Here is a 60,948-nt window from a genome sequence, read left to right on the forward strand (position 1 = left end):
AAACACTAGTATCTGATCGGTACTCGGTGTCGTCCGAAACCCAAAGCCCAGGTATCGATATCGGGACTGAAAAGGTCAGATTGGTGCATCCCTTCACAAATCACACCTCAGGATATTCTCTTCTGAATTATTAAATTCGGAATTACAAAAAACTGATTTATAAAAAACAGTGTATGCAAAAGTAGCCAACTGGGCTGCTGCAGAAGTAAAGAAGCTATCGGACAATTAGTCGGCTATTTCCTGCTCTAAACTATCGTTATTATATCGGCCTTTAAAAATCCACTATCAGTCGACCTCTATGTCAAATGCATATGCCAAAAAATACCAGGACGTACCTACTACATCCAGTCGCATTTTGCAGTATGCAATCCAGCATGCTTTCCTGACCATTCTGTCCCACAATATATGAGCAAGAGGGTCAAAGGTCAAGGTGCAATGTTTACAACAGTACGTCCTTTGTAAGCTGCAGTATGTACTAAAAGCAAAAAGCAAAAGCATGATATTTGGAAAGCAGCCTTCCTTGGTGGAGATAATAACGTCATCTTAAAAGAGCATTTCCAAAAGATTAATCTCTTTCCTTTCCTGTCTGATAAATATACTGGCCCAGTATCTTCTATTCAAGTTTGATCTTCTTTTTCTAAAACGCATCATAGTTTATCTTTTAAGTAGCAAACTGCCGTGGCCCTGTGCTATAAGGAGCTCTGTGCTCCTGGCCGTCGGAGCTCTAAGCTCAAGCCGCTGGCTCGTTCGGATGTTTTGGCTCCTCTGTTTACACGAGTAAATCCCCATGCTGGAGTCTCTGTGTCAGCCTTCCGCTCCATGCCGGCCCAGTCACCCCCCCCCCCCGTCCTTTATGCAACACAGGAAACACAACAGAAAACCACGGCCTTGTTCCCAAGTCACATCCTCCAGCTAAACTGATTTGTGTGTTGTCTTGTCAACGAATCCTGTGAGTAATCCCACTCTCTTTCTCGTTGTCTTCAACAGTCTCAAGACAACCCTCCAGAAAAAGCTGTCCAGTGACTCGGTCGACCTGTCGGGCATCACCCTGTCCACCCGCGATGTCCGTCAGGTCGCCTACTACCTCCAAAACAACAGAGACACCGTGGTGGCCGTGGACATCAGCTTCACCGACCTCCAGGACGACAACCTGAAGATCCTCCTGCCTCTCCTCGCCTCGCTGCCCAAACTCAGTACCCTGGCTCTCAACGGCAACCGCCTCACCCTGGCTATACTCAAAGACCTCACGGAGATGCTCAAAGACCCCAAGATGTTCTCCAGCCTGGCCTGGATCGACCTGGGCAACAATGTGGACATTTTCACCATGCCTCAGCCGCTGCTGGTTGCGCTGCGCCGCCGCTGTAGCTTGAAGAGCAGCTTGCCGACCATCTACGAGTACACGGAGGGTCAGCCCTACTGCTACCACCTGGAGACTTCCATCGAGGAGCCCAGCCACTACGAGGAAGAAGAGGAGGAGGAGGAAGAGGCGGAGGAGGACGAGGATGACATGGGGAACAAATTCGAGCTGGAGCCGTGGAGCTTAGGGGAGAAGCAGCTCTCCAAAAACTTCACCCTTCACTACTGCGAGAGGTGATGGGGTGTTTCCGCTCTTTCAACTGGAGTTGAAACGTCGTCCCACAGCACTCAGTTACCTCCTTCGCCCTCTCGCCCTCACACCACGAGCCCAGTCACCCTTTCGAAGCACGAGGGAGCCCCACATTGTCTCGTCCTGACACAAGCTATTCCCAACCATCTCTGAGTTAACCCACGCAAGACGAAAGTGAAGTGACGACGGCGGACTTACTGTGTTGGTGGATGGTGCTCTTCGGAACGAGGTGCGGTTTCATTGGAGGGGGGCTGGAAGAGTTAATAAACCGGTGTTCTCTCTCTCTCTCTCTCTCTCTCTTTCTCTCTCCCTCTATCACTCTATCTCTCTATCTCTCTCTCTCTCTCTCTGATCGTGGCAGCCGAGGAGCCAGTCCCAAGGAGATTTCGATCAGTTGGTTGGATGGAGGAGCAGCATCCCGGCGGCGGCTGAAGTGGAACTCGAGCTAGTTTGGAAACACACGGTCCCTCTGGGTTCTCTACCAGGACTGGGACTATCTCTGGCAGGCAGGGCCTAGCTCCACATTGTGTGTTCTCTGTTAATCTCTCAACAAAAGCTATGACACAAGTTCAACAGACTATACAGCCGACGACCCGTCACGTGACGCCGGCAAAACTGCTATGTCAAGACTTTTTTGCGTTTTTTTTTTTCCCCCCCTTTCCAAATGTCCACTTGTGAATACCCACGCAGCCCTTGTGTCGATGTAAATGAGGGACACAAAACATGGTCCCCTTGTGTTTCCACGGGCTATTTTTCTGTGCACTTTTGGTGAACAAAGCAATCTTAGAAGACAACAGGTAGGACTCAACAATGGGTAGCTGTCACTGATTGTTTTTGTACTTTGCCTGATAGTCACCTCTTTGTAATTATTGTATCCATCACCACAGTGTTTCAGTGCATTTATGACGCCACAGCCACCGAGTCTGAGCAGTACTACCGTTTGTCTCTACAAATATGTTGTCAGTTCCATTTATTGATAGCATACTTCAGTGTGTTCGTTACGAGACACAGACATGACTGTTATCTATTGGTTCTAGTCTGTCTACAGTAGCACATAATGATTAAGTTAGACTGACTAAAAGCACTTTAAGGGGACTATTTTTTTTATATTTCTCCATAGCATATACTCTGTGTACATTGTTTATAGGTAGAGATATTTACAAAGCTGACCGCATACCTCTTTAAAGCAGCAGTAGGCAGAATGTTTTGGGCATCATTGGGCAAAAAATCCATAATAACCTTTCAGCATATTGTAATTCAAGTGTTCTGAGAGATAACTAGACTTCTGCACCTCCTCATGGCTCTGTTTTCAGGCTTTAAAAAATCTTTGGCCAAAGACTTTGGCCAATCACAGGTCATTTCAGAGAGAGAGCGTTCCTATTGGCTGTTAAATTCAATGGAGGCAGCTGTCAATCACTCACAAACTCCAATCAAACAGTCAAACTAGGCAGATTTCTCGCTTAAAATGTTTTCAGAATCATCTTGTAGTGTACTGTTTAGCTGTAAAATTAGAAAGTTTTCTCCGGGTGGTGGGCGGTGCTTGGTATTTCCTCAACTGATCTCAACATGCGGTCACAAACTTTCTCATTTTACAGCTAAACAGTACAATACAAGATGTTTCTGAAAACATTTGAGGCGAGAAATAGGCATTACAGTAACAGAATATTGATTCATATTTGATCAGCGCTGCCTAGTTTGACCGTTTGATCAGAGTTTGTGAGTGATTGACAGCTGCTCAGAGACGACAGGCTCCAGCTCGGCTCTGATTTGTTGTTTTCCTCCGGTCTGGGAAATCTTGCAGATGCCATTAGGAGCACCGAAGAACACATGATTTTTTTCAGATTACCTGTCTCATGCACTCCTGTCAGGATATAGTGACCATTTTATTATTATTTATTTTAATTTTTTTTTATCATATTTGCCCCAATCTGCCTACTGCAGCTTTAAAGGGAAACGACGACCAAATGGTTCATGATTGTTAGAAGGAACATTGACGAACAGCATCACCCAGATATATAATAAATGTTTATAAGTGTGCGTTCTACGTGTTTGTAACAGTAAAATGTCTGATTACTGCTGTAATTATTTGTGTTGTTGTTTTCGGTGTTTCGTCTTTCGTCCGTCTCCGTAATTATAATAATGACTCTAATTATGAAACTAAGCGCGGTGACCTCCCGCTGTAAGCTCGAGCAGTAAACAAGAAAGGGACGTGGCTGATGGAATTACACGATAGAACAGGAAATAGTTCAGAAAATGTAACGTACACTCTAGAGCGGACACCTTTCATGTTGAATGTTTCATTTGGATGACGGAGAGCACTGTCCACTTTGTTTATGTTTCGTGTGTCAAACTCTCCTTTGTAGCCTGTGTGTACTTGTCTCATGCCAATCACTGACTGCCAATAAAAGAACCAACTGAAAAGTGATGTCTGGATGTTTGTTTTATTTTGAAATTCTCCAGAATAAAAAACTGTTGCAACGTCTGGGTCGCGTGCAGCTGCTGACAGAAACAAACAGAGGATTTATTTTATGCAGATTAGTCTGCAAATGAAATCAGCTCAGATTTCGCGCTGTTTGGGATTGGTCACTGTACTTATTTCTGAGCCAGCGGATCATCATGTGCCGCCGTGAGCCGTCAGGGAAACGCCTGAGCTGCCGCCGTTTGCCAGGCAGAGGCAGGGTGGTCATCGTATGAGGCCCTACCATGATCCTCTGCTGGCAACCTTTTGTTTCTGCTGCCAGACATGATAATGTGGCATTTGCAACAGGTGGCTCCTATAAGGTCATGGCACAGTGTGACTGTCACACCCCGAGGTCCAAATACCATGTGACAGGGCAACGGAGCCCAGCCCCAAACATCACCAGGATCTTATTGTCTGACCTTTTCTCTTCAGTGTTGATTTATTTCCCTGGATTTTGAGTAAAAAAAAAAATTTGATTTGACCTAATTGTTTGAATTGAACACATCTCCCATGTAGGCCTCTGAGCAGAGACTTAAAGTGCATCATATTTCTTCACAAACTTTCTCTCAGGAAACCTCTCTCCTGTTTGTGACTCACTATTTGATCTGATTATCTTGCTCCAGCTGCTGCATGCTCCGGCACAAAAATTAAAAATAATTCATGAATAACAGCGCAGAGAAGTCACGCAGGTTGCTCAGAATGCATTATAGCACAGAGGGATGGATTTATAGATTTCAATAGCAGCGACATCAGGTTCAAGGTATTGAGCGGCCGGCTGAGAGCCACTTTGGTGCATCCAAAGAAAGCACTTTGCCATTATTGTTTGTTGTCATAGATTGCCAACAGGATTTCTTGATTCTTGTTCTTTTATTTGTTGTATTAATCTTTCAGTTTTCTTATTTTTCTATGTGACACTTTCTTTCAAACTGTTATTGTGTTGAACTTTGTATATACAATTCTAAGAATGGCATAGGTTATGACATCCACGTGTTTCTATTAAGGCTGTCAAAAACCATGTCATACTAACTTGTCGCGAAGGAGGTTAAATAACGCTACAAACTTGCGCTAAATTTTGACAAGGAAAAACTGTCATGGCCATTTTCAAAGGGGTCCCTTGGCCTCTGACCTCAAGATATGTGAATGAAAATGGGTTCTATGGGTACCCACGAGTCTCCCCAAGTCATAGTCAAGTCAGCACACTGACACACTGACAGCTGTTGTTATCTATTGGGCTTGAGTTTGCCATGTTATGATTTGAGCATATTGTTTATGCTAAATGCAGTACCTGTGAGGGTTTCTGGACAATATTTGTGTTGTTAATTGATTTCCAATAATAAATATATACATACATTTGCATAAAGCAGCATATTGGCACACTCCCATGTTGATAAGAGTATTAAATACTTGACAAATCTCAGTTTGAGGTACATTTTGAACAGATAGAAAATGTGCGATTAATTTGTGATTAGTCGCAATTAAATATTTTAATTGATTGACATCCCTAGTTTCTATAAAATGTAATATATCAAAATCTTTGTCAACTTGTGAATATCGCTCTTCAAAGTATGATCAGTTCACACATTTCCTGCAGGAAATTTGCATCCTGAAAAGTAGCTTTTAGGATATTTTGACATAGTACTCATTATAGCATATGAAACATGTAAAAAAAATGATTTTATTTGAATATTATACGTAATATCTGTATTTCATTCACAGTATATTCAAAAACCAGTGCTACAACAGCTCATATAGTAAATATGTCATAATAACTCCAGTACTAATAGTGTGAATATGAACAAGTTATTACCTCATGAGACCGTCTAAAATAGCCTGCTATGTATTTCATGTCTCAGATATTCACATGATTGTAATATCAAGTCACTTGTATGATGTGAAAAATAAAATGAATAGACATTTTTTACGTTATAAAGATGCAAAAAATGACATGAGTGGTAATGCTAAAGATGTGTACAAACAGAGGTCAGATAAAGTCACAGTTGTTTCTTTGTCCACAGTAGAATCCATTATGTCACCGCGACAGTCATTTCGGTTCAGAGGCCACGTGTTTATCTGCTCCATAACTGTGAGTGTTCAGCAGAAGAGGCCTGTTATTCTGTGACTTGTTCAGTGATTCAGCTTTTGTGGCTGCAGGAGGTGTCTGCAACCTTCAGGCCCTCCTGCGTAACCAATGTCACATGGCTGTTGGTCTCAGTAACCGGCTGCTTCACCCAGTTTCCTGGCATCGGACACGGCACAGATGCAGCCGTCCACCTTCTCAACAGCGTTGACCACGTTGTAGAAACGTTTGGCAGTGCCATGACTGTGTCCCCGAGCCTTCAGATCCTCGATTACTTTCTGAAGGGCAAAGAGGAGAGGAGAGGAGACTCGGTTGGAGCAAACGTGATGTCTTATTTTAGCAAATTAACACCCGATTCGACTGTTATCAGCTCATTAAATGTGCGTTATAAGTCGTTACAAGCCTCATAGATGTCGGTCAGTAGCTACTACGTTGTAAAAGTGAAAGCAAAACTTAAAAGCAAAACAGCTTGTTTAGGTTTAGGGATCAAAACCGTTTAAGCCCTGGTTTCCATCGCAGGAAGTTCCCCCGGAACTAAGAACTGTTTGAGGAACTTATGAGGCTTATAACCACTGATAACACCCACTTAATGACCTCTGAAATCAATGCATTTAATGGATTACCTCATCAAAGTTGGGCTCAAACTTCACTAAACTTTGAGAGTCGACATAAACAACCGGTGCAGCGATCGCCTCCTCAAGGCTCTTTCCAAACCAAAGGTGGTTCATGAGCGCCTGGAAGAGAAAACACAACAATACGTTGCAATCTGGCAAATGGGAAAGTGACGAGTGCAGAATGGATTATGGATACGGTGAAGACACTCGTTAAGAGAGAGCTTGCTATGCAAACGGTGCGGGGCATTAGCCCGCAGCAATTCATCTTAATGGCACTTAGTGTGATTGCCCCAGACACGCACCGAGGCCATCCCAGACGTGATCATGCTCCCACCAGTTGATCCAATCACCAGCATCTTCGACCGAGACTTCAGCACAGTGGGGGCCATGGAGGATGGAGGCTGCTCCCCTGACAACACAACAAAAGCCTTGACTGACAGGATTGACGGCTTCAATTCAGACTCAACAATGTGAGTAGAACCAGAAGGAAATTGTTATGAATGCAATCAGTGGAGTGTCTTTGAATGATGTGAATCACAGGCGTGCATAAGGGCATTTATTCAACCCTTCACCTTTGTTCAGCAGCTGACATCAGACAGAAGAGGAACTCGATAAACAAAGGATCTACGTTACTAGGGTTCATATCACGAGACTAGAGTCTACAGCGCACTGGAGGAAAAGGTGTGGGATCACCAAAGTCATTAGCACCATTTGTATATTTCATAGCAATCCTTCCATCAGTTGTTGAGATGTATTAGTCTGGAACAAAGTCCGAGGACTGACTGACCAACGGACTAACACTGCCATTTTTAGCAGTGCCATTAGCATGGCTAAAAAGAGGTTGGTAAGCTTGAAGCCAAGGTAGGATTGGTTGTGTTGTTCAAATCTCATTTTTTGTCATATAACCTGTGGCTGTCGTAGCGCTGTAATTAGCCCGTTCAATTATTTAATTCGGCCTGAATGTCTATCCTACCTACCCGTCTACCGGCGTGCACTCTGCCCGTGCATTCATTGCGTGTCACCGGAGTCTTCCACATAGCTTGAATAACAATCACCATGTTCGTTGTTTGCGTTCATAATGATAATTTTGGGGGAGTGGCTTTGCAGGGAGGCCTGAACAGATGGACTGTCAGTGCTGTCAACTTAGAGACTAGGGGTGGGCAATACCACCAAATTTGGTTTCGATCCGATATATACATATGTAACTTTTTACACGTATACACATGTTTTAATCGTTTTTTATTGCCAATGTGTGAAGAGGTTGTAACCTAACCTAAAAAATTAGACCTTCAGTGACTTTCTGGGTTTCCTCTATCAGCTTGTAGACCGATTTTAATGTAAAGAGCCCAGGCCCGTTTTTTTCCGGGAAAATCCAACGGATGTGACGTCATTAGTGCTCGCAAGTGGCTTATTTTCAGCTCCAGCGGGCAACCATAGCTAACATTCGGTTAGAAATGGAATCCGCTAATGCCAACAAACGACCAGAGTATTAAATACTTGACAAATCTCCCTTTAAGGTACATTTTGAATAGATAAAAAATTTGCAAATAATTTGCGATTAATCGATTTATTTGATTGACAGCCCTAGTAAATACTATTAAGTATCTCTAAGCAAGGTAGTTAACCCTGTGCAAGTGGGCAACTTCTTTGCAAGAGAACTAGGAATAAGGGCGTGTACATGTATTGTGTGCTATTATGTGACAGTAAGTTACTTGATTCCGAAAAAATAAATAAACCTGAATTACTTGTATTGTTCTTTCGGTTGAAGGAAAATGGAAAATGTGTCATGATTTAATTACCCGGAAAGATCTCATCTTCTCTTCCACAGAAGTCTGACAGCTGGTTGTTGAGGATGACTCCAGTGCTCGGGGAGAAGACCTTGGAGCCAAATCTGTGAAGAAAATACAAGAAATGAACTGGATCTTGACATTATAACACTTGTACAGATGCACTTGTCAAACCTGAGCTTTCTCCAACACTTGGCGACTGGAGACTTATGAAAAGAGAGATTTCTTTTCAAATTCCTTTTACAAAAACACTCGTTCCTTAATCTCTTGAATCTTAATCCTCTACTTTCAAACCAACAGTAATACTTGATGGCTGATTTCTCGCTGTAAAGCAAAACCCCTTCAGATACTGACATGTGGTTGATGGAGCTGGTGACAGACACAGCGGATCCATCCTCAGTCAGCACAGACACGTGCGTGGTGCCCATGCTGTCCAGATACGGGGTGATGTTGTAATACTGGGGATCGTGAGTCATGTTGCTGCTGATCAAGCTCCGTATGTGCTTGGCAAAGCTTTCCTCTGTGAATTTCTTGGCCATCTGGGAAAAGTACAGAGCAATTAAAAACACACGCATAGCAAAGAACATGAATTTCAAAGGTAAAGTTATGACTGTATTTCAGGCTTCTCGCTGCTTTGCAGAGGGAACAAGAAAAAACTGAAATCAGAACTAAATTTGAACGATAATTATCTGCCTCTCAAACTCTCTAGTTTATTTCAAACATTGAATCAGAATAAAGGCAAATTTAAAAAACAAAGACATATTGGATGTAAATAGTGGCACTGAAGATTTATGATTGATTATATACATTTAGAATTTAGGTTAACCTGATGCACACGTTTAAGGGTACAGTGTGTAGGATTTGGCGACATCTAGTGGTGTGGTTGCAGATTGCAACCAACCCTTCCGCTCACTCCTCCCTTTCCAAGACTGCAGTTATGTGAGCCGCCGAGTGCAAAACCGTAGTAAAGCCGTTCACCTCGCTCAGCGACCATTCTTACCATAATAACACTACTTTAGAATCAACGGAAGTCAGACGGCAGCTCGCGGTACCGCGGTTTTGCACTCTGCGGCTTACGTTAGCGCAGTTTCACAATTGTGTTGGAGAACTACGGTGGCCTTCGGGTAACGTAAAAACGCGAAAGTCTCTCTCTATAGCCATTGTTTGGTTTGTCCGTTCTGGGCTACTGTTCAAACATGGCAGACTCCGTGAAGAGGACCAGCTCCCTGTGTAGATATGAAGGGCTCATTCTAAGCTAACGAAAACACGATTCTTAGTTTCGGGTGATTATACACTAATGAAAACATAGCTATTAATATTATATTACATTTCTGCTCATAGATCCCCCAAAATGTTACACCCTTCTCCTTTCTCTCAGTTGGTTGCAATCTGCAACCACACCACTAGATGTTGCCAAATCCTACACACTGTACCTTTAAGTAACATTTACTTAACTTTTACTAAACTGTGGCATGTCTGCTTTTACGTAAGTAAATTATCTAAATAATTTTTCCATCACTGGCTATAAGCCATGACTAGACTACTTAAAAATAACTTACTTCTTCTGAGCTGAATACTGGATCACGGATGTGTTTCTTTAATCCATTGGCAAACTTAAAAGCTTCAACAAGGCGATGATAAGCCAGTGTCTTTTTTTCACCTATCAGAGACGCTGAATTCAAGTCGTATCCTGTAAATAGAAGCAATTGTTTAGTTTCCCTCCGTGTATTCCACTTCTAAACATGTGCAGTATCTAGATGCTTCGATAGCATCAAACACTGACATTCACGCCATCATTCGGTCTCCTCATTTAGGTAAACAACCTACACACAACAACCAATGAAAGTATTAATTTGGCATTTCTCTGCTCAACACATAAACACCGCTAACACACTTTGTTATGTGATTTGACAGTGTGGATGAGCATTCAGGAACCTTTCATGACGTTAAGGATGAAGCTGAGGATGATGCCTCCTGCAGGGGGAGGGGGTATGTACATCTGATACTCTCCAAAAGGAACAGCCCACGCATCCGTCACTGTGGCTCTATACGATGCCAAGTCCTGCACCGTGAGTGTTCCCCCTGAGGAAAAACATGGAAACAAATGGAACTGAACAAAACGCATCTCAGCTCCACATAATCAAGACTTTTAATGGATCCCGGCAGCTCACACTAGAGCTCTGTGAGTGATCGCTGCAGTGCTTTACAGACCCAATTGATTTGTTCATTTGTAATTAGATCATTGTGCCAGGCAGAGATAGAAAATGGTTGAAGGAAAGAGAGCATGATGAAACCCGTCTGACAATACCTGCCTCCTGTATGTCACGGATTAAATCCTCTGCTATTTTTCCAGTGTAAAAAGAATCTGCCCCGTGGTTTGCGATCATCTCCAAGGTGTCGGCCAATTTCTCAAACTTCACAATATCGCCAGCCTTCAGCAGGTTCCCATTCTTATCGGTATACAACTTTCTAAAGGACAAATACAAAGAAAGAAAGTATCACTTAAATGTAGAAATGTGAAATGTTCATTTTGTGCTCATCATATTTTGGAGTCGTTGTAGGGGTTGCTTTCGTACCGTAGAGGCTGGGTCTGGTTCGTATCAATGTACGGGATGTACCGACTTTGGATCTGAGGAATAGGAAACCCTTCTCTGGCCAGTTGGATGGTTGGATGGAAGAGGGTGGCCCACGGCAACTTCCCATAAAGCTTGTGTGCCTGTTCATAACCCCGAATTTCCCCTGGGACCCCAATCCATTGGCTACCTGGATGGATGGATAGATAGGTAAGTAACTACCGGTATGTGCATTTACTCAAGTTCTGTACTTAAGTACAATTTTGAGGTACTTGTAATCTACTAATGTACAACTGATTTACTATTTCCATTATATACCACTTTATTCTCCACTACATTTCAACTGGAAATATTCTACTTTTTACTATACATATATCTGACAGCATAAGTTACTAGTAACTTAGGCTATTAAATAAGTGTTATCTGTTGCTATAAGCACCATAGATGTGGGTCATTAGGGGCCTACTACACCTACTAAGTTGTAAAAATGAAATCAAACCTGAAAAGCAACACATTCTAACATGTCGTAAAACTGAATGAAAAAATGTCACGTTTTGAACACAAACAAAAAGGCTTCTTTAGGTTTAGGCAACAAAACTACAACTTCTATAATAATAATAAGAACTATGTTTCAGACGTGAAAGTGAAGGCACTACAGTTTGGTCATGTTGTCTACAGCGCCTGATTTCTGCTTCTGCTCCTGTCATAATTACACAGCTAGATGGCACCAAATCCTACAAAATGTCCCTTTAAAATTAGGTTTTTCTAAACTACACAACATTTGCATTACGGATCATTTGCAACAGCTCTACCCATGGAGGAAGGGCTTACCAAAAACAAACAGGTATTCAACAGCAAGAGGAAGAGGAAACGCCACAGCAATATTTTTTCTGTATTCATATTTGTGAATAAATGTTTTGCAGTTTGAATAATGAATACTGCTGAACACAGTAAGCTTTAAGACATTTTTAGTGACAATAGCAAGTGACAATCATTTTTTAAAGATTTTTGCTGTTGAGGCTTTTGGGGGGTCTCAACTGTTTATATTTAGTTCATTTGAGTGATATTATACAATAAGCAAAGTGTTTTCCTGTGTAATAATGCCCTCATTACATCCTTTACAGATAGGCCTAGTTCTCTCCTGTCTACTTAAATAGGCTCAGGAGTGCATGTCGCAACATGATTAATAGTTTAGGACTCCTGTTCCACTGTGTGTGGTCTTGGCTAAGAGCTCAGTTTGTAGCCAGTTCCTACAGTATGTCAGGACTGTCGGGCCCCCAGTATGTATACAATTAGACTCTACTGCATGGGAAGCAAGCAAGGCAAAGAAGAAACAAAGACATTGGCATGTCCAAGAAAGGACTGACGGTATCTTCAGTCCCAGACCTGACATAAATCTTTCATATTTGAGCCCTTATATGGTAAAAAAATATATAGTTCTTCAGGTGTGAACCATACTGTGTATTCCTCAAAAGGAGCAGAATATTTAGGCTGCTTCCTCCAGCATGGGAGGGCCAAACTTAAAACAGTTCTGCATTTGAAGGTTATCCATTACATGGTGTTTTTAACGGACTCAGAAGCTCATTCAGTGAGCGATTAGTGATGCCTCAGTGTTCTACTGAACGATTCAGGAGGTCTTTTGTTCCAACAGCGGTCAGATTTTTTAATGAACATTCTTAGATATGGCCTAGATCCATGGTACCTCTCAGTTGATTATGTCTCAAAGGGCTACTTATGATGTTATTTATGTATTGGTGTATTGTGAATACTGTGTTTTTGTTGTTTGTTTGTTGTTGTCTGACTTGGTGGCAATCGAATTTCCCCACGGGGATCAATAAAGCTGTCTATCTTATCTATCTATCTTATGATAATGTAGGAGCATATCCTACCTGATGAAAAAAAGGTCAGAGCGAGAAAAACAAGAAATACTTCACGTAAGAATCAGGAAAATAAACAACAATGCAGGTCTTAGATGATGTGATATGCTGCCAGAGCAGTACCTGAAATCAACTGGAAGGTCTTGGGACATGACTCTATCAGGTCAGGTTTAAACTTCCTCGGCACAGTCTCTCTGGAGTTGATGATTTTCACTTTGCCTTTGAAAAGAGGAGATATTATCGATTAACTTTGTACCCACCACACAGAAACACTCAGTTAGTTCTGCCGTAGCCAATTAGAGGATGCTGGATGAATGTGTCTGTTACCAGAGCTGTCCATCACTGTGAATATGGACCCCCCTCCGAGGCCCATGCTCTGTGGGTTGACGATGGAGGTGCACAGCAGAGCAGCGATGGCGCCATCTACTGCTGAGCCTCCTTTTAGAAGCATGTCCCTGAAAGAGTTGGCAAAGTCGTCACCATACATGCCAGTCTACTTTCGTTATGCTTATCGTCATGGACCAGCCATGTTAGGGAGTGGCGAGTTTGTTTTGCATTTTATGGTGTTATGAAACACATTGAGCATCCTTGTTTATTATATGTTTTTTAGACTTATATCTGATTCAATGAGGCATATTTGTTAGAATTTAAGTTGGCACCTTTACTATTATAGTAGGAATAGAGTAGTTAGTAGATCAGTTCAGTTTTTATGAAGCAAATATTTGGAACAAGCTCCCAGAAAACTGCAGGACCAACTACAACTTCTTTTAAAACAAAGCTTAAAACTTTCCTGTTTGCTGCTGCCTTTATTAAACCAGATAATGATCTTATACTGCACTAGAGCTTTTACTCTTGTGTGTTATATTCTATTTTAGCTTCTATCCTATAGCTTTTATTTTTAGCTTGTTTTTATTTTCTAATTTTTAATGTTTTTATAACTGTTTTAATTATGTCTTAATGTTCTTTTGCACTTTTTCGCAATGTTCTTGAATGTTTATGTAAAGCTGCCTTGCCGTGCTAAAGCCATACAAATAGACTGTGTGTTTTTGTGCGTAATAGGAACCCTGCAGCTCTCCAAATGGAAACCTTTGTTGCAGCCGTAAACAGAAGTGTAAAACATGCCACTCACCGTCCAATCCTCGAACATCTCCCAGAGTCTGCGGCCACAGCAGCGCTGGAGAAAGTGCCATCTGGGCACTTTTGCTTCACAAACACAGCAATACACACAATCACAGCGACCACGCAGAGCAGTATCAGTGCGCAACAAATGTACACTTTTGCCTTTGACCTCGCCATGGTTTGATATTAGCCAATAACTCCCGCGGGGATCATTCAAGTTGCATCATGACATTTAACTCTCCTCTGAGATATTACAACTTCTCTGACTGACTTGATGAATGGGAGCCCAGTTGGTTCATGAGAAGGGGCGTGCTCGGCTCAGCCTGGCTCCACCCTGCAGGAGGGGAGGAATGATGAGGAGGAAACTGGTTGTTTTAAATGGAGGGTTCATCTGAGTTTTTTTTTTTTTTTTTTAAATGGAAACGCCTCTCAGACTGTCTGAACCACCTAAAAAAAATACAATATCAGTTTAAAGGGACTGTTTGTAACTTTCAGAAATGCTTGTTAACAGCGACACCTGTGGCCATTAAGTCAACGAAAGTCAGCGTCCTGTTGCTCGCGCTTGCTCGCTCTAAATAAACATGAACGAGCATCGCTCAAAACAGTGAGGCGACATACGTCAGCTAAAACCACAATATCACTTTATATTTCACCTGCTTGGCAGTAATGTTAGCTGACCAGACGAAGGTCTCTCCATGAATCACTGCTGATCCTAGTGTTGGCTTTTCCTGCTTCAGCCCCAGAGGCTGAAGCAGGAAGAGAAACGTTATCGTATCCGCCGGTGTCTCTCGCCGGCACCCGTTCGGAGACGATAACGTTTCTCGCTGCGGAGCCCTGTCAGTTCACAAGACACGGGAAACCTCTGTTGGTCTGGAGGAGCTGCAGCATTTATTTCTGCACAAACGTCCACTGTACATTCAGTAGATATCCTCAGAGCTAAACTAACTCTTCTGCAGTGTGTAGTGAGCGTGCATGCACGTGTAGATGTGGAGCGAGACAGCGAGAATGCACGCGGTGTGTGAGTGAAGGCAAGCAGGCAGAGGAGCAGAGACTCCGGTCACACGCGAGCGCATGGGATCCCGACCCGGTAGAATTATACGTGTAAAAAGTTACAAACAGTCCCTTTAAGTGTGCGCTATATTTTGAATATTTTCACCGCTTTATGTTGCTGTCAGACAGCCCTCTCCGATGGGGAACTGAAGCCGTTATATCGCTGTCTTCAAAGCCACCAGACTACATTCATGAAAACAGTTATTTTTATCTCGCAGAACACAGGAGATGCTGGTCTACCGCTTCATCGATCGGTTAGTTTGTTTTGTGTTATTGCGTGACTTTCGGATCGCACTAACATGGCGTCCACAGCAGTACATTGCTTAGCTTCCGTGCTGGTACTCCTGTCTACTTCTTCAAACTGGGAGCATGCTGACCGCCATCTAAGTTACTAGCGGGATTTGACGTCACACCATCAGAAACGGCCCTTTCCTGGGGGGTTCCCTGTGGCAGGTCTTCGCCTGTCCGTGCACATCCAAATTTTTCTAACTACGCGGAGGTAGTATGTCGGTTTGCCGCGAGGAGAAACCTGCACGGAGTATAAAAGATCCAAAAAGTTTCCTCGTCACGATTCCACGTCAGCTCATGTCCGTGCGGCCGTCCTTGCGGAAAATATAACCAATGCTTAATATATACTTTAGTCTATATGTAGCAGCGTCATCAAATAGAAACCTACGTCAGGTCATGTGCTGGAAAAGGGTTTTTAGGGCTTGGGAAAATAGCATTTTGACGCTAAAACATACGTACTTCGACCAAAATTTGAATGTTCGGATTTGAATAAATAGGGAAAACCACTTGGAAGCTACAGAATGATATGAAGACCTCAAAAAATACAAAAATATCCTCTCTCTCACTAACAGTGCTGTCCTCTTGTCACTCGTGTTATTCACTCTGGTTGAATGTTTGCGGGTGTCGTTGTCAAGTTAAGTGTTTCCCATTAATTACAGACAGTCTAGGTTGGCCTACCACAGTTTCATAATGAACCGAAAATATTTTTACACTTGAATCTCAGCGGGTCAGTGACGACCGCTTGGTGTGGGAGGATCCTCTCGTGGGAGCGTCTCAGGGCCGGCTTGGAAAGGCCCGGGGTGAAGGTGGCTCGCGGCTCCTACCGGGGGCTTCACAGCACCCCGTCTCTTTATGTGTGTGCATGCTAATAGATAAAGCAGTGCTGATAACACAGTAGCCTACATGCTTTGAATTCCTTAGATATAGCTATGCAGTGTTCTAAGCAAACCGGATGGCATCAAAAAGAATGATTCGTTCACAAATCTAACGGGACTGAGAACACAGGGCCCCTCATGTGCGGAGGGGCCACAAAGATGGATATCTGTGGATGCAGGGAGGGGCCCATAGAGAATGCCTTTGCACAGGGTACAGAATGTTGTGCTACGCCCCTGGTTTCACCTCAAAACTCTGGACATACCCCTATGGCACTCACACAGCAAGGTGATGGACCTATAACAGTATACACATAGGCACAATGATCCAAATGAAAACAAAAAATGTCCCCACCTTCACAGTCAGTGTTTAGCAATCACAAAAGGTCTTTGAGTTCACTGAGAAATGCAAACAAAAAAGTTTAGAAATGTTTTTAAATGTGTGTTCCAGAAATGTACTAAATTATTGGGGTAACCTGGCTGAGGAAAAACGGTGTTTTTACATATTTCCATGTTCCAGATTTGAGAGGATTCTTGTGTTTTAATCAGCAAAGCTCCAGATAACTCAGTGAAACAAGCTTTTCAAACAGGAACCCTGCGGCAATAAATCCTAATCTTATGACAAGCGGAAATATGTAGGCGACTGTTAACTTTTGTTATTTAGGAAAAGTCATATCCGCACAAACAAGCCATGGCATGTCAGACTGGTAATCAACAGGAAACTGCAACAGATTATAACTACAACGGATATCTTGTAATCAATGTTATGCTGCTGTATTTGTTCTACGAGTATTCTCGCTCCAGGATTAAATTTCCTATTTCTTATATACAGTGCAACAGAGTTTGGGGCCCCTGGTATGAAACCAATGTGTGTGAGTGTAGGATCTCCAAGATTGGGGCCTGCAGTTGGGCCCTTCTAGGAAAAGTTGTTAACCATGTTGCCATATTATAGTGTCATAAACTATCACCATCAAACTACTTCTCTATGACTGCTGTGAACGACCCAGGCAAGTCGCAATGCATCTTGGGAAATGCTGTCTGCAGTTATATCAAACAGCAGTCGATGGGCGAGCCATGAGGCATACGGAAGAGGGAGGCTTTCAATTGAGTCAAGTCATATAGAGATTACCAGAGTAATACCGGATATAAGGCGATTTCCCCTTCAAAGTAAAACATGATATGATGATAAAAAAAAATATTTTCATAGTCAATTAATCTGCTAGTTATTTCCTCAATTAATCAATTTCCTTTTTCAATTGAAAATCGTTTCGTCTACAAATTGTTAGAAAATAGTGAAAAATGCTGCTATTGGAGAAAAATATTGTTTTAAAGGTTATCTTATTTGCAAATTAATCGCCCATTTTTATCTCTTCAAAATGTACCTTAAAGGGAGATTTTTCAAGTATTTAATACTCTTATCAACATGGGAGTGGTTAAATATGCTTGCTGTATGCAAATATACGTATATATTTATTACTGGAAATCAATTAACAACACAAAATAATGACAAATATTGTCCAGAAACCCTCACAGGTACTGCATTTAGCATAAACAATGTGCTCAAATCATGGCAAACTCAAGCCCAACAGGCAACAACAGCTGTCAGTGTGTCAGTGTGCTGACTTGACTATGACTTGCCCCAAACTGCATGTGATTATCATAAGGTGGGCATGTCTGTAAAGGGGAGACTCGTGGGTACCCACAAACGGCTACAATATTGTTTTCCTCCATTTCTGATTCAACAACGGTCAGAGGTCAAGGGACCCCTTTGAAAATGGCCTTGCCAGTTGTTGTTTCTTTACATCACCCCATGGTTTCTTAGAGGTTGGTCTGGTTACCAGTCCGTCCCTGCCATATTGCTACTTTGGCTACAAAACTGTCGCCAAAAAAAGAGGAAGAAAATAATAATAATAATAATAATAACAAAAAATAAAAAAATGAATTGTTCTTAATTGCTGTTGAAATAGCTGCTTGTGTTACAGTGTTTTGACTTTTAGCCATAAACTGTTGCACCATTGCCTCGCATAGAGAGAGATGGGAGGAGTTTTGGAACTCCAGTGCTTTGTTTTGGACAGATTTCACTGAGACATTTATTTTGAAAATCCGTACCAGAAATACTGTTGTGTATTCCTCTGGTTGCTTGACTTCTGGGTGGCTTCCCTTGACGGAGCTTCAGTATTTACAACAATATTGTCGGAAGACGCTGCTGTCCATCACAGACAGACAGACAGACAGAGAGACAGACAGAGGGGGAGTCGAACCGTCGGTTGGACAGACAACAGACAGCTTCATCATCTTCCTCCTCTTCTGCTACAAGATGGGTGTCGACTCCTATTAAGGACTCTTCTTTTGTGCATCCTGGAGATATTTCCTATAATGTTGCCGAGTGATATCCGTCTACCTTGTGCACTGCAGTGGTGCGCAGCTTCAGCCGGAGAAACACCTGTGCGCCTCTCATCCTCTCCATTGGCAACACACAGCCATGAATGTTGAGTAGGTATGGATGCAACAAAAAAAAACCTGTGCACGCAAATAAACATCCACGTAGACAAGGAAGCTACTGCGATCTTGCTTGTGTTTTTTGTTTTTTTTCCATTGCTCATTGCTCATCAATACCTTGGTCATCAGTTTGCATGGCATCTTGGTGGCAGCAGAGCTTGTGATGGGGAGATTACATGGAACCAGTGTTGGGAATAAGGCAGGGTGTGTGTGTGTTTTAGATGGCTTCATGGTTGGGTTTGATGGCCAGTCTGCCTTAAAAGCAGTGGGGTTGGGTGGGAGAGATGTGTGGGCGTCTTGATGCTGTCAGACAGGATGCAGGATGCAGGAGAGGATCTATTGGAGCAGGATTACCCGACCATTTTTGGCGAGGAGGGAGCATCGTGGAGTTCAGATCACAGTTGACGCATTGCACTCTGCGCGTTTTTGGCTGCTGGTCCATTATCATTATATAATCATGTAATCCAGTCTTTTTTCTTTTCTTTTTTTTTACTAAAGCAGCGTACAGCTCGCCCCCTCCCTCCCTCCCTCCACCCTGAGGATCCATTTATGCAGCTCCTGCTGAGCAAACCCATGAATGCCAATTATATACATGTGGGTGGGCATCAACACATAGCTTAAGTTTACATAATTCACTGTTTTTGGTCTGGTGCGCAAAAAACATATAAAAAAATGGGAGAGATTTGTGTTAAATGCAAGCAATGTGCCCATGACTCATGGTTTTATACAGTGCAGTACGGGAGGAGTGTGTGGATACCAGATTGTGTTCAAAGTGTGTGTTTACGGGGGTGCAGTCTGTGTGTGGGAGTTTCAGCAGGTGTAGACTTTGTGGTGCATACAGGATGGGAATTTTCTCAAACTCTTGAGATGGAAGATGTGTTTCGCAGACGCAAAAAGCAAATTGTGTGCCATCAGTTTAACTCATTCTGCATGCCGACACATTAACAGTAAAGTCAATCGCACGCAGCATCCCTCCTAAATGTCAGTATCACAGTATCCTCCTCACCCCTCTTTCTCTTCCTTCTGTCTTTGTTTTGCAGGGAACGGATCACCCTAAGGCGCGGTGTCTGTCTGCGTTTGTCTGAAAGAGAGACGAGAGAGGGAGGCAACACGAATACCGCACAGCCAGACATCATGCAAGGAGAAACCTTCCCTCGCTGCAGAGTGCTGAAATGTTAGCACTGAGGAGCGAGTGTGTCAGATCAAATCAGCAGACTGTTTACCATAGGGGGGGCGATAAGAGCTGCTTGACACTAGACTCCCTAACGCCCTGTGTGTGGTTTAAAGCCATCAAGAAAAGACGTGTTAACTGATCTTTCAACGGCACTTTTCTTTCCACCTCACCCCCCGCGTCAGATTCAGCAATCCAGAAGAAAGGAGCCGAGATGGAGTGGTCACTAGAGAACGTGAGGGAGATGGTGGCTGGAGGGATGCAGTCTATAAGGGAGTGTGAGATCTGTGCTTTCGCCATAGCCATGTGTGTGCTGCTGCTGTTTATGTGGTATTGTTACAGGGTGGGCCGGGAGCATGGCTCCAGCCCGCTGCGCGGGAGGTATCTGGCCGGGCCAAGCCGAATCGGAGGGGTGGTGGGGGGCTTCATGAGTTCAGACTGCCGCGGCAGGGGCAAAGGGAAGCACGGGTCGATGCTGGAAGAGCAGAACGGCTTCGCTTTCTGCCAGTCGTCGGAGTGCTTCCGATGCACCAGCGCCGGGGAGAGTCTGAACCAGAGGCTCTATCACAGCCTGCAGGATTACGCCAAGCGCTACACCTGGTCAGGTATGGGCAGGGTGCACAAAGGAGTCCGCGATCAAGGCCGATACCTCAACAGTCGACCGACCATCCAGCGGCCAGAGGTCTTCTTCCTCCCAGACCTGCCGTCGGCTCCGTTCTTCTCCAGAGAAGTGCAGAGACACGACGTGGAGCTGCTGGAGCAGAGCTTCCCCGCCCTTCTGGCCGAGTTCGAGAGCATCTACCACCAGCCTCCGGCCCGCAGCGGCTCCTCGCTGCCGCCGGGGTGGAAATCCAACAACACTCCCCGCGGCCAGTGGTGGACCTACTACCTGGTCAACCAAGGCACCCCTCTGGTTCTTAACGTCAGGAGGTGCCCGCGGGCCTGGAGGGTTCTGGGCCAGCTGCGCACCTTCATCGCCAACAACGTGTTCGGAAACGCCTGCTTCTCCGTGCTGACGCCTGGAGCTCTGATCACGGAGCATTACGGTCCAACAAACGTCCGGCTGCGCTGCCACCTGGGTAAGAGAGAGAACCGTTTAGTGAGCCGATTCAACCATGTGATGTCTGGGGCTCGGTGTGCATTCAACTTAACACAACAGCAGATGACTAAAAAAAGAATAATAATAAAGAACAATTAAATAATACATCTATGTATTTATTGGTCACATTTTGTTTTACCAAGTAAGGAAAACAATGTGTAAGTCAGGCTTGATGTCGCCTGACACATAAGAGAATGATCCCAGTCACTTCCACACAGTGAGGCATACAGTTTATTAATTAAACACTAGTATCTGATCGGTACTCGGTGTCGTCCGAAACCCAAAGCCCAGGTATCGATATCGGGACTGAAAAAGTCAGATTGGTGCATCCCTTCACAAATCACACCTCAGGATATTCTCTTCGGAATTATTAAATTCGGAATTACAAAAAACTGATTCATAAAAAACTGTGTATGCAAAAGTAGCCGACTGGGCTGCTGCAGAAGTAAAGAAGCTATCGGACAATTAGTCGGCTATTTCCTGCTCTAAACTATCGTTATTATATCGGCCTTTAAAAATCCACTATCAGTCGACCTCTATGTCAAATGCATATGCCAAAAATACCAGGACGTACCTACTACATCCAGTCGCATTTTGCAGTATGCAAGCCAGCATGCTTTCCTGACCATTCTGACCCACAATATATGAGCAAGAGGGTCAAAGGTCAAGGTGCAATGTTTGCAACAGTACGTCCTTTGTAAGCTGCAGTATGTACTAAAAGCAAAAAGCAAAAGTATGATATTTGGAAAGCAGCCTTCCTTGGTGGAGATAATAACGTCATCTTAAAAGAGCATTTCCAAAAGATTAATCTCTTTCCTTTCCTGTCTGATAAATATACTGGCCCAGTATCTTCTATTCAAGTTTGATCTTCTTTTTCTAAAACGCATCATAGTTTATCTTTTAAGTAGCAAACTGCCGTGGCCCTGTGCTATAAGGAGCTCTGTGCTCCTGGCCGTCGGAGCTCTAAGCTCAAGCCGCTGGCTCGTTCGGATGTTTTGGCTCCTCTGTTTACACGAGTAAATCCCCATGCTGGAGTCTCTGTGTCAGCCTTCCGCTCCATGCCGGCCCAGTCACCCCCCCCCCAGTCACAGGATTCGTTGTCTTGTCAACGAATCCTGTGAGTAATCCCACTCTCTTTCTCGTTGTCTTCAACAGTCTCAAGACAACCCTCCAGAAAAAGCTGTCCAGTGACTCGGTCGACCTGTCGGGCATCACCCTGTCCACCCGCGATGTCCGTCAGGTCGCCTACTACCTCCAAAACAACAGAGACACCGTGGTGGCCGTGGACATCAGCTTCACCGACCTCCAGGACGACAACCTGAAGATCCTCCTGCCTCTCCTCGCCTCGCTGCCCAAACTCAGTACCCTGGCTCTCAACGGCAACCGCCTCACCCTGGCTATACTCAAAGACCTCACGGAGATGCTCAAAGACCCCAAGATGTTCTCCAGGCCAGGATCGACCTGGGCAACAATGTGGACATTTTCACCATGCCTCAGCCGCTGCTGGTCGCGCTGCGCCGCCGCTGTAGCTTGAAGAGCAGCTTGCCGACCATCTACGAGTACACGGAGGGTCAGCCCTACTGCTACCACCTGGAGACTTCCATCGAGGAGCCCAGCCACTACGAGGAAGAAGAGGAGGAGGAGGAAGAGGCGGAGGAGGACGAGGATGACATGGGGAACAAATTCGAGCTGGAGCCGTGGAGCTTAGGGGAGAAGCAGCTCTCCAAAAACTTCACCCTTCACTACTGCGAGAGGTGATGGGGTGTTTCCGCTCTTTCAACTGGAGTTGAAACGTCGTCCCACAGCACTCAGTTACCTCCTTCGCCCTCTCGCCCTCACACCACGAGCCCAGTCACCCTTTCGAGGCACGAGGGAGCCCCACATTGTCTCGTCCTGACACAAGCTATTCCCAACCATCTCTGAGTTAACCCACGCAAGACGAAAGTGAAGTGACGACGGCGGACTTACTGTGTTGGTGGATGGTGCTCTTCGGAACGAGGTGCGGTTTCATTGGAGGGGGGCTGGAAGAGTTAATGAACCGGTGTTCTCTCTCTCTCTCTCTCTCTCTCTCTTTCTCTCTCCCTCTATCACTCTATCTCTCTCTCTCTCTCTCTGATCGTGGCAGCCGAGGAGCCAGTCCCAAGGAGATTTCGATCAGTTGGTTGGATGGAGGAGCAGCATCCCGGCGGCGGCTGAAGTAGAACTCGAGCTAGTTTGGAAACACACGGTCCCTCTGGGTTCTCTACCAGGACTGGGACTATCTCTGGCAGGCAGGGCCTAGCTCCACATTGTGTGTTCTCTGTTAATCTCTCAACAAAAGCTATGACACAAGTTCAACAGACTATACAGCCGACGACCCGTCACGTGACGCCGGCAAAACTGCTATGTCAAGACTTTTTTGCGTTTTTTTTTTTTCCCCCCTTTCCAAATGTCCACTTGTGAATACCCACGCAGCCCTTGTGTCGATGTAAATGAGGGACACAAAACATGGTCCCCTTGTGTTTCCACGGGCTATTTTTCTGTGCACTTTTGGTGAACAAAGCAATCTTAGAAGACAACAGGTAGGACTCAACAATGGGTAGCTGTCACTGATTGTTTTTGTACTTTGCCTGATAGTCACCTCTTTGTAATTATTGTATCCATCACCACAGTGTTTCAGTGCATTTATGACGCCACAGCCACCGAGTCTGAGCAGTACTACCGTTTGTCTCTACAAATATGTTGTCAGTTCCATTTATTGATAGCATACTTCAGTGTGTTCGTTACGAGACACAGACATGACTGTTATCTATTGGTTCTAGTCTGTCTACAGTAGCACATAATGATTAAGTTAGACTGACTAAAAGCACTTTAAGGGGACTATTTTTTTTATATTTCTCCATAGCATATACTCTGTGTACATTGTTTATAGGTAGAGATATTTACAAAGCTGACCGCATACCTCTTTAAAGCAGCAGTAGGCAGAATGTTTTGGGCATCATTGGGCAAAAAATCCATAATAACCTTTCAGCATATTGTAATTCAAGTGTTCTGAGAGATAACTAGACTTCTGCACCTCCTCATGGCTCTGTTTTCAGGCTTTAAAAAATCTTTGGCCAAAGACTTTGGCCAATCACAGGTCATTTCAGAGAGAGAGCATTCCTATTGGCTGTTAAATTCAATGGAGGCAGCTGTCAATCACTCACAAACTCCAATCAAACAGTCAAACTAGGCAGATTTCTCACTTAAAATGTTTTCAGAATCATCTTGTATTGTACTGTTTAGCTGTAAAATTAGAAAGTTTTCTCCGGGTGGTGGGCGGTGCTTGGTATTTCCTCAACTGATCTCAACATGCGGTCACAAACTTTCTCATTTTACAGCTAAACAGTACAATACAAGATGTTTCTGAAAACATTTGAGGCAAGAAATAGGCATTACAGTAATATAATATTGATTCATATTTGATCAGCGCTGCCTAGTTTGACCGTTTGATCGGAGTTTGCGAGTGATTGACAGCTGCTCAGAGATGACAGGCTCCAGCTCGGCTCTGATTTGTTGTTTTCCTCCGGTCTGGGAAATCTTGCAGATGCCATTAGGAGCACCGAAAAACACATGATTTTTTTCAGATTACCTGTCTCATGCACTCCTGTCAGGATATAGTGACCGTTTTATTATTTATTTATTTTTATTTTTTTTATCATATTTGCCCCAATCTGCCTACTGCAGCTTTAAAGTGAAACGACGACCAAATGGCTCATGATTGTTAGAAGGAACATTGACGAACAGCATCACCCAGATATATAATAAATGTTTATAAGTGTGCGTTCTACGTGTTTGTAACAGTAAAATGTCTGATTACTGCTGTAATTATTTGTGTTGTTGTTTTCGGTGTTTCGTCTTTCGTCCGTCTCCGTAATTATAATAATGACTCTAATTATGAAACTAAGCGCGGTGACCTCCCGCTGTAAGCTCGAGCAGTAAACAAGAAAGGGACGTGGCTGATGGAATTACACGATAGAACAGGAAATAGTTCAGAAAATGTAACGTACACTCTAGAGCGGACACCTTTCATGTTGAATGTTTCATTTGGATGACGGAGAGCACTGTCCACTTTGTTTATGTTTCGTGTGTCAAACTCTCCTTTGTAGCCTGTGTGTACTTGTCTCATGCCAATCACTGACTGCCAATAAAAGAACCAACTGAAAAGTGATGTCTGGATGTTTGTTTTATTTTGAAATTCTCCAGAATAAAAAACTGTTGCAACGTCTGGGTCGCGTGCAGCTGCTGACAGAAACAAACAGAGGATTTATTTTATGCAGATTAGTCTGCAAATGAAATCAGCTCAGATTTCGCGCTGTTTGGGATTGGTCACTGTACTTATTTCTGAGCCAGCGGATCATCATGTGCCGCCGTGAGCCGTCAGGGAAACGCCTGAGCTGCCGCCGTTTGCCAGGCAGAGGCAGGGTGGTCATTGCATGAGGCCCTACCATGATCCTCTGCTGGCAACCTTTTGTTTCTGCTGCCAGACATGATAATGTGGCATTTGCAACAGGTGGCTCCTATAAGGTCATGGCAGTGTGACTGTCACACCCCCTGAGGTCCAAATACCATGTGACAGGGCAACAGAGCCCAGCCCCAAACATCACCAGGATCTTATTGTCTGACCTTTTCTCTTCAGTGTTGATTTATTTCCCTGGATTTTGAGTAAAAAAAAAAAATTGATTTGACCTAATTGTTTGAATTGAACACATCTCCCATGTAGGCCTCTGAGCAGAGACTTAAAGTGCATCATATTTCTTCACAAACTTTCTCTCAGGAAACCTCTCTCCTGTTTGTGACTCACTATTTGATCTGATTATCTTGCTCCAGCTGCTGCATGCTCCGGCACAAAAATGAAAAATAATTCATGAAAAACAGCGCAGAGAAGTCACGCAGGTTGCTCAGAATGCATTATAGCACAGAGGGATGGATTTATAGATTTCAATAGCAGCGACATCAGGTTCAAGGTATTGAGCGGCCGGCTGAGAGCCACTTTGGTGCATCCAAAGAAAGCACTTTGCCATTATTGTTTGTTGTCATAGATTGCCAACAGGATTTCTTGATTCTTGTTCTTTTATTTGTTGTATTAATCTTTCAGTTTTCTTATTTTTCTATGTGACACTTTCTTTCAAACTGTTATTGTGTTGAACTTTGTATATACAATTCTAAGAATGGCACAGGTTATGACATCCACGTGTTTCTATTAAGGCTGTCAAAAACCATGTCATACTAACTTGTCGCGAAGGAGGTTAAATAACGCTACAAACTTGCGCTAAATTTTGACAAGGAAAAACTGTCATGGCCATTTTCAAAGGGGTCCCTTGACCTCTGACCTCTAGATATGTAAATGAAAATGGGTTCTATGGGTACCCACGAGTCTCCCCAAGTCATAGTCAAGTCAGCATACTGACACACTGACAGCGGTTGTTATCTATTGGGCTTGAGTTTGCCATGTTATGATTTGAGCATATTGTTTATGCTAAATGCAGTACCTGTGAGGGTTTCTGGACAATATTTGTGTTGTTAATTGATTTCCAATAATAAATATATACATACATTTGCATAAAGCAGCATATTGGCACACTCCCATGTTGATAAGAGTATTAAATACTTGACAAATCTCAGTTTGAGGTACATTTTGAACAGATAGAAAATGTGCGATTAATTTGCGATTAATAGCAATTAAATATTTTAATTGATTGACAGCCCTAGTTTCTATAAAATGTAATATATCAAAATCTTTGTCAACTTGTGAATATCGCTCTTCAAAGTATGATCAGTTCACACATTTCCTGCAGGAAATTTGCATCCTGAAAAGTAGCTTTTAGGATATTTTGACATAGTACTCATTATAGCATATGAAACATGTAAAAAAATATATTTTATTTGAATATTATACGTAATATCTGTATTTCATTCACAGTATATTCAAAAACCAGTGCTACAACAGCTCATATAGTAAATATGGCATAATAACTCCAGTACTAATAGTGTGAATATGAACAAGTGATTCAGCTTTTGTGGCTGCAGGAGGTGTCTGCAACCTTCAGGCCCTCCTGCGTAACCAATGTCACATGGCTGTTGGTCTCAGTAACCGGCTGCTTCACCCAGTTTCCTGGCATCGGACACGGCAGAGATGCAGCCGTCCACCTTCTCAACAGCGTTGACCACGTTGTACAAATGTTCGGCAGTGGCATGACTGTGTCCCCGAGCCTTCAGATCCTCGATTACTTTCTGAAGGGCAAGGAGGAGAGGAGAGGAGACTTGGTTGGAGCAAACGTGATGTCTTATTTTAGCAAATTAACACCCGATTCGACTGTTATCAGCTCATTAAATGTGCGTTATAAGTCGTTACAAGCCTCATAGATGTGGGTCAGTAGCTACTACGTTGTAAAAGTGAAAGCAAAACTTAAAAGCAAAACAGCTTCTTTAGGTTTAGGGATCAAAACCGTTTAAGCCCCGGTTTCCATCGCAGGAAGTTCCCCCAGAACTAAGAACTTTTTGAGGAACTTATGAGGCTTATAACCACTGATAACACCCACTTAATGACTTCTGAAATCATTGTATTTAATGTATTACCTCATCAAAGTTGGGCTCAAACTTCACTAAACTTTGAGAGTCGACATAAACAACCGGTGCAGCGATCGCCTCCTCGAGGCTCTTTCCAAACCAAAGGTGGTTCATGAGCGCCTGGAAGAGAAAACACAACAATACGTTGCAATCTGGCAAATGGGAAAGTGACGAGTGCAGAATGGATTATGGATACGGTGAAGACACTCGTTAAGAGAGAGCTTGCTATGCAAACGGTGCGGGGCATTAGCCCGCAGCAATTCATCTTAATGGCACTTAGTGTGATTGCCCCAGACACGCACCGAGGCCATCCCAGACGTGATCATGCTCCCACCAGACGATCCAATCACCAGCGTCTTCGACCGAGACTTCAGCACAGTGGGGGCCATGGAGGATGGAGGCTGCTGCCCTGACAACACAACAAAAGCCTTGACTGACAGGATTGACGGCTTCAATTCAGACTAAACAATGTGAGTAGAACCAGAAGGAAATTGTTATGAATGCAATCAGTGGAGTGTCTTTGAATGATGTGAATCACAGGCGTGCATAAGGACATTTATTCAACCCTTTACCTTTGTTCAGCAGCTGACATCAGACAGAAGAGGAACTCGATAAACAAAGGATCTACGTTACTAGGGTTCATATCACGAGACTAGAGTCTACAGCGCACTGGAGGAAAAGGTGTGGGATCACCAAAGTCATTAGCACCATTTGTATATTTCATAGCAATCCTTCCATCAGTTGTTGAGATGTATTAGTCTGGAACAAAGTCCGAGGACTGACTGACCAACGGACTAACACTGCCATTTTTAGCAGTGCCATTAGCATGGCTAAAAAGAGGTTGGTAAGCTTGAAGCCAAGGTAGGATTGGTTGTGTTGTTCAAATCTCATTTTTTGTCATATAACCTGTGGCTGTCGTAGCGCTGTAATTAGCCCGTTCAATTATTTAATTCGGCCTGAATGTCTATCCTACCTACCCGTCTACCGGCGTGCACTCTGCCCGTGCATTCATTGCGTGTCACCGGAGTCTTCCACATAGCTTGAATAACAATCACCATGTTCGTTGTTTGCGTTCATAATGATAATTTTGGGGGAGTGGCTTTGCAGGGAGGCCTGAACAGATGGACTGTCAGTGCTGTCAACTTAGAGACTAGGGGTGGGCAATACCACCAAATTTGGTTTCGATCCGATATATACATATGTAACTTTTTACACGTATACACATGTTTTAATCGTTTTTTATTGCCAATGTGTGAAGAGGTTGTAACCTAACCTAAAAAATTAGACCTTCAGTGACTTTCTGGGTTTCCTCTATCAGCTTGTAGACCGATTTTAATGTAAAGAGCCCAGGCCCGTTTTTTTCCGGGAAAATCCAACGGATGTGACGTCATTAGTGCTCGCAAGTGGCTTATTTTCAGCTCCAGCAGGCAACCATAGCTAACATTCGGTTAGAAATGGAGTCCGCTAACGGCAACAAACGACCAGAGTATTAAATACTTGACAAATCTCCCTTTAAGGTACATTTTGAACAGATAAAAAATGTGCAATTAATTTGCGATTAATCAAACTATTTTAACTGATTGACAACCCTAGTAAATTTATTATTAAGTACCTCTAAGCAAGGTAGTTAACCCTGTGCCAGTGGACAACTTCTTTGCAAGAGAACTAGGAATAAGGGCGTGTACATGTATTGTGTGCTATTATGTGACAGTAAGTTACTTGATTCCGAAAAACAATAAACCTGAATTACTTGTATTGTTCTTTCGGTTGAAGGAAAATGGAAAATGTGTCATGATTTAATTACCCGGAAAGATCTTATCTTCCCTTCCACAGAAGTCTGACAGCTGGTTGTTGAGGATGACTCCAGTGCTCGGGGAGAAGACCATGGAGCCAAATCTGTGAAGAAAATACAAGAAATGAACTGGATCTTGACATTATAACACTTGTACAGATGCACTTGTCAAACCTGAGCTTTCTCCAACACTTGATGACTAGAGACTTATGAAAAGAGAGATTTCTTTTCAAATTCCTTTTACAAAAACACTCGTTCCTTAATCTCTTGAATCCTAATCCTCTACTTTCAAACCAACAGTAATACTTGATGGCTGATTTCTCGCTGTAAAGCAAAACCCCTTCAGATACTGACATGTCGTTGATGGAGCTGGTGACAGACACAGCGGATCCATCCTCAGTCAGCACAGACACGTGCGTGGTGCCCATGCTGTCCAGATACGGGGTGATGTTGTAATACTGGGGATCGTGAGTCGTGTTGCTGCTGATCAAGCTCCGTATGTGCTTGGCAAAGCTTTCCTCTGTGAATTTCTTGGCCATCTGGGAAAAGTACAGAGCAATTAAAAACACACGCATAGCAAAGAACATGAATTTCAAAGGTAAAGTTATGACTGTATTTCACACTTCTCGCTGCTTTGCAGAGGGAACAAGAAAAAACTGAAATCAGAACTAAATTTGAAAGATAATTATCTGCCTCTCAAACTCTTATTTGTTTCAAACATTGAATCAGAATAAAGGCAAATTTAAAAAACAAAGACATGTTGGATGTAAATATTGGCACTGAAGATTTATGATTGATTATATACATTTAGAATTTAGGTTAACCTGATGCACACATTTAAAGGTACAGTGTGTAGGATTTGGCGACATCTAGTGGTGTGGTTGCAGATTGCAACCAACCCCTCCCTCTCCAAGACTGCGGTAACGTGAGCTGCCGAGTGCAAAACCGTAGTAAAGCCGTTCACCTCGCTCAGCAACCATTCTTACCATAATAACACTACTTTAGAATCAACGGAAGTCAGACGGCAGCTCGCGGTACCGCGGTTTTGCACTCTGCGGCTTACGTTAGCGCAGTTTCACAATTGTGTTGGAGAACTACGGTGGCCTTCGAGTAACGTAAAAACGCAAAAGTCTCTCTCTAGAGCCAGTGTTTGGTTTGTCCGTTCTGGGCTACTGTTCAAACATGGCAGACTCCGTGAAGAGGACCAGCTCCCTGTGTAGATATGAAGGGCTCATTCTAAGCTAACGAAAACACGATTCTTAGTTTCGGGTGATTATACACTAATGAAAACATAGCTATTAATATTATATTACATTTCTGCTCATAGATCCCCCAAAATGTTACACCCTTCTCCTTTCTCTCAGTTGGTTGCAATCTGCAACCACACCACTAGATGTTGCCAAATCCTACACACTGTACCTTTAAGTAACATTTACTTAACTTTTACTAAACTGTGGCATGTCTGCTTTTACGTAAGTAAATTATCTAAATCATTTTTCCATCACTGGCTATAAGCCATGACTAGACTACTTAAAAATAACTTACTTCTTCTGAGCTGAATACTGGATCACGGATGTGTTTCTTTAATCCATTGGCAAACTTAAAAGCTTCAACAAGGCGATGATAAGCCAGTGTCTTTTGTTCACCTATCAGAGACGCTGAATTCAAGTCATATCCTGTAAATAGAAGCAATTGTTTAGTTTCCCCCCGTGTATTCCACTTCTAAACATGTGCAGTATCTAGATGCTTCGATAGCATCAAACACTGACATTCACGCCATCATTCGGTCTCCTCATTTAGGTAAACAACTCACACACAACAACCAATGAAAGTATTAATTTGGCGTTTCTCTGCTCAACACATAAACACCGCTAACACACTTTGTTATGTGATTTGACAGTGTGGATGAGCAGTTAGGAACCTTTCATGACGTTAAGGATGAAGCTGAGGATGATGCCTCCTGCAGGGGGAGGGGGTATGTACATCTGATACTCTCCAAAAGGAACAGCCCACGCATCCGTCACTGTGGCTCTATACGATGCCAAGTCCTGCACCGTGAGTGTTCCCCCTGAGCAAAAACATGGAAACAAATGGAACTGAACAAAACGCATCTCAGCTCCACATAATCAAGACTTTTAATGGATCCCGGCAGCTCACACTAGAGCTCTGTGAGTGATCGCTGCAGTGCTTTACAGACCCAATTGATTTGTTCATTTGTAATTAGATCATTGTGCCAGGCAGAGATAGAAAATGGTTGAAGGAAAGAGAGCATGATGAAACCCGTCTGACAATACCTGCCTCCTGTATGTCACGGATTAAATCCTCTGCTATTTTTCCAGTGTAAAAAGAATCTGCCCCGTGGTTTGCGATCATCTCCAAGGTGTCGGCCAATTTCTCAAACTTCACAATATCACCAGCCTGCAGCAGGTTCCCATTCTTATCGGTATACAACTTTCTAAAGGACAAATACAAAGAAAGAAAGTATCACTTAAATGTAGAAATGTGAAATGTTCATTTTGTGCTCATCATATTTTGGAGTCGTTGTAGGGGTTGCTTTCGTACCGTAGAGGCTGGGTCTGGTTCGTATCAATGTACGAGATGTACCGACTTTGGATCTGAGGAATAGGAAACCCTTCTCTGGCCAGTTGGATGGTTGGATGGAAGAGGGTGGCCCACGGCAACTTCCCATAAAGCTTGTGTGCCTGTTCATAACCCCGAATTTCCCCTGGGACCCCAATCCATTGGCTACCTGGATGGATGGATAGATAGGTAAGTAACTACCGGTATGTGCATTTACTCAAGTTCCGTACTTAAGTACAATTTTGAGGTACTTGTAAGTTACTAATGTACAACTAATTTACTATTTCCATTTTATATCACTTTATTCTTCACTACATTTCAGGTGGAAATATTCTACTTTTTACTATACATATATCTGACAGCATAAGTTACTAGTAACTTAGTCTATTAAATAAGCGTTATCAGTCGCTATGAGCACCATAGATGTGGGTCATTAGGGGTCTACTACTCCTACTAAGTTGTAAAAATGAAATCAAACCTGAAAAGCAACACATTCTAACATGTCGTAAAACTGAATGAAATGTCACGTTTTGAACACAAACAAAAAGGCTTCTTTAAGTTTAGGTAACAAAACTACAACTTCTTTAGGTTTAGATAGGCAAGAAAAACACAACTTCTTTAGGTTTAGGTAGGCAAGAAAAAAGTTAGGTTTAGGGAAAAACTTTATGTTTTGGCTTAAAATAACTATGTTTCAGAAGTGAAAGTGAAGGTTTGTGAACACAAAGACAACTACACGTTGGTCATGTTGTCTACAGCGCCTGATTTCTTCTTCTGCTCCTGTCATAATTACTATGGTCGCTTAATATCGCTGTTGTCTTCTTTTATACCATATTTTGGTGATCTAGCCCATGTGAATACATGATAAAGCCTGATGTTGGGTGTAGCAGGCCCCTATTGATCCACATCTATGATGCTTATAGCAACTGATAACACCTATTTAATAGCCTGACAACAAACCGCAGAGTGCAACATCGTGGTACCGCCAGCCGCCGTCTGACTTCCGTTGCTCCTAAAGTAGTGTTATTATGGTAAGGATGACCTCTGAGCGAGGCGAACGGCACTACCACGGTTTTGCACTCGACGGCTCAAGTTACCGCCATCTTGGAAAGGGAGGAGCGAGCGGAGAGGTACTCAATTGGTTGCAATCTGCAACCACACAGCTGGATGGCACCAAATCCTACAAACTGTCCCTTTAAAATTAGGTTTTCTAAACTACACAACATTTGCATTGCGGATCATTTGCAACAGCTCCACACATGGAGGAAGGGCTTACCAAAAACAAACAGGTATTCAACGGCAAGAGGAAGAGGAAACGCCACAGCAATATTTTTTCTGTATTCATATTTGTGAATAAATGTTTTGCAGTTTGAATAATGAATACTGCTGCAAACAGTAAGCTTTAAGACATTTTTAGTGACAATAGCAAGTGACAATCATTTTTTAAAGATTTTTGCTGTTGAGGCTTTTGGGGGGTCTCAACTGTTTATATTTCGTTCATTTGATTGATATTATACAATAAGAAAAGTGTTTTCCTGTGTAATAATGCCCTCATTACATCCTTTACAGATAGGCCTAGTTCTCTCCTGTCTACTTAAATAGGCTCAGGAGTGCATGTCGCAACATGATTAATAGTTTAGGACTCCTGTTCCACTGTGTGTGGTCTTGGCTAAGAGCTCAGTTTGTAGCCAGTTCCTACAGTATGTCAGGACTGTCGGGCCCCCAGTATGTATACAATTAGACTCTACTGCATGGGAAGCAAGCAAGGCCATTGACATGTCCAAGAAAGGACTGACGGTATCTTCAGTCCCAGACCTGACATAAATCTTTCATCTTTGAGCCATCTATGGTAAAAATATATAGTTCTTCAGGTGTGAACCATACTGTGTATTCCTCAAAAGGAGCAGAATATTTAGGCTGCTTCCTCCAGCATGGGAGGGCCAAACTTAAAACAGTTCTGCATTTTGAAGGCCATCCATTACATGGTGTTTTTAATAGACTCAGAAGCTCATTCAGTGAGCGACTAGTGATGCCTCAGTGTTCTACTGAACGATTCAGGAGGTCTTTTGTTCCAACAGCGGTCAGATTTTTTAATGAACATTCTTAGATATGGCCTAGATCCATGGTACCTCTCAGCTGTTGATTATGTCTCAAAGGGCTACTTATGATGTTATTTATTTATTGGTGTATTGTGAATACTGTGTTTTTGTTGTTTGTTTGTTGTTGTCTGACTTGGTGGCAATCGAATTTCCCCACGGGGATCAATAAAGCTGTCTATCTTATCTATCTATCTTATGATAATGTAGGAGCATATCCTACCTGATGAAAAAAAGGTCAGAGCGAGAAAAACAAGAAATACTTCACATAAGAATCAGGAAAATAAACAACAATGCAGGTCTTAGATGATGTGATATGCTGCCAGAGCAGTACCTGAAGTCAACTGGGAGGACTTGGGACATGACTCTATCAGGTCAGGTTTAAACTTCCTCGGCACAGTCTCTCTGGAGTTGATGATTTTCACTTTGCCTTTGAAAAGAGGAGATATTATCGATTAACTTTGTACCCACCACACAGAAACTCAGTTAGTTCTGCCGTAGCCAATTAGAGGATGCTGGATGAATGTGTCTGTTACCAGAGCTGTCCATCACTGTGAATATGGACCCCCCTCCGAGGCCCATGCTCTGTGGGTTGACGATGGAGGTGCACAGCAGAGCAGCGATGGCGCCATCTACTGCTGAGCCTCCTTTTAGAAGCATGTCCCTGAAAGAGTTGGCAAAGTCGTCACCATACATGCCAGTCTACTTTCGTTATGCTTATCGTCATGGACCAGCCATGTTAGGGAGTGGCGAGTTTGTTTTGCATTTTATGGTGTTATGAAACACATTGAGCATCCTTGTTTATTAAATGTTTTTTAGACTTATATCTGATTCAATGAGGCATATTTGTTAGAATTTAAGTTGACACCTTTACTATTATAGTAGGAATAGAGTAGTTAGTAGATCAGTTCAGTTTTTATGAAGCAAATATTTGGAACAAGCTCCCAGAAAACTGCAGGACCAACTACAACTTCTTTTTAAACAAAGCTTAACACTTTCCTGTTTGCTGCTGCCTTTATTAAACCAGATAATGATCTTATACTGCACTAGAGCTTTTACTCTTGTGTGTTATATTCTATTTTAGCTTCTATCCTATAGCTTTTATTTTTAGCTTGTTTTTATTTTCTAATTTTTAATGTTTTTATAACTGTTTTAATTATGTCTGAATGTTCTTTTGCACTTTTTCGCAATGTACTTGAATGTTTAAATGTAAAGCACTTTGAATTGCCCTGTTGCTCAAATGTGCTATACATATAAAGCTGCCTTGCCTTGCCTAGATTAGAGTTTAGTAAGTGCTAAAGCCATACAAATAGACTGTGTGTTTTTGTGCGTAATAGGAACCCTGCAGGTCTGGGTATCATCGGATAATCCGTTTTTCCTTTTGAATTCAGAAAGGAAAAAACTTTTTTTATTTTAAACCAAAAACCAGAAAACGGCCGTTTTCTCGTTTTTCGTTTCTGAATCAAAAAATGAAAAACGAACCCAAACCGGGCCGTTTGTTTGTTTTTGCGAATTCCTTTTCTCATTATTCGTTTTTAATTGAAGAACGGAAGTCACGTGGGTTTTTCGTTTTAAACCACAAACGAAAAATGGAATCACGTGGTGCTCTGTTTGTTTTTTGTTTCCAAACGAAAAACGAAAAAAACAAATTAAAAAAACGATCCGATTTAGTTTCTTTCTGTCATTTTCTCTTCTGAATCGAAGTGCGTAGAACGGCAGTCACGTGACCAGGAAGTGAAGGCAAACATGTCAAAATAAAAGCCAAGAAGATAGTTTGGTCATATTATAAAAGTGTAACATTATTTAAGCACATGATCGAGGTAACAGTAGAAGATAAATAGGCTAAATAAATACATACTGTACCTAAAAAAGCCTAATTAATTATATATCCTAGACACCTACACTTAAAAAAAATATCTATGTATGTATTTATTTGTGTATTTATTTAGCCTATTTATCTTCTACTGTTACTTTGATCCTGTGCTTAAATAATGTTACACTTTTATAGAATGACCAAACTATCTTCTTAGCTTTTATTTTGACATGTTTGCCTTCACTTCCTGGTCACGTGACTGCCGTTCTACGCACTTCGATTCAAAAGAGGAAATGACAGAAAGAAACTAAATCGGATCGTTTTTTTTATTTGTTTTTTTCGTTTTTCGTTTGGAAACAAAAAACAAACAGAGCACCACGTGATTCCATTTTTCGTTTGTGGTTTAAAACGAAAAACCCAGGTGACTTCCGTTTGGGTTCGTTTTTAATTTTTTGATTCAGAAACCAGAAACGAGAAAACGGCCGTTTTCTCGTTTCTGGTTTAAAACGAAAAAATAAAAAAACGTTTTTTCCTTTCTGAATTCCAAAGGAAAAACGGATTATCCGATGATACCCAGACCCCTGCAGCTCTCCAAATGGAAACCTTTGTTGCAGCCGTAAACAGAAGTGTAAAACATGCCACTCACCGTCCAATCCTCGAACATCTCCCAGAGTCTGCGGCCACAGCAGCGTTGGAGAAAGTGCCATCTGGGCACTTTTGCTTCACAAACACAGCAATACACACAATCACAGCGACCACGCAGAGCAGTATCAGTGCGCAACAAATGTACACTTTTGCCTTTGACCTCGCCATGGTTTGATATTAGCCAATAACTCCCGCGGGGATCATTCAAGTTGCATCATAACATTTAACTCCTCTGAGATATTACAACTTCTCTGACTGACTTGATGATTGGGAGCCCAGTTAGTTCATGAGAAGGGGCGTGCTCGGCTCAGCCTGGCTCCACCCTGGCCCTGCCAAGAGGAGGGGAGGAATGATGAGGAGGAAACTGGGTGTTTTAAATGGAGGGTTCATCTGAGTTTTTTTCAGTTTTTTTTTTTTTTTTTAAATGGAAACGCCTCTCAGACTGTCTGAACCACCTAAAAAAAATACAATATCAGTTTAAAGCAGGGGTCTCAAACTCGCGGCCCGCGGGCCAATTGCGGCCCGCAAGACGATATTTTGTGGCCCCCACCTTGATATGAAAGTTGAATGTTAGTGCGGCCCGCAAATTTTTTTAAAGTTTTTTTTTTATAAAGTTTTTTTTTGGGGGGGGCATTTTTTCATTTTTATTGACAGGACAGTGGATATAGTCTTGGAAAGGGGGGAGAGAGAGAGTGGATGCGGAAAGGGCCACAGGCCGGATTCCCGGGCCGCCGCGGTCAGGACCAAGTCTTGTTACATGGGCGCCCGTTCTACCAACTGAGCTAACCAGGCGCCCTCGGCCCGCGAGTTTTATGTTAATGGCAGTTTGCCGTGGAAGGTCCCTTTGTTGCGCGAGCCCGAGCTGAACGAACCTACCAATCACAGTGGGGTATATGGCTCCCGGGGGCGGGCAATCGGCCGGGCTTGATGCAAGCAGAGAAACATTTCACAACAACTATGGCGGCGCCCGTGTAACATCGCATAAGCTTGATTAAAGCTTGATTTATACTTCTGCGTTGAATCGACGCCGTAGCCTGACGTGCACCTCTCCAGACATGTAACTACACGTCGCGGCGACGCAGACCGCAACAGCTGTGATTGGTCCAGTCTCTCAGCGATGCTGAGCGGCCAGGACCAAGTTCTACTTCTCTCTGCCTCCATCTTTTCAATGTTTGTTCACACAAATCCACTCAGATATATTTTCTCTTTTCGGCGTTGCAGTAATGTCAGTAAAAGTTCTGTGGTTCAACAGTTATTAGCTCCAACTCCGCTCAGTTTCTGTTTGTAGTACAAGAAGAAGAAGGAAACTCATAGAGACGCCGCCGCCAACTAGCGGTTTGGTGGTGTAATTGCAGAGCAACACAAACACAGCAGGCACAACTTTATTGCGGAGTGACACCAAGTGGAATGAATATATATCTTGTCACACAGCCCCAATCATGTCTTTTTCAAAGCCTGCAGTGAAGAGAAAGGTTGGTGACGAGCACAGACAATTTCAGGAAAAGTGGGAGACGCAATAGAGGCCATGTTCAGAAGAACCGTTCATGTTCTTCAATGTTCCATTCATGTTCAGGACAGTTAATGTTCAGAAGAACCCATTCAAGTTAAAGAACTGTTAATAATGACGTTTGAGAAGATTTTTTTTTTTTTAACAAAGATTTTTTTGTGGAATACCTGATGCAGCCCAGCCTCACCCAGACTCTGCCTCCAGCGGCCCCCAGGTAAATTGAGTTTGAGACCACTGGTTTAAAGGGACTGTTTGTAACTTTCAGAAATGCTTGTTAACAGCGACACCTGTGGCCATTAAGTCAACGAAAGTCAGCATCCTGTTGCTCGCGCTTGCTCGCTCTAAATAAACATGAACGAGCTTCGCTCATTACAGTGAGGCCACACGTCAGCTAAAACCACAATATCACTTTATATTTCACCTGCTTGGCAGTAATGTTAGCTGACCAGACGAAGGTCTCTCCATGAATCATTGCTGATCCTAGTGTTGGCTTTTCCTGCTTCAGCCCCGGAGGCTGAAGCAGGAAAAGAAACGTTATCGTATCCGCCGGTGTCTCTTCTGCAGTGTGTAGTGAGCGTGCATGCACGTGTAGAGGTGGAGCGAGACAGCGAGAACGCGCGCTGTGCGTGAGTGAAGGCAAGCAGGCAGAGGAGCAGAGACTCCGGTCTCACGCGAGCGCATGGGATCCCGACCCGGTAGAATTATACGTGTAAAAAGTTACAAACAGTCCCTTTAAGTGTGCGCTATATTTTTAATATTTTCACCGCTTTATGTTGCTGTCAGACAGCCCTCTCCGATGGGGAACTGAAGCCGTTATATCGCTGTCTCCAAAGCCACCAGACTACATTCATGAAAACAGTTATTTTTATCTCGCAGAACACAGGAGATGCTGGTCTACCGCTTCATCGATCGGTTAGTTTGTTTTGTGTTATTGCGTGACTTTCAGATCGCACTAACATGGCGTCCACAGCAGTACATTGCTTAGCTTCCGTGCTGGTACTCCTGTCTACTTCTTCAAACTGGGAGCATGCCAACCGCCATCTAAGTTACTAGCGGGATTTGACGTCACACCATCAGACACAGCCCTTCCCTCCCTGCGGCAGGTCTTCGCCTGTCCGTGCACATCCAAATTTTTCTAACTACGCGGAGGTAGTATGTCGGTTTGCCGCGAGGAGAAACCTGCACGGAGTATAAAAGATCCAAAAAGTTTCCTCGTCACGATTCCACGTCAGCTCATGTCCGTGCGGCCGTCCTTGCGGAAAATATAACCAATGCTTAATATATACTTTAGTCTATATGTAGCAGCGTCATCAAATAGAAACCTACGTCAGGTCATGTGCTGGAAAAGGGTTTTTAGGGCTTGGGAAAATAGCATTTTGACGCTAAAACATACGTACTTCGACCAAAATTTGAATGTTCGGATTTGAATAAATAGGGAAAACCACTTGGAAGCTACAGAATGATATGAAGACCTCAAAAAATACAAAAATAAATCTCGGACCCACCCCTTTAAGTAACCCAGTTTGTGTCATTCACTCGCCACTAGCGAACCAACTCATAAACAACTCTTTTGGTTCACCAACAACCCCCATAGCTCCGCCTCCTCTCTCTCACTAACAGTGCTGTCCTCTTGTCACTCGTGTTATTCACTCTGGTTGAATGTTTGTGGGTGTCGTTGTCAAGTTAAGTGTTTCCCATTAATTACAGACAGTCTAGGTTGGCCTACCACAGTTTCATAATGAACCGAAAATATTTTTACACTTGAATCTCAGCGGGTCAGTGACGACCGCTTGGTGTGGGAGGATCCTCTCGTGGGAGCGTCTCAGGGCCGGCTTGGAAAGGCCCGGGGTGAAGGTGGCTCGCGGCTCCTACCGGGGGCTTCACAGCACCCCGTCTCTTTATGTGTGTGCATGCTAATAGATAAAGCAGTGCTGATAACACAGTAGCCTACATGCTTTGAATTCCTTAGATATAGCTATGCAGTGTTCTAAGCAAACCGGATGGCATCAAAAAGAATGATTCGTTCACAAATCTAACGGGACTGAGAACACAGGGCCCCTCATGTGCGGAGGGGCCACAAAGATGGATATCTGTGGATGCAGGGAGGGGCCCATAGAGAATGCCTTTGCACAGGGTACAGAATGTTGTGCTACGCCCCTGGTTTCACCTCAAAACTCTGGACATACCCCTATGGCACTCACACAGCAAGGTGATGGACCTATAACAGTATACACATAGGCACAATGATCCAAATGAAAACAAAAAATGTCCCCACCTTCACAGTCAGTGTTTAGCAATCACAAAAGGTCTTTGAGTTCACTGAGAAATGCAAACAAAAAAGTTTAGAAATGTTTTTAAATGTGTGTTCCAGAAATGTACTAAATTATTGGGGTAACCTGGCTGAGGAAAAACGGTGTTTTTACATATTTCCATGTTCCAGATTTGAGAGGATTCTTGTGTTTTAATCAGCAAAGCTCCAGATAACTCAGTGAAACAAGCTTTTCCAACTGGAACCCTGCGGCAATAAATCCTAATCTTATGACAAGCGGAAATATGTAGGCGACTGTTAACTTTTGTTATTTAGGAAAAGTCATATCCGCACAAACAAGCCATGGCATGTCAGACTGGTAATCAACAGGAAACTGCAACAGATTATAACTACAACGGATATCTTGTAATCAATGTTATGCTGCTGTATTTGTTCTACGAGTATTCTCGCTCCAGGATTAAGAATTTCCTATTTCTTATATACAGTGCAACAGAATTTGGGGCCCCTGGTATGAAACCAATGTGTGTGAGTGTAGGATCTCCAAGATTGGGGCCTGCAGTTGGGTCCTTCTAGGAAAAGTTGTTAACCATGTTGCCATATTATAGTGTCATAAACTATCACCATCAAACTACTTTTCTATGACTGCTGTGAACGACCCAGGCAAGTCGCAATGCATCTTGGGAAATGCTGTCTGCAGTTATATCAAACAGCAGTCGATGGGCGAGCCATGAGGCATACGGAAGAGGGAGGCTTTCAATTGAGTCAAGTCATATAGAGATTACCAGAGTAATACCGGATATAAGGCGATTTCCCCTTCAAAGTAAAACATGATATGATGATTAAAAAAAATATTTTCATTGTCAATTAATCTGCTAGTTATTTCCTCAATTAATCAATTTCCTTTTTCAATTGAAAATCGTTTCGTCTACAAATTGTTAGAAAATAGTGAAAAATGCTGCTATTGGAGAAAAATATTGTTTTAAAGGTTATCTTATTTGCAAATTAATCGCCCATTTTTATCTCTTCAAAATGTACCTTAAAGGGAGATTTTTCAAGTATTTAATACTCTTATCAACATGGGAGTGGTTAAATATGCTTGCTGTATGCAAATATACGTATATATTTATTACTGGAAATCAATTAACAACACAAAATAATGACAAATATTGTCCAGAAACCCTCACAGGTACTGCATTTAGCATAAACAATGTGCTCAAATCATGGCAAACTCAAGCCCAACAGGCAACAACAGCTGTCAGTGTGTCAGTGTGCTGACTTGACTATGACTTGCCCCAAACTGCATGTGATTATCATAAGGTGGGCATGTCTGTAAAGGGGAGACTCGTGGGTACCCACAAACGGCTACAATATTGTTTTCCTCCATTTCTGATTCAACAACGGTCAGAGGTCAAGGGACCCCTTTGAAAATGGCCTTGCCAGTTGTTGTTTCTTTACATCACCCCATGGTTTCTTAGAGGTTGGTCTGGTTACCAGTCCGTCCCTGCCATATTGCTACTTTGGCTACAAAACTGTCGCCAAAAAAAGAGGAAGAAAATAATAATAATAATAATAATAACAAAAAATAAAAAAATGAATTGTTCTTAATTGCTGTTGAAATAGCTGCTTGTGTTACAGTGTTTTGACTTTTAGCCATAAACTGTTGCACCATTGCCTCGCATAGAGAGAGATGGGAGGAGTTTTGGAACTCCAGTGCTTTGTTTTGGACAGATTTCACTGAGACATTTATTTTGAAAATCCGTACCAGAAATACTGCTGTGTATTCCTCTGGTTACTTGACTTCTGGGTGGCTTCCCTTGACGGAGCTTCAGTATTTACAACAATATTGTCGGAAGACGCTGCTGTCCATCACAGACAGACAGACAGACAGAGAGACAGACAGAGGGGGAGTCGAACCGTCGGTTGGACAGACAACAGACAGCTTCATCATCTTCCTCCTCTTCTGCTACAAGATGGGTGTCGACTCCTATTAAGGACTCTTCTTTTGTGCATCCTGGAGATATTTCCTATAATGTTGCCGAGTGATATCCGTCTACCTTGTGCACTGCAGTGGTGCGCAGCTTCAGCCGGAGAAACACCTGTGCGCCTCTCATCCTCTCCATTGGCAACACACAGCCATGAATGTTGAGTAGGTATGGATGCAACAAAAAAAAACCTGTGCACGCAAATAAACATCCACGTAGACAAGGAAGCTACTGCGATCTTGCTTATGTTTTTTGTTTTTTTTCCATTGCTCATTGCTCATCAATACCTTGGTCATCAGTTTGCATGGCATCTTGGTGGCAGCAGAGCTTGTGATGGGGAGATTACATGGAACCAGTGTTGGGAATAAGGCAGGGTGTGTGTGTGTTTTAGATGGCTTCATGGTTGGGTTTGATGGCCAGTCTGCCTTAAAAGCAGTGGGGTTGGGTGGGAGAGATGTGTGGGCGTCTTGATGCTGTCAGACAGGATGCAGGATGCAGGAGAGGATCTATTGGAGCAGGATTACCCGACCATTTTTGGCGAGGAGGGAGCATCGTGGAGTTCAGATCACAGTTGACGCATTGCACTCTGCGCGTTTTTGGCTGCTGGTCCATTATCATTATATAATCATGTAATCCAGTCTTTTTTCTTTTCTTTTTTTTTACTAAAGCAGCGTACAGCTCGCCCCCTCCCTCCCTCCACCCTGAGGATCCATTTATGCAGCTCCTGCTGAGCAAACCCATGAATGCCAATTATATACATGTGGGTGGGCATCAACACATAGCTTAAGTTTACATAATTCACTGTTTTTGGTCTGGTGCGCAAAAAACATATAAAAAAATGGGAGAGATTTGTGTTAAATGCAAGCAATGTGCCCATGACTCATGGTTTTATACAGTGCAGTACGGGAGGAGTGTGTGGATACCAGATTGTGTTCAAAGTGTGTGTTTACGGGGGTGCAGTCTGTGTGTGGGAGTTTCAGCAGGTGTAGACTTTGTGGTGCATACAGGATGGGAATTTTCTCAAACTCTTGAGATGGAAGATGTGTTTCGCAGACGCAAAAAGCAAATTGTGTGCCATCAGTTTAACTCATTCTGCATGCCGACACATTAACAGTAAAGTCAATCGCACGCAGCATCCCTCCTAAATGTCAGTATCACAGTATCCTCCTCACCCCTCTTTCTCTTCCTTCTGTCTTTGTTTTGCAGGGAACGGATCACCCTAAGGCGCGGTGTCTGTCTGCGTTTGTCTGAAAGAGAGACGAGAGAGGGAGGCAACACGAATACCGCACAGCCAGACATCATGCAAGGAGAAACCTTCCCTCGCTGCAGAGTGCTGAAATGTTAGCACTGAGGAGCGAGTGTGTCAGATCAAATCAGCAGACTGTTTACCATAGGGGGGGCGATAAGAGCTGCTTGACACTAGACTCCCTAACGCCCTGTGTGTGGTTTAAAGCCATCAAGAAAAGACGTGTTAACTGATCTTTCAACGGCACTTTTCTTTCCACCTCACCCCCCGCGTCAGATTCAGCAATCCAGAAGAAAGGAGCCGAGATGGAGTGGTCACTAGAGAACGTGAGGGAGATGGTGGCTGGAGGGATGCAGTCTATAAGGGAGTGTGAGATCTGTGCTTTCGCCATAGCCATGTGTGTGCTGCTGCTGTTTATGTGGTATTGTTACAGGGTGGGCCGGGAGCATGGCTCCAGCCCGCTGCGCGGGAGGTATCTGGCCGGGCCAAGCCGAATCGGAGGGGTGGTGGGGGGCTTCATGAGTTCAGACTGCCGCGGCAGGGGCAAAGGGAAGCACGGGTCGATGCTGGAAGAGCAGAACGGCTTCGCTTTCTGCCAGTCGTCGGAGTGCTTCCGATGCACCAGCGCCGGGGAGAGTCTGAACCAGAGGCTCTATCACAGCCTGCAGGATTACGCCAAGCGCTACACCTGGTCAGGTATGGGCAGGGTGCACAAAGGAGTCCGCGATCAAGGCCGATACCTCAACAGTCGACCGACCATCCAGCGGCCAGAGGTCTTCTTCCTCCCAGACCTGCCGTCGGCTCCGTTCTTCTCCAGAGAAGTGCAGAGACACGACGTGGAGCTGCTGGAGCAGAGCTTCCCCGCCCTTCTGGCCGAGTTCGAGAGCATCTACCACCAGCCTCCGGCCCGCAGCGGCTCCTCGCTGCCGCCGGGGTGGAAATCCAACAACACTCCCCGCGGCCAGTGGTGGACCTACTACCTGGTCAACCAAGGCACCCCTCTGGTTCTTAACGTCAGGAGGTGCCCGCGGGCCTGGAGGGTTCTGGGCCAGCTGCGCACCTTCATCGCCAACAACGTGTTCGGAAACGCCTGCTTCTCCGTGCTGACGCCTGGAGCTCTGATCACGGAGCATTACGGTCCAACAAACGTCCGGCTGCGCTGCCACCTGGGTAAGAGAGAGAACCGTTTAGTGAGCCGATTCAACCATGTGATGTCTGGGGCTCGGTGTGCATTCAACTTAACACAACAGCAGATGACTAAAAAAAGAATAATAATAAAGAACAATTAAATAATACATCTATGTATTTATTGGTCACATTTTGTTTTACCAAGTAAGGAAAACAATGTGTAAGTCAGGCTTGATGTCGCCTGACACATAAGAGAATGATCCCAGTCACTTCCACACAGTGAGGCATACAGTTTATTAATTAAACACTAGTATCTGATCGGTACTCGGTGTCGTCCGAAACCCAAAGCCCAGGTATCGATATCGGGACTGAAAAAGTCAGATTGGTGCATCCCTTCACAAATCACACCTCAGGATATTCTCTTCGGAATTATTAAATTCGGAATTACAAAAAACTGATTCATAAAAAACTGTGTATGCAAAAGTAGCCGACTGGGCTGCTGCAGAAGTAAAGAAGCTATCGGACAATTAGTCGGCTATTTCCTGCTCTAAACTATCGTTATTATATCGGCCTTTAAAAATCCACTATCAGTCGACCTCTATGTCAAATGCATATGCCAAAAATACCAGGACGTACCTACTACATCCAGTCGCATTTTGCAGTATGCAAGCCAGCATGCTTTCCTGACCATTCTGACCCACAATATATGAGCAAGAGGGTCAAAGGTCAAGGTGCAATGTTTGCAACAGTACGTCCTTTGTAAGCTGCAGTATGTACTAAAAGCAAAAAGCAAAAGTATGATATTTGGAAAGCAGCCTTCCTTGGTGGAGATAATAACGTCATCTTAAAAGAGCATTTCCAAAAGATTAATCTCTTTCCTTTCCTGTCTGATAAATATACTGGCCCAGTATCTTCTATTCAAGTTTGATCTTCTTTTTCTAAAACGCATCATAGTTTATCTTTTAAGTAGCAAACTGCCGTGGCCCTGTGCTATAAGGAGCTCTGTGCTCCTGGCCGTCGGAGCTCTAAGCTCAAGCCGCTGGCTCGTTCGGATGTTTTGGCTCCTCTGTTTACACGAGTAAATCCCCATGCTGGAGTCTCTGTGTCAGCCTTCCGCTCCATGCCGGCCCAGTCACCCCCCCCCCAGTCACAGGATTCGTTGTCTTGTCAACGAATCCTGTGAGTAATCCCACTCTCTTTCTCGTTGTCTTCAACAGTCTCAAGACAACCCTCCAGAAAAAGCTGTCCAGTGACTCGGTCGACCTGTCGGGCATCACCCTGTCCACCCGCGATGTCCGTCAGGTCGCCTACTACCTCCAAAACAACAGAGACACCGTGGTGGCCGTGGACATCAGCTTCACCGACCTCCAGGACGACAACCTGAAGATCCTCCTGCCTCTCCTCGCCTCGCTGCCCAAACTCAGTACCCTGGCTCTCAACGGCAACCGCCTCACCCTGGCTATACTCAAAGACCTCACGGAGATGCTCAAAGACCCCAAGATGTTCTCCAGGCCAGGATCGACCTGGGCAACAATGTGGACATTTTCACCATGCCTCAGCCGCTGCTGGTCGCGCTGCGCCGCCGCTGTAGCTTGAAGAGCAGCTTGCCGACCATCTACGAGTACACGGAGGGTCAGCCCTACTGCTACCACCTGGAGACTTCCATCGAGGAGCCCAGCCACTACGAGGAAGAAGAGGAGGAGGAGGAAGAGGCGGAGGAGGACGAGGATGACATGGGGAACAAATTCGAGCTGGAGCCGTGGAGCTTAGGGGAGAAGCAGCTCTCCAAAAACTTCACCCTTCACTACTGCGAGAGGTGATGGGGTGTTTCCGCTCTTTCAACTGGAGTTGAAACGTCGTCCCACAGCACTCAGTTACCTCCTTCGCCCTCTCGCCCTCACACCACGAGCCCAGTCACCCTTTCGAGGCACGAGGGAGCCCCACATTGTCTCGTCCTGACACAAGCTATTCCCAACCATCTCTGAGTTAACCCACGCAAGACGAAAGTGAAGTGACGACGGCGGACTTACTGTGTTGGTGGATGGTGCTCTTCGGAACGAGGTGCGGTTTCATTGGAGGGGGGCTGGAAGAGTTAATGAACCGGTGTTCTCTCTCTCTCTCTCTCTCTCTCTCTTTCTCTCTCCCTCTATCACTCTATCTCTCTCTCTCTCTCTCTGATCGTGGCAGCCGAGGAGCCAGTCCCAAGGAGATTTCGATCAGTTGGTTGGATGGAGGAGCAGCATCCCGGCGGCGGCTGAAGTAGAACTCGAGCTAGTTTGGAAACACACGGTCCCTCTGGGTTCTCTACCAGGACTGGGACTATCTCTGGCAGGCAGGGCCTAGCTCCACATTGTGTGTTCTCTGTTAATCTCTCAACAAAAGCTATGACACAAGTTCAACAGACTATACAGCCGACGACCCGTCACGTGACGCCGGCAAAACTGCTATGTCAAGACTTTTTTGCGTTTTTTTTTTTCCCCCCCTTTCCAAATGTCCACTTGTGAATACCCACGCAGCCCTTGTGTCGATGTAAATGAGGGACACAAAACATGGTCCCCTTGTGTTTCCACGGGCTATTTTTCTGTGCACTTTTGGTGAACAAAGCAATCTTAGAAGACAACAGGTAGGACTCAACAATGGGTAGCTGTCACTGATTGTTTTTGTACTTTGCCTGATAGTCACCTCTTTGTAATTATTGTATCCATCACCACAGTGTTTCAGTGCATTTATGACGCCACAGCCACCGAGTCTGAGCAGTACTACCGTTTGTCTCTACAAATATGTTGTCAGTTCCATTTATTGATAGCATACTTCAGTGTGTTCGTTACGAGACACAGACATGACTGTTATCTATTGGTTCTAGTCTGTCTACAGTAGCACATAATGATTAAGTTAGACTGACTAAAAGCACTTTAAGGGGACTATTTTTTTTATATTTCTCCATAGCATATACTCTGTGTACATTGTTTATAGGTAGAGATATTTACAAAGCTGACCGCATACCTCTTTAAAGCAGCAGTAGGCAGAATGTTTTGGGCATCATTGGGCAAAAAATCCATAATAACCTTTCAGCATATTGTAATTCAAGTGTTCTGAGAGATAACTAGACTTCTGCACCTCCTCATGGCTCTGTTTTCAGGCTTTAAAAAATCTTTGGCCAAAGACTTTGGCCAATCACAGGTCATTTCAGAGAGAGAGCATTCCTATTGGCTGTTAAATTCAATGGAGGCAGCTGTCAATCACTCACAAACTCCAATCAAACAGTCAAACTAGGCAGATTTCTCACTTAAAATGTTTTCAGAATCATCTTGTATTGTACTGTTTAGCTGTAAAATTAGAAAGTTTTCTCCGGGTGGTGGGCGGTGCTTGGTATTTCCTCAACTGATCTCAACATGCGGTCACAAACTTTCTCATTTTACAGCTAAACAGTACAATACAAGATGTTTCTGAAAACATTTGAGGCAAGAAATAGGCATTACAGTAATATAATATTGATTCATATTTGATCAGCGCTGCCTAGTTTGACCGTTTGATCGGAGTTTGCGAGTGATTGACAGCTGCTCAGAGATGACAGGCTCCAGCTCGGCTCTGATTTGTTGTTTTCCTCCGGTCTGGGAAATCTTGCAGATGCCATTAGGAGCACCGAAAAACACATGATTTTTTTCAGATTACCTGTCTCATGCACTCCTGTCAGGATATAGTGACCGTTTTATTATTTATTTATTTTTATTTTTTTTATCATATTTGCCCCAATCTGCCTACTGCAGCTTTAAAGTGAAACGACGACCAAATGGCTCATGATTGTTAGAAGGAACATTGACGAACAGCATCACCCAGATATATAATAAATGTTTATAAGTGTGCGTTCTACGTGTTTGTAACAGTAAAATGTCTGATTACTGCTGTAATTATTTGTGTTGTTGTTTTCGGTGTTTCGTCTTTCGTCCGTCTCCGTAATTATAATAATGACTCTAATTATGAAACTAAGCGCGGTGACCTCCCGCTGTAAGCTCGAGCAGTAAACAAGAAAGGGACGTGGCTGATGGAATTACACGATAGAACAGGAAATAGTTCAGAAAATGTAACGTACACTCTAGAGCGGACACCTTTCATGTTGAATGTTTCATTTGGATGACGGAGAGCACTGTCCACTTTGTTTATGTTTCGTGTGTCAAACTCTCCTTTGTAGCCTGTGTGTACTTGTCTCATGCCAATCACTGACTGCCAATAAAAGAACCAACTGAAAAGTGATGTCTGGATGTTTGTTTTATTTTGAAATTCTCCAGAATAAAAAACTGTTGCAACGTCTGGGTCGCGTGCAGCTGCTGACAGAAACAAACAGAGGATTTATTTTATGCAGATTAGTCTGCAAATGAAATCAGCTCAGATTTCGCGCTGTTTGGGATTGGTCACTGTACTTATTTCTGAGCCAGCGGATCATCATGTGCCGCCGTGAGCCGTCAGGGAAACGCCTGAGCTGCCGCCGTTTGCCAGGCAGAGGCAGGGTGGTCATTGCATGAGGCCCTACCATGATCCTCTGCTGGCAACCTTTTGTTTCTGCTGCCAGACATGATAATGTGGCATTTGCAACAGGTGGCTCCTATAAGGTCATGGCAGTGTGACTGTCACACCCCCTGAGGTCCAAATACCATGTGACAGGGCAACAGAGCCCAGCCCCAAACATCACCAGGATCTTATTGTCTGACCTTTTCTCTTCAGTGTTGATTTATTTCCCTGGATTTTGAGTAAAAAAAAAAAATTGATTTGACCTAATTGTTTGAATTGAACACATCTCCCATGTAGGCCTCTGAGCAGAGACTTAAAGTGCATCATATTTCTTCACAAACTTTCTCTCAGGAAACCTCTCTCCTGTTTGTGACTCACTATTTGATCTGATTATCTTGCTCCAGCTGCTGCATGCTCCGGCACAAAAATGAAAAATAATTCATGAAAAACAGCGCAGAGAAGTCACGCAGGTTGCTCAGAATGCATTATAGCACAGAGGGATGGATTTATAGATTTCAATAGCAGCGACATCAGGTTCAAGGTATTGAGCGGCCGGCTGAGAGCCACTTTGGTGCATCCAAAGAAAGCACTTTGCCATTATTGTTTGTTGTCATAGATTGCCAACAGGATTTCTTGATTCTTGTTCTTTTATTTGTTGTATTAATCTTTCAGTTTTCTTATTTTTCTATGTGACACTTTCTTTCAAACTGTTATTGTGTTGAACTTTGTATATACAATTCTAAGAATGGCACAGGTTATGACATCCACGTGTTTCTATTAAGGCTGTCAAAAACCATGTCATACTAACTTGTCGCGAAGGAGGTTAAATAACGCTACAAACTTGCGCTAAATTTTGACAAGGAAAAACTGTCATGGCCATTTTCAAAGGGGTCCCTTGACCTCTGACCTCTAGATATGTAAATGAAAATGGGTTCTATGGGTACCCACGAGTCTCCCCAAGTCATAGTCAAGTCAGCATACTGACACACTGACAGCGGTTGTTATCTATTGGGCTTGAGTTTGCCATGTTATGATTTGAGCATATTGTTTATGCTAAATGCAGTACCTGTGAGGGTTTCTGGACAATATTTGTGTTGTTAATTGATTTCCAATAATAAATATATACATACATTTGCATAAAGCAGCATATTGGCACACTCCCATGTTGATAAGAGTATTAAATACTTGACAAATCTCAGTTTGAGGTACATTTTGAACAGATAGAAAATGTGCGATTAATTTGCGATTAATAGCAATTAAATATTTTAATTGATTGACAGCCCTAGTTTCTATAAAATGTAATATATCAAAATCTTTGTCAACTTGTGAATATCGCTCTTCAAAGTATGATCAGTTCACACATTTCCTGCAGGAAATTTGCATCCTGAAAAGTAGCTTTTAGGATATTTTGACATAGTACTCATTATAGCATATGAAACATGTAAAAAAATATATTTTATTTGAATATTATACGTAATATCTGTATTTCATTCACAGTATATTCAAAAACCAGTGCTACAACAGCTCATATAGTAAATATGGCATAATAACTCCAGTACTAATAGTGTGAATATGAACAAGTGATTCAGCTTTTGTGGCTGCAGGAGGTGTCTGCAACCTTCAGGCCCTCCTGCGTAACCAATGTCACATGGCTGTTGGTCTCAGTAACCGGCTGCTTCACCCAGTTTCCTGGCATCGGACACGGCAGAGATGCAGCCGTCCACCTTCTCAACAGCGTTGACCACGTTGTACAAATGTTCGGCAGTGGCATGACTGTGTCCCCGAGCCTTCAGATCCTCGATTACTTTCTGAAGGGCAAGGAGGAGAGGAGAGGAGACTTGGTTGGAGCAAACGTGATGTCTTATTTTAGCAAATTAACACCCGATTCGACTGTTATCAGCTCATTAAATGTGCGTTATAAGTCGTTACAAGCCTCATAGATGTGGGTCAGTAGCTACTACGTTGTAAAAGTGAAAGCAAAACTTAAAAGCAAAACAGCTTCTTTAGGTTTAGGGATCAAAACCGTTTAAGCCCCGGTTTCCATCGCAGGAAGTTCCCCCAGAACTAAGAACTTTTTGAGGAACTTATGAGGCTTATAACCACTGATAACACCCACTTAATGACTTCTGAAATCATTGTATTTAATGTATTACCTCATCAAAGTTGGGCTCAAACTTCACTAAACTTTGAGAGTCGACATAAACAACCGGTGCAGCGATCGCCTCCTCGAGGCTCTTTCCAAACCAAAGGTGGTTCATGAGCGCCTGGAAGAGAAAACACAACAATACGTTGCAATCTGGCAAATGGGAAAGTGACGAGTGCAGAATGGATTATGGATACGGTGAAGACACTCGTTAAGAGAGAGCTTGCTATGCAAACGGTGCGGGGCATTAGCCCGCAGCAATTCATCTTAATGGCACTTAGTGTGATTGCCCCAGACACGCACCGAGGCCATCCCAGACGTGATCATGCTCCCACCAGACGATCCAATCACCAGCGTCTTCGACCGAGACTTCAGCACAGTGGGGGCCATGGAGGATGGAGGCTGCTGCCCTGACAACACAACAAAAGCCTTGACTGACAGGATTGACGGCTTCAATTCAGACTAAACAATGTGAGTAGAACCAGAAGGAAATTGTTATGAATGCAATCAGTGGAGTGTCTTTGAATGATGTGAATCACAGGCGTGCATAAGGACATTTATTCAACCCTTTACCTTTGTTCAGCAGCTGACATCAGACAGAAGAGGAACTCGATAAACAAAGGATCTACGTTACTAGGGTTCATATCACGAGACTAGAGTCTACAGCGCACTGGAGGAAAAGGTGTGGGATCACCAAAGTCATTAGCACCATTTGTATATTTCATAGCAATCCTTCCATCAGTTGTTGAGATGTATTAGTCTGGAACAAAGTCCGAGGACTGACTGACCAACGGACTAACACTGCCATTTTTAGCAGTGCCATTAGCATGGCTAAAAAGAGGTTGGTAAGCTTGAAGCCAAGGTAGGATTGGTTGTGTTGTTCAAATCTCATTTTTTGTCATATAACCTGTGGCTGTCGTAGCGCTGTAATTAGCCCGTTCAATTATTTAATTCGGCCTGAATGTCTATCCTACCTACCCGTCTACCGGCGTGCACTCTGCCCGTGCATTCATTGCGTGTCACCGGAGTCTTCCACATAGCTTGAATAACAATCACCATGTTCGTTGTTTGCGTTCATAATGATAATTTTGGGGGAGTGGCTTTGCAGGGAGGCCTGAACAGATGGACTGTCAGTGCTGTCAACTTAGAGACTAGGGGTGGGCAATACCACCAAATTTGGTTTCGATCCGATATATACATATGTAACTTTTTACACGTATACACATGTTTTAATCGTTTTTTATTGCCAATGTGTGAAGAGGTTGTAACCTAACCTAAAAAATTAGACCTTCAGTGACTTTCTGGGTTTCCTCTATCAGCTTGTAGACCGATTTTAATGTAAAGAGCCCAGGCCCGTTTTTTTCCGGGAAAATCCAACGGATGTGACGTCATTAGTGCTCGCAAGTGGCTTATTTTCAGCTCCAGCAGGCAACCATAGCTAACATTCGGTTAGAAATGGAGTCCGCTAACGGCAACAAACGACCAGAGTATTAAATACTTGACAAATCTCCCTTTAAGGTACATTTTGAACAGATAAAAAATGTGCAATTAATTTGCGATTAATCAAACTATTTTAACTGATTGACAACCCTAGTAAATTTATTATTAAGTACCTCTAAGCAAGGTAGTTAACCCTGTGCCAGTGGACAACTTCTTTGCAAGAGAACTAGGAATAAGGGCGTGTACATGTATTGTGTGCTATTATGTGACAGTAAGTTACTTGATTCCGAAAAACAATAAACCTGAATTACTTGTATTGTTCTTTCGGTTGAAGGAAAATGGAAAATGTGTCATGATTTAATTACCCGGAAAGATCTTATCTTCCCTTCCACAGAAGTCTGACAGCTGGTTGTTGAGGATGACTCCAGTGCTCGGGGAGAAGACCATGGAGCCAAATCTGTGAAGAAAATACAAGAAATGAACTGGATCTTGACATTATAACACTTGTACAGATGCACTTGTCAAACCTGAGCTTTCTCCAACACTTGATGACTAGAGACTTATGAAAAGAGAGATTTCTTTTCAAATTCCTTTTACAAAAACACTCGTTCCTTAATCTCTTGAATCCTAATCCTCTACTTTCAAACCAACAGTAATACTTGATGGCTGATTTCTCGCTGTAAAGCAAAACCCCTTCAGATACTGACATGTCGTTGATGGAGCTGGTGACAGACACAGCGGATCCATCCTCAGTCAGCACAGACACGTGCGTGGTGCCCATGCTGTCCAGATACGGGGTGATGTTGTAATACTGGGGATCGTGAGTCGTGTTGCTGCTGATCAAGCTCCGTATGTGCTTGGCAAAGCTTTCCTCTGTGAATTTCTTGGCCATCTGGGAAAAGTACAGAGCAATTAAAAACACACGCATAGCAAAGAACATGAATTTCAAAGGTAAAGTTATGACTGTATTTCACACTTCTCGCTGCTTTGCAGAGGGAACAAGAAAAAACTGAAATCAGAACTAAATTTGAAAGATAATTATCTGCCTCTCAAACTCTTATTTGTTTCAAACATTGAATCAGAATAAAGGCAAATTTAAAAAACAAAGACATGTTGGATGTAAATATTGGCACTGAAGATTTATGATTGATTATATACATTTAGAATTTAGGTTAACCTGATGCACACATTTAAAGGTACAGTGTGTAGGATTTGGCGACATCTAGTGGTGTGGTTGCAGATTGCAACCAACCCCTCCCTCTCCAAGACTGCGGTAACGTGAGCTGCCGAGTGCAAAACCGTAGTAAAGCCGTTCACCTCGCTCAGCAACCATTCTTACCATAATAACACTACTTTAGAATCAACGGAAGTCAGACGGCAGCTCGCGGTACCGCGGTTTTGCACTCTGCGGCTTACGTTAGCGCAGTTTCACAATTGTGTTGGAGAACTACGGTGGCCTTCGAGTAACGTAAAAACGCAAAAGTCTCTCTCTAGAGCCAGTGTTTGGTTTGTCCGTTCTGGGCTACTGTTCAAACATGGCAGACTCCGTGAAGAGGACCAGCTCCCTGTGTAGATATGAAGGGCTCATTCTAAGCTAACGAAAACACGATTCTTAGTTTCGGGTGATTATACACTAATGAAAACATAGCTATTAATATTATATTACATTTCTGCTCATAGATCCCCCAAAATGTTACACCCTTCTCCTTTCTCTCAGTTGGTTGCAATCTGCAACCACACCACTAGATGTTGCCAAATCCTACACACTGTACCTTTAAGTAACATTTACTTAACTTTTACTAAACTGTGGCATGTCTGCTTTTACGTAAGTAAATTATCTAAATCATTTTTCCATCACTGGCTATAAGCCATGACTAGACTACTTAAAAATAACTTACTTCTTCTGAGCTGAATACTGGATCACGGATGTGTTTCTTTAATCCATTGGCAAACTTAAAAGCTTCAACAAGGCGATGATAAGCCAGTGTCTTTTGTTCACCTATCAGAGACGCTGAATTCAAGTCATATCCTGTAAATAGAAGCAATTGTTTAGTTTCCCCCCGTGTATTCCACTTCTAAACATGTGCAGTATCTAGATGCTTCGATAGCATCAAACACTGACATTCACGCCATCATTCGGTCTCCTCATTTAGGTAAACAACTCACACACAACAACCAATGAAAGTATTAATTTGGCGTTTCTCTGCTCAACACATAAACACCGCTAACACACTTTGTTATGTGATTTGACAGTGTGGATGAGCAGTTAGGAACCTTTCATGACGTTAAGGATGAAGCTGAGGATGATGCCTCCTGCAGGGGGAGGGGGTATGTACATCTGATACTCTCCAAAAGGAACAGCCCACGCATCCGTCACTGTGGCTCTATACGATGCCAAGTCCTGCACCGTGAGTGTTCCCCCTGAGCAAAAACATGGAAACAAATGGAACTGAACAAAACGCATCTCAGCTCCACATAATCAAGACTTTTAATGGATCCCGGCAGCTCACACTAGAGCTCTGTGAGTGATCGCTGCAGTGCTTTACAGACCCAATTGATTTGTTCATTTGTAATTAGATCATTGTGCCAGGCAGAGATAGAAAATGGTTGAAGGAAAGAGAGCATGATGAAACCCGTCTGACAATACCTGCCTCCTGTATGTCACGGATTAAATCCTCTGCTATTTTTCCAGTGTAAAAAGAATCTGCCCCGTGGTTTGCGATCATCTCCAAGGTGTCGGCCAATTTCTCAAACTTCACAATATCACCAGCCTGCAGCAGGTTCCCATTCTTATCGGTATACAACTTTCTAAAGGACAAATACAAAGAAAGAAAGTATCACTTAAATGTAGAAATGTGAAATGTTCATTTTGTGCTCATCATATTTTGGAGTCGTTGTAGGGGTTGCTTTCGTACCGTAGAGGCTGGGTCTGGTTCGTATCAATGTACGAGATGTACCGACTTTGGATCTGAGGAATAGGAAACCCTTCTCTGGCCAGTTGGATGGTTGGATGGAAGAGGGTGGCCCACGGCAACTTCCCATAAAGCTTGTGTGCCTGTTCATAACCCCGAATTTCCCCTGGGACCCCAATCCATTGGCTACCTGGATGGATGGATAGATAGGTAAGTAACTACCGGTATGTGCATTTACTCAAGTTCCGTACTTAAGTACAATTTTGAGGTACTTGTAAGTTACTAATGTACAACTAATTTACTATTTCCATTTTATATCACTTTATTCTTCACTACATTTCAGGTGGAAATATTCTACTTTTTACTATACATATATCTGACAGCATAAGTTACTAGTAACTTAGTCTATTAAATAAGCGTTATCAGTCGCTATGAGCACCATAGATGTGGGTCATTAGGGGTCTACTACTCCTACTAAGTTGTAAAAATGAAATCAAACCTGAAAAGCAACACATTCTAACATGTCGTAAAACTGAATGAAATGTCACGTTTTGAACACAAACAAAAAGGCTTCTTTAAGTTTAGGTAACAAAACTACAACTTCTTTAGGTTTAGATAGGCAAGAAAAACACAACTTCTTTAGGTTTAGGTAGGCAAGAAAAAAGTTAGGTTTAGGGAAAAACTTTATGTTTTGGCTTAAAATAACTATGTTTCAGAAGTGAAAGTGAAGGTTTGTGAACACAAAGACAACTACACGTTGGTCATGTTGTCTACAGCGCCTGATTTCTTCTTCTGCTCCTGTCATAATTACTATGGTCGCTTAATATCGCTGTTGTCTTCTTTTATACCATATTTTGGTGATCTAGCCCATGTGAATACATGATAAAGCCTGATGTTGGGTGTAGCAGGCCCCTATTGATCCACATCTATGATGCTTATAGCAACTGATAACACCTATTTAATAGCCTGACAACAAACCGCAGAGTGCAACATCGTGGTACCGCCAGCCGCCGTCTGACTTCCGTTGCTCCTAAAGTAGTGTTATTATGGTAAGGATGACCTCTGAGCGAGGCGAACGGCACTACCACGGTTTTGCACTCGACGGCTCAAGTTACCGCCATCTTGGAAAGGGAGGAGCGAGCGGAGAGGTACTCAATTGGTTGCAATCTGCAACCACACAGCTGGATGGCACCAAATCCTACAAACTGTCCCTTTAAAATTAGGTTTTCTAAACTACACAACATTTGCATTGCGGATCATTTGCAACAGCTCCACACATGGAGGAAGGGCTTACCAAAAACAAACAGGTATTCAACGGCAAGAGGAAGAGGAAACGCCACAGCAATATTTTTTCTGTATTCATATTTGTGAATAAATGTTTTGCAGTTTGAATAATGAATACTGCTGCAAACAGTAAGCTTTAAGACATTTTTAGTGACAATAGCAAGTGACAATCATTTTTTAAAGATTTTTGCTGTTGAGGCTTTTGGGGGGTCTCAACTGTTTATATTTCGTTCATTTGATTGATATTATACAATAAGAAAAGTGTTTTCCTGTGTAATAATGCCCTCATTACATCCTTTACAGATAGGCCTAGTTCTCTCCTGTCTACTTAAATAGGCTCAGGAGTGCATGTCGCAACATGATTAATAGTTTAGGACTCCTGTTCCACTGTGTGTGGTCTTGGCTAAGAGCTCAGTTTGTAGCCAGTTCCTACAGTATGTCAGGACTGTCGGGCCCCCAGTATGTATACAATTAGACTCTACTGCATGGGAAGCAAGCAAGGCCATTGACATGTCCAAGAAAGGACTGACGGTATCTTCAGTCCCAGACCTGACATAAATCTTTCATCTTTGAGCCATCTATGGTAAAAATATATAGTTCTTCAGGTGTGAACCATACTGTGTATTCCTCAAAAGGAGCAGAATATTTAGGCTGCTTCCTCCAGCATGGGAGGGCCAAACTTAAAACAGTTCTGCATTTTGAAGGCCATCCATTACATGGTGTTTTTAATAGACTCAGAAGCTCATTCAGTGAGCGACTAGTGATGCCTCAGTGTTCTACTGAACGATTCAGGAGGTCTTTTGTTCCAACAGCGGTCAGATTTTTTAATGAACATTCTTAGATATGGCCTAGATCCATGGTACCTCTCAGCTGTTGATTATGTCTCAAAGGGCTACTTATGATGTTATTTATTTATTGGTGTATTGTGAATACTGTGTTTTTGTTGTTTGTTTGTTGTTGTCTGACTTGGTGGCAATCGAATTTCCCCACGGGGATCAATAAAGCTGTCTATCTTATCTATCTATCTTATGATAATGTAGGAGCATATCCTACCTGATGAAAAAAAGGTCAGAGCGAGAAAAACAAGAAATACTTCACATAAGAATCAGGAAAATAAACAACAATGCAGGTCTTAGATGATGTGATATGCTGCCAGAGTAGTACCTGAAGTCAACTGGGAGGACTTGGGACATGACTCTATCAGGTCAGGTTTAAACTTCCTCGGCACAGTCTCTCTGGAGTTGATGATTTTCACTTTGCCTTTGAAAAGAGGAGATATTATCGATTAACTTTGTACCCACCACACAGAAACTCAGTTAGTTCTGCCGTAGCCAATTAGAGGATGCTGGATGAATGTGTCTGTTACCAGAGCTGTCCATCACTGTGAATATGGACCCCCCTCCGAGGCCCATGCTCTGTGGGTTGACGATGGAGGTGCACAGCAGAGCAGCGATGGCGCCATCTACTGCTGAGCCTCCTTTTAGAAGCATGTCCCTGAAAGAGTTGGCAAAGTCGTCACCATACATGCCAGTCTACTTTCGTTATGCTTATCGTCATGGACCAGCCATGTTAGGGAGTGGCGAGTTTGTTTTGCATTTTATGGTGTTATGAAACACATTGAGCATCCTTGTTTATTAAATGTTTTTTAGACTTATATCTGATTCAATGAGGCATATTTGTTAGAATTTAAGTTGACACCTTTACTATTATAGTAGGAATAGAGTAGTTAGTAGATCAGTTCAGTTTTTATGAAGCAAATATTTGGAACAAGCTCCCAGAAAACTGCAGGACCAACTACAACTTCTTTTAAAACAAAGCTTAAAACTTTCCTGTTTGCTGCTGCCTTTATTAAACCAGATAATGATCTTATACTGCACTAGAGCTTTTACTCTTGTGTGTTATATTCTATTTTAGCTTCTATCCTATAGCTTTTATTTTTAGCTTGTTTTTATTTTCTAATTTTTAATGTTTTTATAACTGTTTTAATTATGTCTGAATGTTCTTTTGCACTTTTTCGCAATGTACTTGAATGTTTAAATGTAAAGCACTTTGAATTGCCCTGTTGCTCAAATGTGCTATACATATAAAGCTGCCTTGCCTTGCCTAGATTAGAGTTTAGTAAGTGCTAAAGCCATACAAATAGACTGTGTGTTTTTGTGCGTAATAGGAACCCTGCAGGTCTGGGTATCATCGGATAATCCGTTTTTCCTTTTGAATTCAGAAAGGAAAAAACTTTTTTTATTTTAAACCAAAAACCAGAAAACGGCCGTTTTCTCGTTTTTCGTTTCTGAATCAAAAAATGAAAAACGAACCCAAACCGGGCCGTTTGTTTGTTTTTGCGAATTCCTTTTCTCATTATTCGTTTTTAATTGAAGAACGGAAGTCACGTGGGTTTTTCGTTTTAAACCACAAACGAAAAATGGAATCACGTGGTGCTCTGTTTGTTTTTTGTTTCCAAACGAAAAACGAAAAAAACAAATTAAAAAAACGATCCGATTTAGTTTCTTTCTGTCATTTTCTCTTCTGAATCGAAGTGCGTAGAACGGCAGTCACGTGACCAGGAAGTGAAGGCAAACATGTCAAAATAAAAGCCAAGAAGATAGTTTGGTCATATTATAAAAGTGTAACATTATTTAAGCACATGATCGAGGTAACAGTAGAAGATAAATAGGCTAAATAAATACATACTGTACCTAAAAAAGCCTAATTAATTATATATCCTAGACACCTACACTTAAAAAAAATATCTATGTATGTATTTATTTGTGTATTTATTTAGCCTATTTATCTTCTACTGTTACTTTGATCCTGTGCTTAAATAATGTTACACTTTTATAGAATGACCAAACTATCTTCTTAGCTTTTATTTTGACATGTTTGCCTTCACTTCCTGGTCACGTGACTGCCGTTCTACGCACTTCGATTCAAAAGAGGAAATGACAGAAAGAAACTAAATCGGATCGTTTTTTTTATTTGTTTTTTTCGTTTTTCGTTTGGAAACAAAAAACAAACAGAGCACCACGTGATTCCATTTTTCGTTTGTGGTTTAAAACGAAAAACCCAGGTGACTTCCGTTTGGGTTCGTTTTTAATTTTTTGATTCAGAAACCAGAAACGAGAAAACGGCCGTTTTCTCGTTTCTGGTTTAAAACGAAAAAATAAAAAAACGTTTTTTCCTTTCTGAATTCCAAAGGAAAAACGGATTATCCGATGATACCCAGACCCCTGCAGCTCTCCAAATGGAAACCTTTGTTGCAGCCGTAAACAGAAGTGTAAAACATGCCACTCACCGTCCAATCCTCGAACATCTCCCAGAGTCTGCGGCCACAGCAGCGTTGGAGAAAGTGCCATCTGGGCACTTTTGCTTCACAAACACAGCAATACACACAATCACAGCGACCACGCAGAGCAGTATCAGTGCGCAACAAATGTACACTTTTGCCTTTGACCTCGGCATGGTTTGATATTAGCCAATAACTCCCGCGGGGATCATTCAAGTTGCATCATAACATTTAACTCCTCTGAGATATTACAACTTCTCTGACTGACTTGATGATTGGGAGCCCAGTTAGTTCATGAGAAGGGGCGTGCTCGGCTCAGCCTGGCTCCACCCTGGCCCTGCCAAGAGGAGGGGAGGAATGATGAGGAGGAAACTGGGTGTTTTAAATGGAGGGTTCATCTGAGTTTTTTTCAGTTTTTTTTTTTTTTTTTAAATGGAAACGCCTCTCAGACTGTCTGAACCACCTAAAAAAAATACAATATCAGTTTAAAGCAGGGGTCTCAAACTCGCGGCCCGCGGGCCAATTGCGGCCCGCAAGACGATATTTTGTGGCCCCCACCTTGATATGAAAGTTGAATGTTAGTGCGGCCCGCAAATTTTTTTAAAGTTTTTTTTTTATAAAGTTTTTTTTTGGGGGGGGCATTTTTT

The 60,948-nt window shown here is 43.0% G+C and overlaps 6 protein-coding genes across 8 annotated transcripts in view; 3 read left to right on the forward strand and 3 right to left on the reverse strand.

Annotated features, from left to right (window-relative positions):
* LOC141769559 (leucine-rich repeat-containing protein 75B-like) overlaps nt 1-1,714 on the forward strand; it is a 15,239-nt gene extending 13,525 nt beyond the window's left edge. Inside the window, exon 4 of the mRNA XM_074638764.1 lies at nt 988-1,714. Coding sequence (XP_074494865.1) covers nt 988-1,594 — 607 coding nt within the window. The 3' untranslated portion in view covers nt 1,595-1,714. The remainder of the gene's footprint in view (nt 1-987) is intronic.
* Nucleotides 1,715-5,525: 3,811 nt separating this feature from the next.
* On the reverse strand, nt 5,526-14,397 carry LOC141769558 (glutathione hydrolase 5 proenzyme-like). Its single transcript, XM_074638763.1, has 12 exons — nt 14,125-14,397; nt 13,323-13,450; nt 13,119-13,214; nt 11,122-11,308; nt 10,854-11,014; nt 10,481-10,627; nt 10,105-10,235; nt 8,900-9,084; nt 8,558-8,649; nt 7,061-7,167; nt 6,768-6,878; nt 5,526-6,422 (listed from the first exon to the last, which is right to left on the reverse strand). The coding sequence occupies exons 1-12, from the start codon at nt 14,289-14,291 to the stop codon at nt 6,276-6,278; spliced, it is 1,659 nt and encodes a 552-aa protein (XP_074494864.1). The 5' UTR covers nt 14,292-14,397; the 3' UTR covers nt 5,526-6,275.
* A 4,054-nt stretch (nt 14,398-18,451) lies between these two features.
* On the forward strand, nt 18,452-22,539 carry LOC141769537 (aspartate beta-hydroxylase domain-containing protein 2-like). 2 transcript variants are annotated; one of them, XM_074638726.1, is made up of 3 exons: nt 18,452-18,817; nt 19,864-21,073; nt 22,249-22,539. In XM_074638726.1, exons 2-3 carry the CDS (start codon nt 20,209-20,211, stop codon nt 22,413-22,415), a joined length of 1,032 nt encoding a protein of 343 aa, XP_074494827.1. In that variant the 5' UTR covers nt 18,452-18,817; nt 19,864-20,208; the 3' UTR covers nt 22,416-22,539. The 2 variants fall into 2 exon arrangements, with proteins under 2 accessions (XP_074494827.1, XP_074494826.1); XM_074638725.1 differs by having other exon boundaries at nt 18,456-18,821.
* A 4,237-nt stretch (nt 22,540-26,776) lies between these two features.
* On the reverse strand, nt 26,777-36,827 carry LOC141769536 (glutathione hydrolase 5 proenzyme-like). Its single transcript, XM_074638724.1, has 12 exons — nt 36,606-36,827; nt 34,683-34,810; nt 34,481-34,576; nt 32,036-32,222; nt 31,768-31,928; nt 31,395-31,541; nt 31,019-31,149; nt 29,828-30,012; nt 29,486-29,577; nt 27,984-28,090; nt 27,691-27,801; nt 26,777-27,345 (listed from the first exon to the last, which is right to left on the reverse strand). The coding sequence occupies exons 1-12, from the start codon at nt 36,770-36,772 to the stop codon at nt 27,199-27,201; spliced, it is 1,659 nt and encodes a 552-aa protein (XP_074494825.1). The 5' UTR covers nt 36,773-36,827; the 3' UTR covers nt 26,777-27,198.
* Nucleotides 36,828-42,178: 5,351 nt separating this feature from the next.
* On the forward strand, nt 42,179-46,241 carry LOC141769539 (aspartate beta-hydroxylase domain-containing protein 2-like). 2 transcript variants are annotated; one of them, XM_074638729.1, is made up of 3 exons: nt 42,179-42,530; nt 43,569-44,778; nt 45,954-46,241. In XM_074638729.1, exons 2-3 carry the CDS (start codon nt 43,914-43,916, stop codon nt 46,118-46,120), a joined length of 1,032 nt encoding a protein of 343 aa, XP_074494830.1. In that variant the 5' UTR covers nt 42,179-42,530; nt 43,569-43,913; the 3' UTR covers nt 46,121-46,241. The 2 variants fall into 2 exon arrangements, with proteins under 2 accessions (XP_074494830.1, XP_074494831.1); XM_074638730.1 differs by having other exon boundaries at nt 42,179-42,526.
* A 4,240-nt stretch (nt 46,242-50,481) lies between these two features.
* On the reverse strand, nt 50,482-60,492 carry LOC141769538 (glutathione hydrolase 5 proenzyme-like). The gene is made up of 12 exons (XM_074638728.1): nt 60,311-60,492; nt 58,388-58,515; nt 58,186-58,281; nt 55,741-55,927; nt 55,473-55,633; nt 55,100-55,246; nt 54,724-54,854; nt 53,533-53,717; nt 53,191-53,282; nt 51,689-51,795; nt 51,396-51,506; nt 50,482-51,050 (listed from the first exon to the last, which is right to left on the reverse strand). The coding sequence occupies exons 1-12, from the start codon at nt 60,475-60,477 to the stop codon at nt 50,904-50,906; spliced, it is 1,659 nt and encodes a 552-aa protein (XP_074494829.1). The 5' UTR covers nt 60,478-60,492; the 3' UTR covers nt 50,482-50,903.
* Between the last annotated feature and the right edge of the window lie 456 nt (nt 60,493-60,948).

The sequence above is a fragment of the Sebastes fasciatus genome, chromosome 6, assembly GCF_043250625.1.
Source record: "Sebastes fasciatus isolate fSebFas1 chromosome 6, fSebFas1.pri, whole genome shotgun sequence".
NCBI classification, from domain to species: Eukaryota; Metazoa; Chordata; class Actinopteri; order Perciformes; family Sebastidae; genus Sebastes; species Sebastes fasciatus.

What these genes read in the sequence shown, in the direction of transcription:
- LOC141769558 (XM_074638763.1), bottom strand. Translation starts at nt 14,291, where the DNA reads ATGGCGAGGTCAAAGGCAAAAGTGTACATTTGTTGCGCACTGATACTG. An exon ending in CACAGTGATGGACAGCTCTG is followed by an intron (nt 13,215 to 13,322) that starts GTAACAGACACA and finishes CTCTTTTCAAAG; the next exon opens with GCAAAGTGAAAATCATCAAC. An exon ending in GACCTTCCAGTTGATTTCAG is followed by an intron (nt 11,309 to 13,118) that starts GTACTGCTCTGG and finishes CCATCCATCCAG; the next exon opens with GTAGCCAATGGATTGGGGTC.
- LOC141769537 (XM_074638726.1), top strand. Translation starts at nt 20,209, where the DNA reads ATGGAGTGGTCACTAGAGAACGTGAGGGAGATGGTGGCTGGAGGGATG. An exon ending in CCGGCTGCGCTGCCACCTGG is followed by an intron (nt 21,074 to 22,248) that starts GTAAGAGAGAGA and finishes TGTCTTCAACAG; the next exon opens with TCTCAAGACAACCCTCCAGA.
- LOC141769536 (XM_074638724.1), bottom strand. Translation starts at nt 36,772, where the DNA reads ATGGCGAGGTCAAAGGCAAAAGTGTACATTTGTTGCGCACTGATACTG. An exon ending in GTCCTCCCAGTTGACTTCAG is followed by an intron (nt 32,223 to 34,480) that starts GTACTGCTCTGG and finishes CCATCCATCCAG; the next exon opens with GTAGCCAATGGATTGGGGTC. An exon ending in ACCAGCTCCATCAACGACAT is followed by an intron (nt 29,578 to 29,827) that starts GTCAGTATCTGA and finishes TTTTCTTCACAG; the next exon opens with ATTTGGCTCCATGGTCTTCT.
- LOC141769539 (XM_074638729.1), top strand. Translation starts at nt 43,914, where the DNA reads ATGGAGTGGTCACTAGAGAACGTGAGGGAGATGGTGGCTGGAGGGATG. An exon ending in CCGGCTGCGCTGCCACCTGG is followed by an intron (nt 44,779 to 45,953) that starts GTAAGAGAGAGA and finishes TGTCTTCAACAG; the next exon opens with TCTCAAGACAACCCTCCAGA.
- LOC141769538 (XM_074638728.1), bottom strand. Translation starts at nt 60,477, where the DNA reads ATGCCGAGGTCAAAGGCAAAAGTGTACATTTGTTGCGCACTGATACTG. An exon ending in CACAGTGATGGACAGCTCTG is followed by an intron (nt 58,282 to 58,387) that starts GTAACAGACACA and finishes CTCTTTTCAAAG; the next exon opens with GCAAAGTGAAAATCATCAAC. An exon ending in TTGAGCCCAACTTTGATGAG is followed by an intron (nt 51,051 to 51,395) that starts GTAATACATTAA and finishes CTTGCCCTTCAG; the next exon opens with AAAGTAATCGAGGATCTGAA.